This window comes from Megalops cyprinoides, chromosome 1 (genome assembly GCF_013368585.1).
Source record: "Megalops cyprinoides isolate fMegCyp1 chromosome 1, fMegCyp1.pri, whole genome shotgun sequence".
Taxonomy (NCBI): domain Eukaryota; kingdom Metazoa; phylum Chordata; class Actinopteri; order Elopiformes; family Megalopidae; genus Megalops; species Megalops cyprinoides.
Genome location: NC_050583.1, coordinates 69,694,046 through 69,755,364, shown reverse-complemented (window position 1 = coordinate 69,755,364; position 61,319 = coordinate 69,694,046). Strand labels below are relative to the sequence as shown.

Sequence of the window (61,319 nt, the reverse complement as noted above, 5' to 3'; positions counted from 1 at the left end):
TCTACCAAGAGTCACTGCTGTTCTCTTTGACTTACATGACCTAGCTGTCATCCCTGATCAATCTCTGCATCACTGTAGTTTAGGACCACCAAGATGCCAAGGCCTTGAGTTCAATGGGTGAGATCAATTTTGAGAATGTCAGTATTTAATTACCTCAAATTTCACTCCGACTTTTGGTTTTATCATGTCATGTAAATTCAGCACCCCCCCCCCATGTATCTCTTTCCATCCTATCAATTGTTATGTTTGTTATGTATTGTTATATTTAAAAAAAAACTCCACACTAGCTTAGCATTTTAACTTTGTATCTTACTGACCTCTTATAATACCTTACAATGTCTACTCTTAGTACAGTGATGCCATTATTTGTAAGTCACTCTGGGTAAGAGCGTCTGCTAAATGATGTAATGTAATGCAATATATACTTGGCCACATACATCATGAATGGCAGTGTAGCCATTATATACCAGTATACTGGTTAAGGAGCAGGACTTGTAACCAAAAGGTTTCTGGTTTGATTCCCCACTGGGACGCTGTTGCTGTTCCCTTGGACAAAGTACTTAACCCACAATTGCCTCAATAAATATTCACCTGTATAAATGGATAACATTGTAAAACGCTGTAACTGATACAAGTTGCTCTGGATAAGAGCATCTGTTAAATGCAATGTAATGACTATATATACTCCTATAAACTCATTTGCAGATTTGTTGTGGGGTATTAAATGTGTTTGCTGGGAAGAGAACAACATATCAAAATATGTGCTCTCTGTTTTTGAATAATCTCAAACAAAAATGCATGATTTCACCTGTTAAGAAAAATATCAAACATGAGAAACAGGCTAGTATACACCCCACTCTGACAGATTTTCCCATCTATGTTTTAGACTAAATTGGAGAATTTTAATTTTAGACTGATTGGAGAAATTTACCAATTCAAGAAGAAAGTCAAGTGAGACGGGTCTAGATAATGTAGCTTTTATATGAAATGCTTGAATTTTTAATTGGGCAACGCGACTGCCAATTCTAGAGAAAACCAGTAGAAACCCACACATAATATTCAGCACAGTGTCCAAGTCTGTACACAGGAGGGCGCTGTTGCACTATTTATGAAAGACTGAACCAAGCATGTTCGTTTTAATTCTGCGGTCTAATTGAAAGTTCTTTATTTTCTTACTTGTACTAACATCACTGCATTCGTGTGGAATATTTAGATTGTACTTAATGCTGAATAGTGAGGTGTCAGAATTTTATTTTGAGCCTTTTCTGTTGAAGTCATTGGATCGCAACTGATGTATCAATATAGGCTATTTTAATTGTATTTCCAATAGATCCTTGGACTCAACAACACATATTACAATATATTTAATTTCTGTATGGGTCTACTTTCCTTTTTATCATCACACCATCTTGCAGGACCTCAGCAAGAACAAGAATTTTTGACACTCCATTCACTCCTTCTTCCTTCACCAACAGGAAAGGAGAGATAACTGGGTTAGGCTACCATAGAATCTTCTACAATAAGTCTTTGACAGCATTCTAAAAATGCAAATGTAGTTTTAAAGACAAAGGACCATCTGCAACATGTTCAACTAATGATTCATTGTGTGCTATTGTAACAGGCAATAAACTCTTGACTGCTAGTATCTTCAGCTGAGAGAAAGGTGGAGAGACACTTAAACACAAGGACGAAAGCAGTGCTATCCCTGCATTATCCTTGTCAGCTAGAATTATGATTATATGATTGATTATATGAGGATTTCTGATATCAAAAAAGAAAGGTGAGTAGAGGACAGGCTGAAGCTGTCAAGAGGCAATGTCCTTTTTTCAGCACAATCCATCTGCTTGGACAAGAACATACCAAGTGTAAGTGACTGCATTTACATACACATGGTATTCTGGGAAATGGTCCTTACCCTAGTTACAGTCATATTCCAGATAACCTGTTTACATGAACTATGAAACACATTCATCAATTACTTTCCTGTATATGTGATAATCAGAGTGTCCTGAGTAAGTTGTGTGAATTTTCCCACCAATTATCTCATTCAGAGATGGCCTGGAAGATGCCTGATTTTGCAGTGTTGTGTGTTGTTTTCTTAGCTGTTTTGTGAAAAATATTTTATTTTGAACAATTGTTTCATTGTTGCACTAAATCTGTGAGCTAGTAATGACAGCTAGATAGTGAAGTATGACTCATGATTCCTTGCAAAACACTGACCTTGTGCAGACCATGAGTTTGAAGAGAGAATATTCTGAATAAGATGTTTATATAACTCAATATTCCTTTTAATAGAGGATTATCCTCACAAGTCTTATTCTGGTTTCTTATAATGGGCATACAGGCTTATTTGGTTTATGTTTATTGGAATAAAGTATTTACCTGAATATTTAGGTTAACTTCAGAATATTAATTTGCATGTAATCACAATCTGTGTGGTGTCAAAGATTGGGGTGGAGTACACTGCAGACCTGAAAGCACCCTCTCAGAACCACTACAGATCCTTCCATCTACAAGCTGATAAACCATGTGATGAAAAACCTGATCTCTCTGTCCATGGTGTTATAAGATAGCAGGGTTTAAGGTAAGACATTACCACTGCATTACACTTTTCCACATAAAAAGTTGCAAAAATAGTAATGCCAGTTAAAGGCAATGTCTAGTGTACAGAAACGCTGCTTTTATACTGCAAGTCTCCTTTTGATTTTCCACAATGACTTACAGGTAGTCCCATATCTTTCAGGAAGCATTTCAAACATTTTGGATTATGTACTATCCCTTTTTGTCCATGACCAATCAATGATCAGGTGTTGTTACATTGATATCATCATTGATTTGAATTAACAAAATTAATTATGTATAATTGAAATAAGATAAAAAAAAAAACACTGGTATTCATGAAAGTCTTAACATTACTAAAATGTAAGTAAATTTACAGGGGTAGCTATTTTTTTAAGGTAGGTATTGGAACCCTTTCTTTCTGAGAATGAGATAGTGAAGAGAATCTGGAGCAGGAGATTCTGTTTTATGCCTGGGATGGGATGGTCAAGCAGTGGAAGCAGTAACGAGAACCACACAAGAGTTGAAGTGCACGCTTCTGGTGAAGGATTTATTTATTTATTTATTTTTCAAAAGTGAAAGAGAAAAATAGGACCAGCAGGACTATTTACAAACAAACAAAAATGCTTTGGAGCAAATAAACAAAATGACTAATAAAGCAGAATAACCAATTTGCAGCTTTTCAATAGCAGCTGAGAACAACTCACTCTCCCCAGGTCATACACCCCAAATGAAAGCTTGTGACTGGTTTGTTCCCCTTCTAAGCTCCTCCCCCAGAACGTTTCAACTAAGGGAAATCAATTACTATTATTATCAATTATATTATTTACCATACTTGCATGAATTACAGCACTAACAACAATATTGCACTTGTTGTCTCGTTCTGAAAATAAAAAAAAATAGCCAATAAATACATTGTAACACTTTACAGGTAGACGTAATTTCATCACAATCCTCTTTTTGCAGGTCTGGCTCCCAGTGGTAGAACTGCACTGCAAGCAAGTTACCTGCAAGCATTTCGATAACAGTTCATCAGTTCAATCACAGTGATGTCATAACTAAAAACTTTTCTCCAATTTCTCATGTTTTTAAAACAGAAAATGAAGTATGCGTTGTTACCATTTATCGTTATTAAAGAATGGAGGGCTCACTCCGTTACACTGCCCAAGACAAAGACCAAGGTAGGGGATACTCCCTGAGGCTCTCTGCAAAGTGAGCTAGATAATCAGTGTCCTCATTCACTAAATAAGAAGGTAATCAGGGTATATAGCAATGGATCCATTACATTATTATATGGCATGGCATACATCATAAGACATGGCAATTAAGCTGAATAGATACATTTTGCAAAGAATGGGAGAGCAAAGACAATTGACTGCATTGTAGGAATTACTATGGTGGTCTGATGGTAATGACAGCTCAACAGAGAAATTATCTTAAATCCTTCATTGGGGTCTGAAGCTGGGCTTTATAAACAACATATCTCCAAAACGTAAAGCAAATACCTCAAAAATATGCAAAACATCAGAGGACAAAGCACATCTGACACACAGCAAAAATGATAATGGAAATAAAGTTAGTGCTTTAAAAAAGTAAGCATCCGTTTAAGCTGTCATGTCTAGATCAATTTTGTTCTTTTTTCATTTAAATCAATTTGAACATTCTTTGTATGATTCTATATGTTTCATTTCTTCATCCTGGGTGATTCGTCCTTAAAATTAAGTCCATTTTGAAAATGTGTAATTTTATCAGGTGACCAAGTATTTACAATTAATGTTTGTGTGCAATATTAATCAGAATAGCAAAATAAAAGTATTGAAAATATTTGGTTAGGTAATGTGTAAAGGTATTACGAATGTATGAATTAACACTCCTTAATAACTAACACATTAAGACACACTCTTGTCATAGCATTTTGGTATTCCCATCTTCCTACTCTGTACTAAGAGGTTTCTTCACATTGCTCTTCTGAGAGAGCCCTTGTCCCACTGCCCCACTGAGAGAATGGGTTCTCCACCTGCTACACTGATGCAGTCCTCCCATTAAAACCTTGGGGAGTACTTCTAAAAAGAGCATAAAGTGTTTGTTTCCATCTCTCAAGCCCTGTTCAACCATCTCACACCTTTCCACAGCAAGATTACATTCCACTTGCTAAACAAATTTCATATTACATTTCATAGGAGGCATTTTTTATTGTTTGGTCAGCTCAATACTGGACAGCGCACACTCATGGACACACATTACTGAACAGACATTATGAACACTTATGAACACTACGATATAAAGTATACTGTAGCAGAATTTAATCATTTCATCACATCATTCAACCATCAGTCCATGTTTCATAATTTGGTAAATGAAAGGATGACTCACTTGGTTTAAACCCTTTGGCTCCATGAAGAGCATAGGTCATCCACAGAGGTTGTCCACATTTCAGTTCTTCCACCTCCATTATTATACATCTTCATCAGGTGTTTCATCTACTTACTCTTAGCATAGTGATGCACTTATTTGGAATTTCCTCTGGGTAAAAGCGTCTGCTAAATGAAGTAATGCAATGTAATGTGCTTCTGGGTCTCCCCTCATGCCTTTTTCATTTTGGGTTCCATGTGGGGACTGTCTGGTGACATTTGATGTTGATTTCTTTAGCATGTGGCTGATCCAACCCTATTTAAATGATAGCATGAATTCCCTGTCAGGTAAATTACAATTTGAAAATATTTGCATTAATGCTAAAAATATAACATTCATTAGTTCTCCAACACTGTTAACTAATCTTACATGTGGGCCAGTTTTTATAAACATTATACACTGGGTTTTGTACATTTTATGTATTTGGATTTAAATAAAAAATAAACTATTTTTCACCTGTCAAACAATTTAGTATTGAAAATTACTATGGATGTATACAAACAACATGAAATGGTATATTACTGCCAACTGTAGTGTTCCACTTCAACTTAAAATGCATGCATACCTGGTTTGAGTCAGCACTGATCCAATGTCCAAGCATTCAGCATTTCAGATCTAAAACGCTGGCTCAAATTAAGTGTCAACCACCTTTAATAGTCCACACTATGATTGTGGCCAACTTGGTTCAAAATTCAATTCTAAATTCAGTTCATGTTTATTGACTATAGCTCTTCTCATTCAGAAAAAAAATCCTTCTCTACTAGACTGAACGAACCTTTGAAGGCCACAGTTAAATGTTTTAAAGATAACATAAAAGGACTAGGCTATTAAGACTTTTGTGTTAACGTTCCATTTTTTTCAAAGTGTAAAATCAGTTTAACTGACACTGCATTTAGAGATATAATTTCAATATGATATTGTATAGATTGAGATGACCAAATATGAATTCAGAAAGGAGCTGAAATTTAGCCTTATCTCCCAACAGTGGCCTGCAGTTGAAGCCTGGATTGGTTTACAAGAGCAATGCAATTAGAGGACTCATATCAATTAGAGTGACTCTTTCTAACTCTATAGTCTGGAGGGATGGAGGAAGGGAACTTGGTCAGCAGCTAGAGCCCATCTGGATTAATGATGGCATTGATGAGACAGTATCATCTGGGATATACTGTAGGAGTCCAGTGTGGAGATTTCACCCTTCACAGACTGCTGGATGGAGAAGGAGAAAAAGGCATCTATGATGTGTGCCTCCTTATTTTGTTTCAAGCAGCATCACCCTCTGGTTGGAGGCATATATACACTGGGTGTTCCCCAATCCGCTAATCGCTACAATAAAAAGGCATAGCACTGCCACATGTCCTTTCCCTTCTGTCGTAATCCTTAGCCACAATTTCTCTGTACACAGGGGATTTTCCATTAATCTGGCAACACTCGCCTGTTTTCTGTACGGCCAAAACTTCAGACCACAATAGTGCATTGCCTATCCAATCCACATACGACACAACCGTTGTCAGGCTGAATAAACAATCACCGATTTCAAGCGCAGAGAAAGAAGAGCCGCTGATAAACGATGGATCTAGTTTGTGAAAGCGAGTGAATTTGATGATTACGGAGTAGCCTTTTCTGCTCGGAAGAAATGTATTGTTGAATCTAAACTCATTTATTTGAAGTGGTTACAGTCTTATAGCTAGGTATACAGCTTATGATTTCGTTTACTTAAATGGCAAGGGCAAAGGAAAAAACTTTATAATCCGAAAACATTGACCTGTTTCGCTTGTTTGTTATCAGTAATAAACTAGATAGATTGCTGGCCATCAGTCCTGATATCTAGGTGCTGGCTAATTGAGTACTGTTGCCTTAAAATTTCGACGGGGTTTGAGTTTTTTGGCGGATTGTGGGCAGATGAATCAATCTAGAGAAGCACGCGACGTCGACGGAGAGGAGAAGCTTGGAGAAAAAATAAGTTTCGAATCAAGGAGAGGATAGTTGGTGAAATACTGTTTATCATTAAGTGGGATCCACTGTGTTTCCAGTCGGGAGATAACGGAGAAATATTCAGACGGATGACATCGTCGCTTGTTAAGTCTGGCGACATATGATGGGAAACGAGCCGATCATATTGAACGTTTATGATATGGTAAGTTGATTCTTTAAAGTTTTAGCTACATATTTGCGGTTGATAATTGGTCAAGGTCATGTTGTGTGAGTAAATACAGAGTAAATATATAGGAATATGATATGAGTGATTTGTGAAAGCCACCAAACCGTGTATTAAAACTGCTTCCCAAGCACCTGTGTTTGCGTACGGAAAATGCATGTCTGCAGTTTAAAGAATAGTTCAAATTTTTTGATTATCTAGCACCAGTAATGATAGCCTAATACATGAATGCTTTGCAACACCAGATGAGTGATATAGTTTTCAGTTTTATAGTGATAAAACTGTTACGGTATAGATAATTGAGCGAAAGAAGAGATCAGGTACAGGTTACTCTGTGCTTCTGAGGTGTCCGCAGTTTCCAGCAGGGTGCAACACATGTACGGGGGGTATTAGCCTACTCTTGAAGATTGTAGTGTTGCGCGGTTCGCTAACGAATCTTTGCACTGTAGTGTACTGGTTTACTATTCTACAATATTGATGTATTTGACTTACAAGTCAGGCAACTCCCCTGCATATTTTGAGCGACAACCACATCAGCCTGTAGAAGTCTAAAAAATGACCATGAGTGGAGGAAAAAAGTTACATTGGCGGCGCTATGCTCTTCAGGCGGCTTTATCAGAACAAACAGAGTCATTGAATAGAAAAGGCCCTAATCACCGAACGAATGATTCATCCAGTTCTTTCAGTTCATTCACCTCCGACCACAGGGTAACTCCATCCGTCGTCATTCCTGTTAGTTTAATACACAGTTTACGAAATTGCTCTGTTATGGAAAAATCTATTTGAGAGTGCAGCATACAATAAAAACAAGTCTCCACTGTCATTTTAAGATAATTACTAATAAAGCTGGTTACCAAATTTAGCGTATTATAGAATGAATTTTTGTGGGATAGTGGGTAATTATGCTCTAACTATATCTAGAAATTTTACTGAGGAATATATATTAGCCTATTTTAAACGGAAACGCTCTAAAATGAGATTACAGCACTACTTTGCTGCGATGAAGCTATGTATTTGATAGGCGATTTATCTTGCTTTAGTAAGTACTCAGTAGGTGAGTTATACAAAGAACTGTCATTGCATAGTCATAAACTGCTAGATAGAGCGCATTATCTTTACTGAGCAGGCCTTTGAACGATTTGAAGGAAATTAACGAATCAGTGATCTTCAAAGTCATTTTCTGAGAACTTGGGCAGTGTTATTCAAACCTGCATGAGTTATGGTATTTAATGTATAATATGTTCAAATTTACAAAATTACAAATGAATTTTAGTACATTTAATAACGTGAAAGATATTAAACAGCAGACAGTTATATTGTCTATATATATATATATATATATATATAGATAGATATATAGATAATATAACATATATATATATATATATATATTTTTTTTTTTCTCTTTGATCACATTGGTTACTGAACAAAGCAGTGACTCGGTGAATGAATCTTTGTGCTGAACTGAATGAAACGATCAAAAAGCCCATCACTGCTATGTTACAGTAGTCTAAATTCACCTGTTTTGTACATTTGGAACATTTCCTTTCTGGTCTGTTCTTCCTCCATTCAGCATTATGAACATCATAGTGCTCGTAATGTCTGTTCAATAATGTCTGTCCATGGTGTATAGTTCCATAGAGTTTGTATCTTCTGTTATATTCAGCTGGGCATAGTTTGTCATATTTAGATTAGAAATGCCTGTATCTCCAGAGACATTTTTCAAAAAAGAAATGAGCAGTCTGTTTGAAAGGCTTATCAGTTTTTTTTTTTTCCCCCCGAATGAAAATGCATTGTTCTGTGAATTTTTTTTAGGTCTGTCTGCATTGTACATTACATTTTTTGTAGACAAAATAATTAAATTTTAGGCTAGAATTTTGTGCACTGTGTCACTGTTGTGGGGTAGTTGTTTTCCAACATGTATATTTAAGTTACTGTGAAAGTCAGCTGAAACTACAAAGTAAGAGCAAAACTGTTCAAATCTCATATGTCAGTTAAAAGTCAATGCCACCTAAACTTCCAGTTCCAGTCTATGATCGAATCTGTCTCTCACAGGGCAATTTAATGGCATGAATTTATAAATGAGCATATGACCATGGTGGCTATTAGAAGTAGAAGAGTAGAGAATGACTTGGAAGAGGAGGTAGGGGAGCCTCATTTGTTTCCAGTGATGCAACAGTTGGGTCGATGTCATCACTTTATGTCAGCCAGCGATTTTGCTCCTTTGCCGTCACACACAGTCATGTCTTCCTGTCTTGCCAAATGAGGCTCAGCCTCAGAACATTATGTTGGAGGCACAACGCGGGGGAGTTCCTGTCGAATTATTGTCAGAGCATGACGTTTGTGGTTGAAATCGCTTTCATGCGTGAATTTTTGTTACCTCTGAGCCCAGCGGGTCAACTGTGGAGCATTGCGTCGCAGCTCTGTTTTGAGAACTGGTGAAACGGAGACCTGTTTCATGGATGTGATGGAAACTTGACTGACGTTGAATTTTCAGCCTCCTTTTAAGATTCCCTGTGAAGGTTTGAGACTTCATTTCTCATTGTTTTCAAAGAACATCAAAGCTGCCATATGGGAGCTACACTGAGGATTTAATGATGATGCAGGCTCTGTTTTTCATTTTATGTTTTGAATCCAAGTGGTGTAAAATAGTGAGCTGAAAAGAGACATATTTTTGTGTCTTGGAATCCCCTCATTTAGTAATGCAGTGAACTGATTCCCAAGATTCCTCTCAAACCAATACACTGAACTAGTCTACCCTGCAGCTGCCTGGGCATACTCTTTTTTTACAAAGAAGTGTATACACTTGAACAATCAGTTTGGTTTTGAGCAACTTCCACAGTTGTATAGTGTGCTAGTTTGCAGACAGTGTTCCTTAGTGATGCAATAGGTATGCCTACTGCTATGATGACATTAAACAAAGGGACTTATTGTGTCAGCTTCCTGCTTGGGGTAACCTGCAAAGTTTAGAGTTAGCTCGGAAATTTGGCAATAAGCTGTTCTTAAACAATGCATTTCCAGAATGTTGGCATAGTACACCGTGCTTTCAGCAGGCAGCTAGGAGTTAGTGGGGACATATTTAGGGGGTAACAAGTCTAATTCCTGTCCAGATGATTTCTTCACTTTTGAGAAGCTAAATCATTTACTATATGGCTGCAGTGTTCATAATTGATGGTGGCTTGATCTTTCCTGTTATATTATGCCAGTGGATTTTAAGTTTTCCACCCACGATTTAAATGGTAAAACTTCTTTCAAAATTATATAATACATTAATTTCCCACATTAATATTATCATTATTATTATTATTTTTTAAATTGTGGCAAACTTTAAACAGCCTATGCACATTCTGTCCAAGTGTCTCCTCTTTGATTTTTTTCCCAAAGGATGAGTTCACTTTATTTGGCACCTGAAACATTCTGATCACGAACTTTCACTGCATTGAGATCTCATCCAGGAGCTGCTAGTATTTGCATTTTCAATCAAGTGTTTTGTTTTTTTTATACTGAGTGTTTGTTGAGTCATAATTGTGTTTTCTGGAGATGGCAATTGGCCTAATAGTATTTTAATTGGGCAGCATCATTTATTTCACTGAATACTGCAGCCTAGTTTTCTGAGTGAGGGAGCATTACATGGCCTAGTTAACAGTAATATCGTTCAGAACACCACACGTTTTAACATTTAGCATGTATTTTTAGTGTCCCCAGCTCTTTGTCAGTATTATCTGTATCAGCTTTATCATACAGCTGTAATCTTGATTGTTGGCCTTTGTCTTTACCCTAAACTGATCCATCATGTACTTGCTTGTTGCATTCAGGAACTGGCTAAAATTTTGTTACTGTATGCCTGTTTCAACAGCTAACATTATCCACCTTGGCTTGGTGCATGGCACGGCAGTCAGAACAACTAAGCATACTGTTGCGTTAGCATATGCTGTAAATGGGCAAGTGATACTGCATTGTAGCCATTTGAGGATAAAAAAGAACACAAAACGAATGTCCTGAAACAGTGCTGTTTAAACTGCATCAGCGGCTTACCCCTTGTGGTGTGGTAATGGGCTACAGCCAGATCATTGGGAAGCCTCAGCATGGACCTCTTGTCGCTGATAGCCTGTATGCAGGCAGGACTATATTCAAAGTATCACTCTGTGTCTCTACTGGGGCTGGGTGATATGGCCTATAAATAATATCGCAATATTTTTAGGCTATATCGCGATACACAATATATGTATCTTGATATTTTGAAATCTCCTCTAAAGCACTTCAAAAATGCTCAATTTAACACTTTGATGCATACAATCACACCAGTATGGTGATGCTGATAGCCCCTGCAACATATGTCTGCATTAAACCATTCTTGTTTATATTCATTAGTGGTTTCTGTTGGAACAATTTTAAACTTCAGTGCAAAAAGGGGGAAATCACAACCAAGTTAAATTTAACAAAACAGTATTTTGCTGCATATTTTGCAGATAACTGTTGTTTGTTCAACATATTCCTTGCAATACCAGGGCTCCACTAACTTTTCCTCTGGTAGCACTGGTGGTACCAACTTTTTGAGTTGGTCGCACCAGTACATGATTTGTTCGCACCTTTTTTTTTCTTTTTTTTTGGTACAGCATGGTATTAATCAATGAATAGTTGTCTTAATTTGCATACCCTAGTTTTGCATTGATCTAAAGATTGATAGTGACTCAAGACTTGAAATTTGCAAAATATTTTAATCTGAACATTAAGTTTCCCTCGTACCGCAACCACGGGTACTGCGTTGGCCATTGTGGTTGAAAGTAGTACTTCTTGTTCTTCACTGGCTCAGTCAGTCTCTCCCTGTCTGCACCTGCACTCTCATCATCAGTTGTGTCTGAGTCGGACCTTTCGCTGGCTCTCCCTCTCCACCAGCCTCCTCTCCTCCTCTACTCATTTTGTTTTTTTTAACCCTTTCGTGCGTACAGTCACACCGGTGCGATTAGCCGTCTAGCGCGTATGCTAAAGTCAATGCGATGAGATTGAAAAAAAAATCTAGCTAATTCTATCTTTGAGGAAACAGCGATTTAACATTAAAAAGTATAGCAAATGCGGCGGTGAAAACTATGAGAAACTTAACAACGCTAATGAAAACACAACGAACCATGTAATGTAACGTGCACTACATAGCATAAAATGTGCGAAAGGGTTAAAATAATCAACTATAGACCGCTTAATCTTTGGAACACGGTAACGGCTAAATGGATTGTTTTGCGCATTTCACCATCAGTGCGCGTGTGCAGGCAGGGAGAGACCGACTGAACCGGTGAAGAAGAAAAAGTACTACTTTCAACCACAATGGCTAATGCAGTACCCGTGCTGGAGGGGCACCAAAACAGCCTAATCATCATGCACTCATACGAATGCAACCACGTGAAATTTTAACTCGCACACACTCAAAAAATGGTTGCAGTCTGGAGCCCTGGATACCCAAACCACTGCCAGACAATGGATGCAGTGCTGTTTCTTTTCGGAACCAATTCGTCCGCCTCCATCTTCTGTTACCGTTTCCGAACTCAGCACGTATAAACTCGCTTTGGCACTTCACTTCTTTCGCTCTCGCCAGGCTCTTTCCCTGTTCCCCCCAGATACAAAAACACACGTCTCACCTATATACATCACACACACTCGCCCAGGAGAGTAGTCTGGATGGGCGGGCGAGTGTGTGTGACGTATGTATGTGAGTTTTTTTCTTTTTGTGTCTGTGAGAGGGAGACAGCCATAGGAAAGAGCGAGAGAAGCGGAACGCCAGAGCGAGTCTCATGCCAGCGGCTTAAAATATGTGACAATTTGTACTCGATGTTCGCGATATAGTCATTTACTACATCCCATGTAGAACAAGCTGCAATACATCGAATATATTCGATACATCACCCACCCCTAGTCTCTACCTTCTGGACACTATCAGAACAGTAAACTTATGATGGCCCTTTTTTCCTTCAGAAGGTTTTACTTGCTATACAAGACACAGGAAACTGCAGAGTACTGTGGAAGTGAATGTAATCACATGGGAGTATGTAAGCTGGGGTACACCTTTCTCCTCTGGTTCCCGTATAGATTTGACCAATTGATCCAAGCTGGACATGTCACAAGTTTGCCACAACCTGAGTCAAACACTTGAAATAGTAGCAACAGCCTGAAACCAAAGTATTAAACTGTTGGTGATATGCCCTGCACATTTTTATGGTTTGAATTGTTGATAGACTAACTACTTTGATGGTAGTTGTGTTGCATTTTCCTCCCTCTTTGCATTCTTAATAAAATAAATCATTTTCCTTCCCTGAATATGCTAAAGCTTCCCCTCACTGGCAGAGGGGTCCAACATCTGTGTCAAAGGGACACAGACGGACCTCAGAGGGTTTGCCCGGCAGCAGACCAAACCAAATGTTGCAGCCCCCTGTGTCCCTTCGGGGTGCAGTAGGTACTTGCTTACCTTGAACACCAATAAGTAATTTTTGGTATATCCTGAGGAGGACAGGAAGCTGTCTTCCCCTCACAGCTGTGGTGGATTGGAATGATGGTGCGCTCCAGAGCTTATGTTTTGTGATCCACACAGGCCTTCCAGCTCTCTGTAACCTTTCTTTCGCCCTCAGAGAGCATTTGGGAGCCCACATGGCCTGTCTGTCAAGTCACTCAGGGCTAGATGTGGGCTGGAAGGCTAAATTGCTACCTTTGAACGGTTGCCATGGCTCTCGGCTTGTTGCCGGAGCTCCAAAGCACATTTGATTTGCTAATGTGTGTTAATGAGAGGCTATGTTGATTTATGCTGGCCTGCAAGGATGAGGCTTAACAAGACTCCCAAAATGTCAACAAGAAAAGAGGGGTGCACACCACTTTGCTGTTGGCTGCAGTCATGTGAGCAGCCCCTCTAAAAGATGGGTTTCCTGGCAGAATGATTCATATCCTGTTGCAGGCTGAATATCCCCTTTGAGATATTTAAGAGATTATATCAGAGACTGTGATAAATGTAAATTCTTGAAAAGAATGGCTGGGGGGGGGGGGGGGTGTAAGTTGGGTAATTTATGAACAGTGATCAAAAGATAACAGTGCAGTGTATGCCTCTGCCTGGAGGCTTTGTTTCCGAGATGGTGTGCAAGCAAGTGGGCACTAATGCTGTGTGTGAAACAGCCCCATTGCAGTCAGGAGTTTCAGTTGATAGGATTTGTGTAGCTCACATGGGTGGACACTAACACCCAGAGATACACTATGCTCCAAGTGAAATGAATAGTTAGCCTAATTGACAGGCCCAGAATTGAATTGTCAGTTCCAGTTTTTCCAAAGTTGTATCTGAACCTGAATGTGAAGGTGAGGGGAGGGAATGGAGTGAGAATTGAGAGGCAGACAAAAGGGAGTTTAATAGGGAAAAAAGTAGCATGTTTGAAGTCCTGCTGTGTTGGAATAAAGAACATGCAATTCAGTTGCTGTCAGGTTAGCCACACTGTGATTTGAGCCCAAATTCCTTGATTGCCTCCCTCACATCGGATAGGCTGTATGTCTTTCCCAGGATTTGAACCCTAAGAGTTTTTACCGTGTTTATCGTCGCTCCTTTGAATGAGGGCTTTTCTGAGTTAAAAAATGCTCTGGTGTCCTTGATTTCACCATTCACCATGTGGTGTGTACTGTGTAAATGTTTATCTTAAATAATTTTTAAAAAATGCGAAATGGTTTAAACAACTGATTTCAGTCAGTGTGTAAGGAAGAGCAGTAGACTTTGACGAGATATGGAGTCCATCATCAAATCCAGTACATAATAGCACAGGTGTAATTCACTATTAGATCATGGAGAAATAGAGTATGGAAACATAAGTCTGGTATGCTCTAACTCTAATTTATTTCACTTTGTCCATGGATGATTCAGTATCCCTACACCACCTGTTCTAATTGATATAACACGTAAATATCATGGATTATGGAATACTTATCGAAAGTTTCCCTTCTGTCTTTCATAATGCCTTAACACTTGAGTTGGCTGAAGTGATTTGGCTTACAAACACCCAACTGTTTTTCATTCTACAACAGAAAGTTGATAGTAAGTATTACAAACAGGCATGCATGAGTGCTTAGACAAACTCATGGGCATGTACGAGCCAGCCATGTAATTCACGTACCTGCTACCTGTGGGTTTTCAGAAAATGAAACCAGAAAAGTCAACACCTCCACAGATTTCAAAGGCTTGCCATTTTTGTGTCTTGTCTGCCACCTGATTGGTCCTGAAGTCTGAAAATGCCTTTAGAATGTATACTGAGGCTTTTAGCACACTTATCCTGCTTTCTCACTGTAATAGCTGGAATCTGGCTGTAACCTTAGTTAAGGTACTATGTGGTTTTCCATTTTGTTTGTTTGTTGTCTCAACCAGAATTAACTCAGCTTGTTATTGTTACTGATGTTGGGCTATTTATTGAGCTGTAGGCAGAGTCTGTAAGCTGTGTCTCTACGCTGCTTCTATTGGTGCTAAATACTGATGAGATGAAACACACTACCATTAATTATCACAGCAAACAACCAGAGGCAGATAGAAGAAATAACAGATCCAGTTAATTTACTATTCACCAAGCTGGTTCCTTTTGGGAAAACAAAGATGGACAAAGATGAAACCAAAATAGTTGACTAGTTGTCTGGGAAGAGTCTAGCATTCAGTGCACCATGCCTCGGCCATGGGTGTGGGTATTGCATTCAATAAGTAATATGTACTCTGCTTTAAGCATTTTAAGTGAATGCACAGCTTTCACATGTCGTTGTGTGGTCAAGGCTGTGTGCTTTTGCAAGTAGCAGGAAGGCCATCGTTGTGTGACTCACAGAGGAGAAAAAGAAGCAACTTGCACCTGTCACACAGAGCAGGAGTAGACCAGGTGGCTGGTCAGAGCCTCTTTCTGCACCTGGAGCTTTCACACAGCAAACAGTGAAAGTTTTTAAAATAACTACCATCTATATCAATCCTAACAATCAAATACGAACCTATCTACTGAGAAAATATGAAAACGGATTGTTTCTCTAGATGAACTGTTTAGCCTAGTGTGTCAGTAGCAGTGTGTTAACTGTGACTCTCAAATGTTCCGTCCAAGGTCCCTCCCAGTCCAAGGCAGCAGAGGGAGAATTCGCCTACTCTGGGGATCTTCTCTAGGGCCAGCTCTGTCTTCTGGGCTGCACAGCCACCAGCAATAGTTTGTTCATTTTAGTTGTGTTTAGTTTTATTAAGAATGATGGCACACAGGTGAGAATCCAACACACGGCTTCATTGACCCAGCAGGGAGCAGGTAGTCTTGCGAGTCTCAGTGACATCAAACAGCATAAAAAATGACATAGTGCTCTGCGCTACCCTCAGACATCTGTTTGATTTGGTTTGTGTCGATGATTAACTCGTGCAGAGCCCTCGGCTGGTTCAGGAGAGCAAAGCTTTATTCTCGTACTCCGGCCGGAGGATAGCCAACACATGCTCAAGCATAGTATCTGCTGACTCTGTCCTGCGGAGAGGACAGACACAATGTATAGAGCACTTGAAACTATTGAAACCATTGAAACTGGTGAGCCGCGCTCAGCTTCCTCTTAGCAGTTTCTGCACAAAAGGCCAGAGACATGACCTAATCAAGTCTGGCTTGCATACTTGTATGCCAGTTAAGCAGATGTCATCCCGTGCAGGGGAGGCAACTTGCAGCTTCAGCTTTTCGTAGCTATTCAAAATATCAGTTTATTCTTAGGTCACTGTCTGCTAGTCATAATACCAGTTCATTCTTGGGTCACCCTCTTACAGTGTCCTTTCATATAATTTTACTTCCACAGTTTGGATGTGCGGATATGTGTTGACATCATCATTTACTTGCTTAAAAACAGTGTAATCACCTGAGTTAGATGGCAAGCAGCATTCGCTCACCAAATGAGTGTGTTTAAGGTCTCTTGTGATCTGATTCACCCTGTAGAAAGGGAGAAACTTAATGAAGGTTATTTTGCTCAAGGTGAATTGTACCTATCATGACCATTCCCTTAAAGTGAATTAGTTGTTTCACATTGAGAATGTACTGGAATTTGTACCGTAGACCTTTCTAACCTTCACACGACACAGAGAACACAATGAAAAATGGAGGTGTAGGCCTTGCTGGTTCATTTTGCCCCTTCCCCAATCCCTCTTGGTGCTGAGAGAAGAGTGAAAGTGATGAAGCTCACTGTAGCCTACCAATCCAAGTCTCCCAAAGGGTTTCCATATTTAACCTCCTCGGTCAAGGAGAGCTCCACTCTAGCTGGTGCGGGTAGCATGAATGAGTAATGAATTTTAGTCACATTGAAAAGGACAAATGATGAATGTCTCTCACTGGTGAAAATTTAGAGCAGAGTGAAAAGTGTTTGTAATGAGGTCTGAGGGGGAACAGAAGTGATAGCAGAATTTAGAGGGGACACCTCTGGGTAGGTTGCAGGCCATGTAAATGTGAACATGATCGCAGATATAACAGAAATCCATTCATTAGCTTTTTGTGATAGTCTGATTTTGTTAGTTCTGGTCAGGGGTGTGAGGTTATCACTAAAGGTAAATCCAGTAACACATTTGAAATGAAACACAGATACAGATTCCTTGTGTATTAGATTGGATCTGTATAATGAACAAGATGTTTAAGTGTAAGTAATAAGTAGCTTTTGCACTACTTTTTGGTTCATGTTATTCAGCTAGAAAGAGGGGGGCATATATTTGAAGAGATATTAGTCCAATGTAATACAGGCTGTCCCACATTTACAATAGGACGCCTTCCTGGAATTCCCATCCTAAACTGGATAATTATGAACATTTTTCAATGATCATAAATACAAGCAGGCTACATGTGAAGATATTATTTGTACTATATGTATGTACTAGTATATTTAAAGGATTTAATTGTATTTAAAGGTACAAATATGTAGGCTACAGTATATATAAAAAGTCTACACACCCTTATGAAATTGCAGGTTTTTGAAATGTAAAGACAGAAATAACATCAATGTAAATGTCAGACTTTTTCCATCTGTAATATGGTCTTCCAACAAACAAATAGTTAATTAGGAACATTTTAACTAAAAAAACACGCTGATTGCATAAGTCTGCACACCCTTTCATAAAGGGGGCTCTAGCTGTGTTCATAGTTAACTAATCACATTCAAAATCATGCCTGTAGGTAAATAAGCATAGGCGTTTATTATAACTATCAAGACTTATGTATTATATGGTATACTATGTACTGTACCATTACACGCCTGGCAGCGCAATTGTTTTATTTCCATGAGACATGAGATACACGTGTTGTGTGCGGGAAGCGTTGCCTGCGCTACGTCCCATTCTACATTCGGGATTTTTAAACTTTATTATAACCTTATGGGACTACGGATGTATATGCGAACGGAGAATTTGTTTTCAGTGACTCTGCATTTGTAAATTGGTTTTCCCTTTAGAGCATTTTAAACATCTCTCCAAATATGGAAAGCTGCTATAGTATTTCATATCTCATTCCTATCGAATCGATATCGAATCGGAATCGAAACGAATTGGATTGGATCAAATTGTTACCTTGTGAATCAGAATTGAATTGGGGCATCTGTGCCAATACCCAGCCCTAAAAGATATGTTTGACGCAAAGCCAATAAAGCTCATTATCCAAGGAACACCATACCGACTTTGAAGCACGGTGGTGGTAGCATCATGCTTTGGGGCTGCTTCTCTTCAGCTGGATCAGGGGCTCTTGTCAAGATAGATGGGATAATGAATAGAACGGGTGTAGCCGAATCCGAATATGGTATTCGGCAAAGCACAAGCTGAAACACTACCTTTAAATCTATCATTACTTTCAACCTGTTCCCCTTTATCATCCTTGATTAACAATAAAACAAATAATTAACAGAATAATTGACACCAATAGCGTAAATATAGTAAATGATCATGCTCTCAAAACAGTGCAGATTGTCTGTAGTTTGTGTGCTTGCGAAAGCTACAATATGAGATTGTTTAACAAAGATGGCATTTATCGATGCAAATTACGTTAAATGCTCATGACACATCACAGCTTTTGTGAGGTCTGTGTTACTAAACGTTATTGTTCATTGCACTCAACCTACCCTAAAAGTTTATTCTCTGTAATTTAAATCGATCTAACTAAATTTAGCTCCGTTTTGTAATTTGAATTTTGTAACACAAGAAAGCTATAATGTGAAAGATTTAAGAGTAAACTTTGGGATTACCTGCCACTGAATTATTCAAATTGCCATCCTTGTTAATTAAACAATTTCACGTTGTAGCTTTCGCAAGCACACAAACTACAGACAATCTGCACTGTTTCACACACAACCTGCTGGCCTCTGTCAGAAAGCTGAAGATGAAGAGGAATTTCACATTCCAACATGACAGTGACCCAAAGCACACATCCAAGTCGACTAAGGCGTGGCTTCAGACAAGGAAAATCAATGTCTTGGAATGGCCCAATAAGACATATTTTCACCTTTAAATACACTTAAAGTCTGTAAATATACCATATATATATATATATATATATATATATATATATATATATATTACAGAACAAACAGTATCGTCACATGCACTGCATGATGATTCAGGAATGTACAAATCGTGCTGCTTGTTTGTAAGTGAAGTTGATGATTTAACAACGGTTAATGATGGCAGGAAAATGTGCATCATGATAAAATGGGGACTGGCGGCATCTCCAGTTCGTTTTCTTTACCAAGTTTGATTCACTTTTCCACTGGCAATTGCCTGTGGAAACCTCAGGTATGAATGTGCAAGAACTGTGTTCAACAATAACAATGAACGGTAATACTGAGAATAGTACTTCAGTGTTATTCTCATAACTCATTGTATACTTAATCTACTTTTGCAAACAATTTACTAACACAACAGTGAATCAACACCACAGGTAGTTGAAAAAAACACACCAAAAATAATTGGAACTATTTTTGAAGTAATGCAGCTAGATAAAAGCTAAAATATGGAGGAGACATATGCTTAACCAAAAAACACACTAAATGTCAGTATAATCCCTTATGAGATTAAAATAATGTGAAGTCAGACTATTGCTTCATCTTCTTGTAGTTTGATGGTCTTTTGTGAAAGATCTTTTTTTGCACAAAGATTGTAGCTATGCATTTTGCATTCAATTGGTCTGACAGAATTAAAAAAATAAATAAAAACTTTTATCTTCCTGATGCAATGTTCGGTATGTGAATAGGTTGATAATTCAACGGCAGCATGTCTGTGCTGCTGCACTGAAGAATGCCAGGATCAGTTTAAGTTTCAGTCAGTATTATAAAATCTGAACTGTCACTGTAATTTCTGGAGCTGTTGCTAAAATGCAGTTGATCAACTGCTCAATGGCCATACACTGATCCTATTGTGCAATAATGAAGTTATAGTTATCCTCCCATTATGTCTCCTCAGTGGCATTAAGCGTGTAAATTGCTTTAAGGCTTTATAGGTAACTTAGCATAACTGGAGAGTAGAGCGGAGCGCTTATCAAGAAGCAACACAAGCTGCCTGTCCCTTTACCTGTCACAGTTGAAAGTTGTGCATTCGTGGTCACAACATTCAAAGATGATCTGGGATCATATTTGGAGCCCAATTATGTCACTCAGCATCCCTGTGTTATGCTATCTCTAAAGCCACTATGGGCTTGAGCACTTGCAGCACTTGCTTGCAACATTCAAATGTGTTCATTTGAATCTAATAGTCAGTTACCCAAGAGAGTAAGACGTTTTACAGTATTTCAGTGTACGGCTATGACTGCCACTTGCAATTTCGTAAACGTGTAAAGTGCTGTAATGTGCAGTATTTATTTTATTACCTCTGTTGTTCATTCCCAATGGACTAGAAAAGCTTGAAGCATGCAGGTTTTCTTTGCTTTTTGGAAGACTTTGAAAAAATATTTGGGATATTTAGAGCTGAATTCTGGGTCTGAAGCTCGCTCATGGCCCTTTTCCACCAAGGCAGTTCGAGGGCCGGTTCGAAGCCAGTGCTTAAACTCGAACCAGTTCTTCGCATTTCGACAGCCAAAGAACCGGCTCTCAGCCAGGAAAACTGGTTCAAGAGCGGCACCAGCACTTTGCTGGTCAAAAACCAAGAACCGCTTACATCAGGGGCTGGGGGTGGGATTATCATGACCAACAAGACCAACTAAAACTTTGTGACTGCCATTTTTAAAAAAAAAAAAACAGAGCTAGTGTAGCGTCTAGTCTGGCTAAAAAAGAAGAAGAAGAAAAAAAAAAAAGTGTTTTATTTTTCAAATGTTTTGCCCTGCTGCCGGCCAACTATGTATTTCTTAGCTGTTTAGTGAGCTACTAATTTCTCACACGGACGACATGAGTGTTTATTGAATTTTGGAATTTCAGTTTTTCATGCTGTTTTAAGTACATTAGGTTTTTCCGTGGTGGTGCATTTTTGTATGTGACAAATGGCACAGTATCTCCACGGACCGAGTTACCCAGTTGTTGTGTGAGGAAATACACATAGTGACGAGAACAACATCGAAATAAATGAAGGAACTGAATGAATCAACAGTGAGTCGATAAACGGCATCAGATCCACACGGTCAAGAACCGAAAGAAATGAATGAACGAACCAACTGTAGGAGGCACTGAATGAATCAGTGTAGTGTGTACTGATTCGTTCAGTGTTTTGGGCGTTTACTTCCAGTGAAGTTCTGATATGCTGCCTGAACAGGAGCCCCTTTGTACTCCAGATGCTGTTTTTACTGCTGTGAAGCATATAATGCCACTATGGGGTCCAGACATGCCTGCTCATCACACAGCTTTGATGCCAAAGACTGGATAGGTAGAACATAAACAAAAACCTGACTTCTGGTTGAGATGCAATGCTTTGCAGGGAGAGATGTTTATCTTCACATCACATCATGTTACCAGCCATACCACCCTACAGCTCTTTCCAGCTTTATGGCAGAAGTTAGCCAAAATTGCTCTCGGTCAGTACCTACATGGGACCTTCTGGGAAAAACCAAGTGCAACTGGAAATGGTGTTGGCGGTTGACAGAGCTCCTAATTCATATACATGTAATCCATTGTTATTATTATTATTATTACATTTTTGTCATTTTCCAGATGCTGTTATCCAGAGCGACTCACACAAAGTGTGAGTATGAAGAGCATATAAGAGAGTAGCCTGAAACATTGTACAAACATGTGTAGGGGGAAGTTAGCCTTCCTCACACAGGGCACCAGTTATGTAGGGACAATTAAATTAAACACATGGAGGCGCCATACTGAATATGGCATCTTCCATAACGGTTAAAATGAAATGTCAATCTCAGTTTCGTTTTGTATATCAGTTTCATAAAATATTACTAAACTATTAATTTGGAACTTCAATTAATAATTAAATTAAAAATCATAATCGAAATGACCATATCAACAGTTAATTTTAATCAGATCACAATATTATCTATTTAGCTAACTAAAATAACACTGATGATTCAACTAAGAGGTGAAGGTATGTAAAATTCTGATCAGCAGAGGTTGGCGATATTCATTCCACATGTAACATTACAACAGACAACCTTAGAAAAATAATGCATTTATTCAAGTATAACATAAAGGTAGTAATGCACAAAGCAGTACATTTATGTACAATAAGTGAAGCCTGTATATGTATTTACACTGTATATGTATCGCGCTAGTGTGTGAGAGCGCGTCATAGGGTGTGTGTTCCTTTGTTCTGGGTCGTGCGTGTGCTGCGCGTGCTTGCTGAACACACGTGTTCAAAGAGAACAAAGGAACATGCGTGTGGCGGCGAGTTTGAGTTGCCTATGTGCATGTGAGAGAGTCTGTGGGGTACAGGATATGTTCGCTCGATTGATAACCGCGGGGCTATTCTGTGCGGATTAAAAGGAGGTACCGGGGTTAGTAAAATGATACGCATGCAAAGACCCTACGTCTCTGTGTGGTATCTGAACTAACGCTGCGTGGTGAATAGTGTGTGGCATAGTGAATAGTGTGTATATATTAGTTAACCAGCGTCCTACCTAGTGTAGAAGTAAACACCTTTTGTGTCCCGCGTATATGTTCACTATCTTCTCAGGTGATAGGTTTGCTGTTATGTCGTTCTCAATGTGACGGCTCAAAAATTAATTTATTATAAAACCAAACATAATAGAATTCAGATTTATTTCTTACAATCATTTTATTTCATTGCATTACTGTAGGGTTGTCAAAATAACGTGTTAATTTCGATTAATTTATTATAGAAAAAATAACGCGTCAAAAAAATGAACGAAAATTAATCGCACTCTATGATGCCCCTTGAACCCATACGTCAATGTGTATTTAAGCAATATCACACGAGAGGGAGTGCTGTTATAGGCCTACTGAATGTCAGCACAGCTGTGATTATCTTCGGCACTCATCTTGCAGCCTTGTACCTACGACCGAATCACAGCCGTGCTGATATTCAGTATAACAGCAGGAACTTGAGTGTGATATTGCTTTTATACAGGGGGGCAATGCCCCTCCTGCCTCCCCGCAAACTGCAAACTCCGCCTGTGGTCATCACGATGCAACTTTTTGTGTTGAAGAAAAGCGCTCTCGCAGAGTACAATGTAGTCATGACTGTACTTACTTTGTGGCATATTTGGAGTGACACACAGCCCTCTCACATGCCTTATAGATTTGTCGATTATGCAACGCAGCGATTTTCATTTAATCGTGCTGCACGTATAAGAAGATTTTTACAGAGGTAGCTGACGTTTCAGTCATTATGCTAAGGGACAGACCAATATTTTGTGTCAGATTACAGTAGCCAAATCACAATAATGTTAGCTAATGTTAAGTTAAGGTTACTACTTGTGTGTGCGCTACTGTCATCATTACAACAACAAGCATCTTCTATTACTGATTGGATAGTACACTTTTCAATTCATTCGAGAACATTTGGGTTAATAACGGGTCTGGTTCTCACTTTATTTATGAACTGCAATTGCAGTCTGCGAGTAAATCGGCTCCAAATTCCTCCCTCAACGTCAGCTTACCTGTGGTGCTGTGCGTTTCTCTTCCTCATGCTGTTTTCTCGTAAAATATTTTTGAATATATTGCCGCACATTTTGACATTTTTGGCACACATCTGTATAATTTGCGTGAAGCACCTTATGATGCGGCCTTTTCCAGGTGAATGGTGGCGATGAAATTTAGTGTGTGCGCAGCACACTGCTGATGTGGGGTCAAGAAAAAGTGAAGCTCTTGTTGCAATTGCAAATCTTCCTGAAGAATTGCACTGACTTCTGCAACACATCACCATCTGTGTGATCCTGATTCATGTCCTGTTCCATATCCATATTTCCAGGGAATTCTCTGAAGGCTTTCACAAAATTACTGCCATTGTCTGTCACTGTAGCACTGACCTTGCCCTGGATGTTAAATTCAGCATGTATCTCACTTATCTTTGCAGCAATTACATCATAAGTGTGGTGTCTTCGCATTCTTGTACATGCCAAAGCAGGTGATTTTGTTTCCAACGTCCCCTCTTCTATCCAGTGACAAGTCATCCCGAGGTAGCTTCTGTTACAAGCAATCCACATGTCTGCTGTGGTACACACCGTTTGAATGCCCTGAAGCTTTTCTGTCAGTGACCTCTTAATGTTTTGAAATGCTTTCTCAATCCACTGCATCAAGGTTTTTCTGCACATACGAGTTTTTCCTCCACTATTTCCCTAGATGAGCTTACAGAAGGAGGCATCCTCCACTAATGAAAAGGACAGCACATTTTCAATTATGAAGTCAAAAAACGATGCATTCACTTTCCTCTGGGTGGTGATGGCTGTTGCACTGAGCTTTGCTTGTTTTAAACGGGGTCCACATGGTGCAGTGGCGGTGGCACTGCATTCATCACCATCATCTGATGCTGACAGCCTTTTCATTGATGAACCCTGCATATAGCTGGCATGCATTCTTTGAAAGAGTACAATGTAAAAAGAAATGATTAGCAATTAATAAGGTACATGTATTGACAAAGAAATTAATTGTTAGAAATAGGAACCAACCTAATGGTCCTAACCAACCTAATGATCTCTAATGGTAGGCCAGCATGTTCTAAACCACACTGCATACACTAGAAGTCCACTTATTAGTCTCTTTCCTTCTGTCGCAGCAGCGAAAGTGTCTTCATTCAGTGTAAGATCATGGCTCATTCAAAGCTTATTTGAAAACCTTTAATTGTCAACACTCATTGTTTACACATGAGTGAAATAAAGAGTAGTCAAACATTTAGATGATATGTGTATATAGCTGAAAAGCTGTTCCGAGTTCGCACAGTCCAAACAATGGATAAAAAGTAGGAGTTTTCAGAGTTTTGCACTGTGTATGGGGAGCGGGGTAGCTAGTGTCTGTCAAACAAACGGTCATGACTTGCAAATGAGATATAAACCTTATAAATTATATGCAGCTAGGTATCATGTAGGGCTGGGCGGTATATCAACTTTTTAAGGTAAGTCGATATATTTTCAAACGAGATATAGGATGAGACAATACCGTTTATATCGATATACTGTAGCTTGATGTTGCGTTACATGTTGCGTTTTCTTCCGTAAAGCCATGCCAGTGTTTGCATCTCTCCTCTCTCATGCTAGGCTTCCACACATTGAATCACCTTGCGAATTTCGCCCTATGACTTTTCGCTCTGGGGGCGTGGTCGTGAAACCAGCAAGCAGTTTGGCTATCCTGTTAGTAGCAAGTGTAGTTGTGGTGCGGTGACATAGCCAACTGGCAAGCTAGCTAGCTTGCAAGTTATTGTAGCCAGCAAGCCAGCTAGCTAGCTATTGTAGCAAGCGATTCAGCTAGCTTGTGAAGTCAACCAGTCAACTGTGATGAAATGGCATAGACATTGCATTGTGTATGTTCTCCGCCAATTTAATTACCTCCTGTTTTTTTGCCGTTCATGTTCTGAATATAATTTTATTAAGCAATTAAATTATGTTGTGCACTTCAGTATGTTGTACAAAAACATTGTGAATAAAATTCACGTATGTGCTTTTGCTGTCACCCGCTATAGGCTAATTCCCGCTTTAAAACATAAATTTTCTTAAACCAATTAAATTATACTGTGCACATATCAATATGTTCTAGAACATTACACTTACTCCAGAGAACGTCATGTACTAAACACACGCTGAACTGATTGTTCTCATGTTGTTCTCATTTACATAAAGTTGGGGATTTGCCATCTCATAAAAGCTAGCTAACTAACATGAAATCCACATTGTGCTGGTTGCTTTCTGTCTGACTCTCCATTCTACTGAGTCAAGCAGGCTGTGCGCTTTTTTTTTCTTTTTTTTGTGAGGGGCATATGGGAGATACACTCCAGAGTTGCCTATCATTGGATAGATTTTCCAACTGAATAAACATTAAATGAAAAAAAATGAATGAAAAAAAAAAAAAATCCAATGTAATCCCTTCAGTAATCTAAATATTTTTAAAATGTAACTGTAATTAAATTACTGTCAATTTAAATGGTAACTGTAACGGAATACAGCAACTCATATTTTGTATTTTAAATACGTAACACTGTTACATGTATTCTGTTACTCCCCAACCCTGATTGTCAATACATAAGTGCAAAGCTATATTTCGCATTCATTCTCTGTTAAAAACCAAAAGCTTGTAAAGGTACAGAGGCAATAGGCTGATGTCCAAAATTAAGAGTATAAGTATTGTTTTAGAGAATTGTCCACACAGTCTGTATGATGAAGATGAGGTGCTTTGTTGAAGATCAGATGGCATCTGCCTTAACATTTTCAATAGGTTTTCACAGGTGGCATGGGTAGTATTCGTACACTCAACATTATCTTCACATTTGAACTATAGAGTAAGATTAAGGACCAGGTTGTAGGGTTGCTCAACAGGAGTTCCTGTTCCATGTCAGATGTCCCATCTAATGATATTTGTCTGAGAAATCACTGCCTTCACTGGCTAATTTTGTTATTATTCTAACATTATTCTAATAATTGCAAATGAGTTTTGATTACTGGATATCATCTTCAACATTTTGCTTTTCTTTAAAGCTGTGATTAGCATGATATTGTTTGCTGGCGGACACCTTTATCCAGGGTGACCTAGCTGAATAGTTTACATTTTACTGGATATTTACATGGCTGGCTGTTCAGATTAGAAACTTGTGTAATCATTTACAAAGCGCCATGCTACGATCATTGTCAAGAGCAGGTGTTTCTTTTTCCCTCAACCATTTAGGAGTTCATTTGACTGTACAGTACGTTACCCTCCATACTGCTGGGGTGGCTGATCGCAGGGGTTCAACAACTGGTCACAATACCTGTGTTCTTGTGTTTCAAGTGGCATTACCTGTATCCAGTTTCTTTTTGTGTATTGACTTTCCTTTCGGTGGGCTTGCGTCTGCTACAGCCCGGTCTGAGTTTCCATGCTCTCCAGATGGATTGGGCTGCAGGGCATAAGAGTTTGAAGTTTTATCATTGGGAATAAACTCTTTTTGTCTCAATAATCTGATTCATCCCACTCTGAAACAAAATTTAAGAAGATCCTAACAGTATCAATATCAAAATTCCATTTCTTCATGGAGAATATTTGTAGAAATTCCAGTGTTGTGCCAGTCACTTTTTTCCTGTTGTTCTCTGGCTCACATGTCTTAACGTATATAATTAATAGCCCTGAAATTTGTGACTAATGACAATTTCAGGCCTGCATTACAATTTGAAAGTTCAAGCCACTCAAGTTGAAGTTATACAAGTTATTGTATCAGACCATGTAGGGACAATGCAGAGAGACATACATCCTGATTGGATACGGTGACGCTAATGGCCTTGCCAGTCTTCCTCAGAGCAGTCCAATAAAGGATTCCCTGAGCACCACTTCCACACCCACACTTCACAACCACAGTGCTGAGGCCAGGCTTTCCCTCTCTGTTGAAGGATGACTTTAATGAGATTTGAAGTAATTGAAGGCAAAGAGATAAGGGTTTTGTAATAAAGCCATTGCAAGCCTCAGGAGGTAGAATCATTTTGATCCAGTAAATCCTGTTCTTCCATCTGCCCCTCTGGGTAGCATACAGGAGGAGTGTTCTTACATTGTTTGTTGTTTTGTGTCTGGCGTTACTCTGTATGAATTCTGCCTGGTTTTGACTTTCAAAATTTCACACACATTTTTTCTGTGGGGGTGGGATTTCACCAAAAAATGTATTCATTATCAATGTTATCAATTTCATACAGTTCAGTTCATTTCTTTGCAGGCTGGTGACAATGGGGAGAGTAATTACAGACAATGACTGTAGATGCCAAATGAATGCAAAATGAAGATGCCAATTAAACGTTTTTTCAGTTTACATTTTTGTATATTAGATTTTAGATTTCATGTAGTGGGAGTATTTTTATGCTTAGATTGTTGAATATAACCAAAAGGGGTGAGCATGTTTTCTTCCCTGTCTCTTATGAAAAAATAATCACAAAACAGTCATCTGTAAGTATGTACATATGTCTCATGTTTACCAGTACCCTTACAGGCATATGTTTCTGGGTAAGATTAGCTTCCCGCCTGTTGTACTCTGTTTTCTGTGAAAGGTTAATCAGGGATTCTGTGCTCTGCTTGTTTTCAGTACTGGATCAATGAGTTCACCACCTCTTTGGGCATCGGCGTGTTTCACTCAGGAATTGAGGTCTACGGCAGAGGTGAGACTTATCCTATTATTCGGACACGCTGGCACACATTGAGGTTCACCTCAATGGCACTAAGTCATTGTCTGTAATTACTCTCTCCATTGTCACCAGCCTGCAAAGAAATGAACTGAACTGTATGAAATGAAAGTTCATAGACTCAGAGAATACACTTGGACAACAGTTTTCATAATAATAACCATTTTAGAACATTTAAATAAGTTGGAGCAAGTTTGATTAAATTCTTCCCTTGAAGGCTCTTCCGTCAGCATTTGAAAACCAGCTCAAGGGAACGTGTTAGGCAATAGACACTATTGCAGTAATAAATTTTGCAAAATCAGAAAATTACAAAACGTTTTGTGGACCTGTGAACATATTGCAAAATCAATTTACAATGTGATTGAGACTGAAACTGGCTAGAATGCAGTATGCATTTTTTCCCCAAAAAATATCATGTGAGGGGAATTTTAATTTGCTGTGTCCTGGGTAGGGTTGGGTATCGTTTGGGGTTTTTTCGATACCGGTGCTAAAGCAATACTTTTAAAATGGTACCAGTGCCTAAATGGTGCCCGATACTTTAAAAAAAAAAAACAGCATAAAACGATGGTCGACAACATTAAAGAATGACTTTTTTTTTATTGGTAAGGCAATTTGAACTTGAAATTGAACGATATATTAACTATTAACAGCTTAAAGTATACTTAAATATATAAATATAAATAAATACATAACACTTAACAAATGTTTGCATTGTTAGCATATGTTTTCACTCTTTATCTTTTGTAGCCATGTGTTTCTATCTACCACATGGAAGCAGCATAGTGCTGTTGCTGTGATATCAACATCAAATAGGTACGGGTGGCGTTTTTTCCCCCAAAGCATTTCACATGGCTGGAAACTGGAGGTGTGCTCCCACATCAAGTATGACTAAAGGGAAAAAAATACGGGAAGAAACCTAGCGCCTTAACAACCCTTTCGCGCGTAACTTTTTTTTATGCTATGTAGCACGCGTGTTACCTTACATAGTTTGTTGTTTTCGTTAGCGTTATTAAGCTTCTCACAGTTTTCAGTTAGCATTTGCTATATTTTTTAGAGTTAAGTCTCTGTTTCCTCAAATCTAAAATCAGCTAGAATTTCTCCAATCTAGCGTTCTAATCGCACTGGTTTTAGCATACGTGCTAAGCGGCTAATCACACCGGTGTGACCATATGCGCAAAAGGGTTAAGTGGCACCGAAACGAGGGACCGAAATCTGCGTTGCGATTCAGTCCAGTATATACCAGTCGTATGGCACCGGGTTTCGGTACCCAACCTTAGTCCTGGGGTTATTGTTAGTTCATTCACTGAGCAGCTAACAAAACCAGTGGCTCCATTTACAAAATAATACTATAGCAGCAGCTGTGTAACAAGCTGGACACTTCTTTCATTCACAGTTCATGTATTCAGTGCAACTTGTTTTTTTTTTTTTGGTCTTTTCTTACTTTATGTAGCTAAGTAGCCATCCTTATGTTTGACCAGCTATGGATGCATTCTACGGACGCAATAAGCACTGCAGTGGTACCCAATGTGGCATGTACCCCAATTGTACCAAGCTATGGTACATCGTGAATATTGGCAGGGCTAGTGGTTTGATATAAAATATGAATAAAAGTAAAAAAGAACTTGTTCAGTTTGGCTGTACTTTGCTTTTCCTGCCAGGATTATTTCTTGAGAATGTAGTTTTGCGATAGGTTTGTTTCGCGAACTCCTTTTCGTATCATATCATGAGATGAATGTTTTGTCTAATGCCTATGTAGTGGTGACAGCAGCTGGACACACCAAGCACATGTCAGTTAAATGACCCTTTATAGGTTACTTTAAAAATACTTGGAATGTAGTTCCAGATACTATCCCTTGGTTGTTTTCCCTTGTGAATAAACCCCCAAAACAATTTAGACAGCTTAATACATGCAGCATCTGGTATGCTGTCAGCTGGTCCCACATTTCATCATGAAATCCCATTATGCTGATAGAATTGCCATCTTTCAGAGAGAGTATGTTTAGACTTATTGTGTAATAAGAAGGGAAGAAAGCCTTCAGCAAGCCTGTCTTGTGACAAAGCAGGATGGTAGAAAGTGAAGGTGGCAACTCTGAGCTTCATGAGAAAGACCTTCTCTCACTGCGTGTTGAGCACAGCTGATGGCCTCTCTGAGTGACTCGGCTTCCTACTTTACATGCTCACTCAGTCGCGTCCCTCTCTCTCTCACTTCTCTCTTCCACAGGCTGTACCTCCACACCACAGAATTCCTCCATTATCCTCTCCATAACCAATTGCCCTTCATTGTAAAAAATTCTGAATCATGCCTCTCTGCGAACAGTTCCACCACCCTCGTTACTCTTGCTGTGAACAAGCCAGTTCTGAAGGAGAGAATAGAGAATCCCAGCAACAGAGGATTATTCAGACAATTGTAACACTTCAATTTATTAATGATCTGGGCAGCTGCTGGCACATTCATGTTGCGTGTGAGGTTTCCCCTCCCTTGAGTTAATAAGTACGTGTGCGTCTTTGGTCCCTGGCATCTGTGTGGTACCATGTCTGAATATGTGCACGTGATGGGCTGTGAGCCTTCCTCCGTTCAATTGTTTGGGGACCGTTATTGCAGCAGGCAGCCCCATCACTGAACACAGTTTTCTCTGCACGGTTTGTTAAAATCTGAGTGGTAGAGACAGGGGTGTGGAGATCAGTCAGCTCTGCTATACAAAACGTAATTTTCCTCTTTTCTTTTTTTTTTTCTTTTCTCAAAATTATACATCTTATAACTAAGTTCCTAAAGTATTTTCTTATTGTCTAGTGTATAGGACAGTGGGGGGCTTTTTAAAGAGCTCATGGGTTTGTTTATATCAGTTCAATAAAAATACCAGATGTGATTTAAATGTGTAACAGATGATAAACTATTTATTTATTTATTTATTTATTTATTGATATGAAAGAGACTAACTCACATTCCTTACTAATATTTTCCCATCCAACAGAAAATGTAAGTGTTTGGAAGTTATATTATGTATAATATACAGATATTTTGCAGTCTATTTCAACTATGTGGTATCATTCTTCTCTTCCCCCAATTAGGATTGCAATTGTTGTATGTTTATTACTTCAACACTGGTTGATGTGAAACTCAGATGCTCTCAAATTTGTTGATGGTCATATGGCTATGAAAGTGTATAGGAGGCTTTGCCCTTAGAATCTGTATGATTAAACATATGTCAAAATACTTGTGAAATTCCATCTTTGTTGGTGACTGAAAAATATTTAACATAATATATACCATATATTGGACATGTATAAAAAATATTTTTCTTATATTTTGTGTTGTGTAAATTTTGTCACATAATGGGCCATATGTATCAATGTTTGTGTACAACTTGCCGTAGGAACATGCATATGCAGAATCTCACGATTTGTGTACGGAGGTTTTTCGTCAGAGTTATCAAACACCACGTATGCCTGATTGTCTTCATAAATCTGACCGTAAATCAAATTAGCGTGAGATTATGTGCACATGAACGCGCTTAACATCCACTCCCATAGTTGTTCTTATATGGACCGAGACACGCATTTAATTAGTCGAATTAGCATATAAAGATTCCAGGTAAATCTGAGTGAAATGCAGAGATTGATGTTGAGGATCAATGGTAGGAGGTAAGAAAAGAAAATATTTGGACACGGAGATAGAGGTGATGGTTGATGAGGTGGAGAGGAGAAAAAATGTCCTTTTTGGAGGCCAGACTACTGGCATTTCACATCGACGGAAAAATGCGGAGTGGCTCAAAGTGGTGACTGCTATGAATGCAGTTTCACCAGAGGTGCGTACGGTGGAGGAGGTGAAGAAGTGTTTTCGATTTACAAAAACAACTTCATCCTCTTTTGGTGCCCGTACTGCAATGTGAGTGCAGTCGATTGCGCCGATTACAATAGGAAAACCAGACATCGCTACAAATTGCATTTTGATATTGGTCTGTTCCTCCACAGTGTAAAGAAACTTTATATACCTTGGAGTCATCTGGGTGATCCCTTCCCATACTATGGGCGTGATACGGCTCAGGGAGGATTGTGATATTGCCGACCTGTTTGCAAGCTCTCTTTGAAATGTCCCAGTGGCTAGAAAACCCAAGGTGGTTAGAACTTGGAGATGAACCGGCTCCAGTTCCTCACAGAGGCTGAGGAGAACGGCCCTTGGAAATCTAAAGCGACATATTAGCTATACATCATCACTGGTGAAGGAGTCTGCTTGGTCCCTGAACACAAGTCCATGCCTGAATAGGTTATTCTCAATATCCTCTAAAAGCGCTAGCACAGCCATACTGATTCTGAATGCTTTAAGCTTATACTTGCTTTAAGCTTGTAAATGAGCTTGTTACGAGTACTCATTAAAAATGTTTGATTACACATGGTGATCTGTGACCTGTGTTTTCATTTTTTTTTACTACAATGCCCAATCACAATGTTAATATAATAATGCCAACTTCACAGTCAGTTTTGCCATAATGTCCGACATTGTTCATAGTTTACAGTCAAACCAGTATTTCACATGGATGCATGCGCGATAACACTCATCAATGATTGACCCGTTTGCTTGCATCACTGTTAGTTCCTCTTGGTGTCGGCAATCTGCAAATTACAATGTTATGCGTACGCCACCTCGAGACCATGCGCAGAGGTACGCATATTTTCCCAGCAAGTATCTTTTCATAAATATCATTTTATGTGTAGAAAAGTGCTCAGCACGATTTTAGTGCGTACGCACCGTTGATACATGTGGCCCAATAACAGTACTGTTCCACAAGGGTGTAATTTGACTGAAATTTGATTGTTATATTTTGTCATGGCAGAGTTTGCCTACGGAGGACACCCATACCCATTTTCAGGGATATTTGAGATAATGCCTGGTGAGGCCACCGAACTCGGTGAAACTTTCAAATTCAAGTGAGTATGAAACAGTACCATTTTCATGTTAACAGATTGAATGAATTTTTTTATGCAAAGTTATGCATTGCATGTTGCCCTTAGCTCAGAGCAACTTATGTGTTTCTGAAATAATAAGGACTTTATGACATTGAGTAGTAATTAATGTGATGAAAATGAATTGTTGTTGTTGATGTCATTACTCCTGTCTCAGGGGATATAAAAATTTATATTGTACCTGCTGTCATCCAGATCCATCATAATGCCCCATGGCAATGCAGATCAGTGCAGTAGTACTACATGCCATTCCTCTTGCTGCAGTCTCTGAAAGGCTCCTGTCCCTTGCAGCACTGGATAGTGGATGAAATTGGAAACGCATTGTTGTTTTCATCCGCTCACTAGTCAGTGTGTGGGGGCTGGCGAGCTCTCGCAGATGGCGGTCAAGTAATTTCATCATACTACGTGAGTGGACTTTCACCATTCCAGTGAAGAGCGTGTGTGCATGTGTGCAAGTGCCTTCCCAAGAGCTCTTGTTTTTCTGCCTCGTACGCCTGGAATAAGTCCAAACAAGCACACACTGCTGACTATAATGTCCAGTGAATAAAAATAAACTAGATATAAAGCGTTACAACTGTTAAAAATTAGCCCAGTCCCGCGAGATGAATGTGTAGTGAAGTCACTGCAGAATTGTGGTGGTGCAGCCCATTTATATAAGTGGGGCTTCTGCATGGATCCACCAGGATTGCTCATGCACAGCAGTGCATAATACCTGATTCACTCTGTCCTTTCAGCAGTCCTGTCCAATGAAGAGCTGGCTGCTTTAAAGTCAAAGGACGGGTTTTATGGAGACTGATGCAGTCATTGATATGACCTCTGATCCATGACCTATGACCTGAGAGGATAGGGGAAGCATAACCAGCAACCAATGTACTCCCGATGGCAAAAAGATCCATATTAAATGCTCATCCTTATCTTAAGCGTTTCATATTTCACTCAGCAAGGGCCAAATTTGACAAAATCCAAAGATGAAAAAGGGTGATCTCAATAAGGGTGACAATGATATTGTTATTGTGGGATTTTTTTGTGAACGGACCCTCTAAAATAATGCTCTCTCTCCGCTTCGCTGTCAGCTGGCAGGGTTCAGAGGCAGCACATTCAATGAGGCTCAATTTCCATGAGGCTGAGTCTCTCTGTCTGTGGTAAGCTCACAGCATTCTCACCATCCTCTTTCCCTCACCCTCAGGGAGGCCATTGTCCTTGGAAGCACAGACTTCACAGAGGAGGATGTGGAGCGCATTGTGGAGGAGATGGGCAAGGAGTACAGGGGGAACGCATATCACCTAATGCACAAAAACTGCAACCACTTCTCCTCGGCCCTCTCGGAGGTAAAGCACCCTCAGGCAGAACGCTGCAGGAGCACCACAGCAGTGCTCATCTGCTAACCACTGCTGGATGTATGCGATCCACCCCTTGTTCCCACCCTTTGAACAAGACTTAGCTGTGATAGCCAGAACCAGAGAGTGCTGTGTGAATGTGAATGCCTTAAATTGTGCCTGTCATCAGGAATTTGATTCCAAACACCATTTGCTTCAGTGACAAATGTCTACTGAGTGGATACGTGTTAGGAGCCTATTATTGCTGTTACCACCAGTGGGGTTGCAGGGTTTGCAATCACTGAAAGTGACAGCACTCTTTAGAGCTGAAATTCAGTCCATAATTGAAACACAGTTCAGAGTTTCCATTCCCATTCTATTCAACATGGTTGTATCAGTGTAGCTTTGATTATGAGAACCACAGAAGTGTCCTACACATTAAAATATGCTTTCAATGAGGGAAGGCTTTGCTGTTGATATAATGACAAATAGAAAAGCGTACCCACTCATATCTTTACACTGTGGCAAGATGCAGAGAGGACTGGTGTTTGTTGTCAGTGTGTTTACTCATGTCCAACCTTTATTATTGATGAAGATTGCCCCTACACATTTTTTTCATTTCGCTTTCCTCTTCCAATGAAATGGAAATAATCAAATGGATCAATCAAAAATGGATCCAGTAATTAAAAAAAAAACATTAGCACGGCTCTGGGGTTCAGCAGAACCACGTGCTAGATTGCCACATTCAACTTCAGCTGGTTGCTGGAAGCTTGGCGCAGCTCAGCTAGCATCTCATTGCGTGGACTGAGCTGACTCAGCCTGGTGTGTTCTGATGCCAGCCTGTCAACTTCAATTGATCGACAGAGCATTTTACCAGGGCAGAAATCCAGAGTTCCCCAAGAGCCAAAAACATGCATGGAGCCTGTAATTCCTTGGCAGTGGTGGGAGTACTGCAAAAGCAGACTGACATCCGGGAAGTGGCAAGGTGTAATTACACCCAGAGGCACAGAGGGGTTTAGTTATCCTTACACCAGCCCACATGCTTCCAGTTTCCGAGAACCGTGGTCATCACTTCCTGTTCTTGTAAACACATTTGGAAGCCCTTCCATTATGTTTTGTTCCCTAATTTGTTGAGAACTGTACATCCAAACCAGACAAATATAAGCAGCACGCAAAAGAAAACAGTAATGGAATGTGTCTAGATGAATTCTGGGGTGAATCAGAAAAATTATTACCCAGTCCAACATACAGGGTTAAACATTACTTAAGTAGTAGGGTCTTAACAGTAACAGTTAATAGTACTTTTAACATGTGAGTAGAGGTTAAAATGTTACTGCACTAATTTTTTGAAGTTAGTGTTTTTTCACCCCTTTCCATCATATCCTTGGTGAACATTTTAATTCATTGCCGCGTGGTCTGCTTTGGGAAATAGGAATGATTCCGACATGGGATAGTGTAAATGGGCATGAACATTGCAGTCGATCTTCATTCCTATGTGTTTAATTTGTGGTAATTAAAACATTTATGATTGGTTGTTACAGGTTTTATTAATCTGCTGCTAGTTTTTGACAGCCTATGAAGTATTTGATCTAACCCAGGCTAAACATACTGACCATGCAATGCTAAGACCCTGACTTTGGGTAGGATGAACAGACATTCTACTGCAACCAGTGACCAGTGACTAGTGGGTTGTCACCAAGCGGCTCCACTCAGTTTTAGTTTGGCTGTAATGAAACATGTCATGCAGCCTGTCATGATCCCAGTGGCTCCGCCCCCTCCCTGTCTCTGTCCTGTGTCCAGTGTGTTTAATACCCCCTGCTCTAAATAACAAGGCTGGGGATCTCTCAAAGCAGATTAACCATGTAATGACTCGGGTAGGTTTTCCCACACACGTTCACTGTAAAGTGACAATGAGGGACGAGTCAGTGTAGTTTCATCTGCACTGAAGGGAACTTTTTTCAGTTGTCTTCGAACTCAGTGGCATATGTGTGCATACAGGCTGTGACTTTGATTGCACTTTGTACACAGAAATCATTCCAATGTAGAAAAGTAAAAAAATAACATGTAGGCGCCATGTAACTCTGAATTCAAAAATAACATCAAATGCTACCTTAAATTGTATATTTGAACATGCCTTTCAAAACCATGTCTCATAGCTGCTGTTAATGGATATTGACAGTACCAAATCACTAGTAGTAAACAGTCCAGTTTAACAAACTAGCAAAGCTTCTTCACCTTGCTCTTCTTGAATTCCCATTTTTGAAGTCACGAAATGATTCCCTAGACATTGGGATTGACCATTGTTTTGGATTGGCCTATTACGGATAAGGTGCTGTTACTGCACTTGCTCTAAACATATGTAAAAGATGTTAAAGATGTTAAATCATGATGACCCTCCCACATTTCCCCACCACCACAGCTGCTGTCTCTTCAAACCCTCCTTTCTCAGTTGCTGCCTTTTGACCTAGATTCTTAGCTGCCCCCTTGGCATATATATGTGCTGCCTCTTCCTTGGCTGTGCTGTCAGACTTGATTGTGCACTCGCAGCAGTGTTTGTTGTCAGAGCCAAAGGGACTCTCCCACAGACTCACAGGCTTCTCCCAAAGTGAGTTAATCCCATTAGGCATCATGCAGACAGAAACAATCCAGACACTTTGCCTCCAGGAAGAAAGACAAAGTATGTGTAAAAAGGCAGCCAATTTATTTCAACATATTTGTTTGTCAGTTATGCATAGTCTTCCGAAAGGAGGAAGAAAAGACTTTGGTTTATTGCAGTGCTTTATGTGTGTGGTTGGAATTCATTAATCAGAATGGTGTGTGTAGTGTTTCTGCCATAACAAGAGAGGAGCCCAGGTTGCAGTTGTGATGAGAGATTACAGAGGAAGGGCTGCCTGGCAGAGAAGTAGGACCCTGGTACAAAGCAGTGGAAGTGGGAAGGGGGTTGTCCAGGGAGGCTGGTTCTCTGTTACCCTCCTCCAAATATGAATGTGCAGTATTATAAAACCTAACTTCTAAGGCTGGGCGATGTGGAACAAAAATCATATCCCTCTATTTTTAGGCTGAATGGCAATACACAATATATATCTCGGTATTTTCTACGAAGTGAGCTAAATGTTCAGTTGTAAATCAAACACATGTGAGATGTCACAAGCAGGGTTTCCGCTAGGATTTTTTCTTGTCGGTCTGGTGTCCGGAAACAATTTATTTTACCTGAAAAATTTGAAACTGTTATTGAAACATGTTTCAATAACAGTCTACAAATGCAAATATAATGTACACCTAGGATGATGAAAGAATGACAGTGACCTCATATCAGTTTTACTATCTAATGAACAGTAATGATTAAGCAAAACAAACAGTAACAATTGAGCAAAACCTCAACATTAGCCGTTAAAATGTAGGCTATTACAAAACATCTGTAACCTGTAACATCTGTAGCCTGTTTAAAAAAATATGCTAGGCCTATATGGCATCAAATGTAGCCTATAGGCTACCAGGTAACATTTTATTTTCTCCTTTTTTCATTGGGACAAAGTCCTCTGCTGCTGACTTGAAATTAAATGTGTCCAATGTGTCTTTGCAGCTTGCAATGCGCATAAGCCGCGTCACTTTCTCCTCCTCCGCTGAACTCAAATAAGCACGATTCGCTGTCAAAACACAAATGTCCTGTTTAGGGATGGCCTTCTTTATAGCTATGTTTTGTATGAGCATTATTACTGGACATTTTGACCGGCAAGTTTTTAATTTATTGGTTTTTTATAAATTTTACCAGGCAAAAACTGGTAATTACCACCTAACGGAAACCCTGGTCACAAGCACTTTTATTAAAACACTGTGATCAAAATAAAATGCAAAGACAGGGTTTCCTTCCTTGTTTGAAGATATACAGCTGCAATCCATGTTGCAGGAGAATTTTTGAGCGAGTGGGGCCGGATTTGCTTGCAGACGCAGAGTGAGAGTGGGGGCGGGGTTGCATGGAGAGTGTGAGAGAGGAGAGATGCAAACACTGGTACGGCTTTACGGAAGAAACAGGTTATGCAACGCAACATCAAACTATATCGATATCAGTGGTATTGTCTTATCCTGTATCTTGTTTGAAAATCTATCGATATACCTTAAAAAGTCAACATTCCGCCCAGCCCTACAGTAACTTCCCCCCACATCGATTATAGTCTTGTTTAGTTTTATTGTCTCATTAATATTATATAATGTATATATAATGTCATTAAAGAGTATATTATGAAGAATACACATTCTTAAGTATATTCTACCCTGCAGGCAGAGAATCTGTTTGAAAGTAGCAGTATTTGCCACATAAAGTTGTGCAGTACAAGTTTCAAGAATTAGGAAAGAGTGAAGAATCCTGTTTTTATGCAATTACCTTTGCCATGTCTCATTTTGAATGGTGTAGAACCTTGCCTCGGCTCCTGGAGTCTAAGGTGATTCTGTGTCAACAGATCTTGTGTGGCAGGGAGATCCCACGGTGGGTGAACCGGCTGGCCAACGTCAGCTCCTGCATCCCGTTCCTGCAGAGCTGCCTGCCGAAGGAGTGGCTGACCCCCGCTGCTCTCCAGTCCACTGTCACCCAGGAGCTACAGGGTGACCTGGATGAGGAAGAGGATGCCGCCACCACAGTCTCCCCTCCCTCCTGCTCCATGTTGCCACTTCCCAGACGCAGCCACTACCAGCCACAGCAATAGGTCCGGCCCCTCCTGACTGACTACCCCACAGGATTGGCCCTTGCTGCTCCACACCAACTGGGGCCACGAACATCAGCAGTGTCGCAGCTCATGCTTCCTTGGTGACTTACTGATAACTGCCAGCTTTGATAGGCCCCCTCTGTCCACTGCTTGTAGGCCCCATCCAAATCTCAGTCAAGTAGTAGTGACAGCAGTGACCTATGCTCTTCTACATTCACTAAATCTGATGTATACCAGAAGAATGAGTTTTGGAGCCAGTGGCTTGGGGAACAACCAGTGAACATTTCTTTTTTACCGCAAAAAACCGGAACTGATATTTGTACCTTTTATTTCTTTTATAATCACAGGATGCTATTGGTGACCTGGTTATATTCAGCGTTGCGTTCTCTTAAAGATGTGTTTTTGTTTGTTTATATGTTATCTGTGTGTCAATTGTTTTTAATACAGTGGCCACTCTGTAGCCTCTCAGAACTCTTTTTAAATCTTTTTAGAAGTTGAGCTATTTTTTTATAACGTGTGTGTATGCGTCTCTGTGTGGTAAAGAAAAAGCAACATATGTTAAAATCTAAAATACAGAGCTTATAGAATATATTATTGACATATATCAAAATATTGTGTATTTTACAAAATGAAGTAATTACTGTCACTTGTAATTTTATACACATATTTTTAAATATATTCATGAATGCATATACAAAGTGGAATTTTTTTAAAGATCATATGACATATATGTGGAAATTTAACGCACACTTTCAACTTTTTTTTTTTTTTGAAATTTTTTTTCTGAAAGGATGACAGAATGTTTAAGTGTTGTTCCGCTTGTTAAGCTCTGCCCTGTTTCTCTACTGTTTACCTGTCCATCTGTTCAAAGCAGCTGATTCCTTCACGTTCTTAAGAGCTTATCCAGCACTAGGTTTTTCTCCACTCTAATACAAAACTAAATTTGTATATTTTTAAACTATTAAATGTACCACATGAGGTGCAACCTCAGAGAGTCATGACAATTGTGTCTGTTTGCTGAAACCTGCCCTTTAACCAAACCTGCACTTAGCCTGAATGAATCCCTTGAGTAAGTTTGCCAACTGTATCTGTAGAAGGAAAATGTTTTTGCCTCATGATATTGTCACAGTTATACAGTTATAAATATTGGTGCAACGTTCATCTTAATTAACTGTACAACAGTCTCATCTCAGTCTGAAAGTTAAACAAATGGGGTATTTGAGGTTCTTCACTGAATAAGTATCTTAATTATGGGGTATGTATTACAAGTGTCATATTGTTGCTGAAGTAAGTGCGACAGGCATTGCTTTATGATGTCCTTGCTACTGGAGTGATCTGGGAAGCAGACAGAATCAGAGATAACTTGTGATGGCAACAGGGGCTAACCAATGGCATTATGAGGGAAAAAATTGGGAAGAGTACACCACCTGTAGATTTCCTTCTCAGTTCTGCTTAGACAGTTTAGAAGATATAGATGCCAAGAACATATAATAAGTGCAAGTGTAAATCTATGAAGGAAAGCACATCTGTGTCCCTCAGCAATTGCTTTGTTTCCTCTGCCACAACAGTCCCCATTGTTGCTACCCAACACAGCTTAATGGTGATATATTCATCTTAATCATTGGTTCGAAGAACACTGAGCTGAGCTCCTTACGGGCAGATAGGACATCTCCAGTAGGTTCCTTGTAATTACCAGTTAATTTCAATGTATTGTATGTAACTTTTATATCAGTATGTTTCTATAATGTGCTGTTAGATTTATTTTTTTTTTAGAATCACTCATATGAGTAAGTTCACTTTAATATAGTACAGTTCAGATCCTTTGTACAGTACCAAGCTGTACTACTCCAGGCTCCACTCACTTCGTTACATCATTGTCATTTAGCAGACACTCTTATCCAGAGCAACTTACATAGGTTACAGCTGTATAAATGGATAACATTGTAAAAAAAACTAACTGATGTAAGTTGCTCTGGATAAGAGTATCTGCTGAATTCTGATAATGTAATGTAATAGTTTTTATATGTTACCCATTTATACAGCTGGATATTTACTGGGGCAAATCTTGATTAAGGACCTTGTCCAAGGGTACAGCAGCAGTGCCTCAGCGGGGAATTGAACCAGCAACCTTTCAGTTACAAGCCCTGCATCTTACCACTGCATTACACTGACACGCTGATTCATGTACATTTATTACATGCATCATTTTTTGAGTAATGTGTATTGGCAAGGATATGTAGAACATTGGTACATGTGGATAGGAGTGCACAGTAAATAGTGTTTTTAAACTACTGCTTCTAATGATAGCTGTGTTATTGTAATTCTTCCATTTTTTTCTTGGTGGAAAACATTTAGAAGGGTGGAGTGAGGTAATCCCCTCTATAACAGCCTGCAATCGTCACTCACTGCATTGATACCATTCTCAAGGTCAGCGGTCATGTGATGGAGCTGATAAGCATCTTATGTCATCAGGTCTCATCCCTCTCATCACTTCTGAGCCTCTGACAATTCACCTGCTTTCTCTCACCCTCTACAGGCCGGTGCATGCCATTGCAGTCCAAGATGAAAAGCAACTAAGGCAATAGGGCTCTAGAATGGCTCAAGAAGAGGATAGTAGTGTTCCATAGAAAACAATTTTTTTTTTACAATCTTCACGTACCACCCTTTCACAATGAACAGGACTTTTGGGAAGTGGAATTTTGAAGTATTGCCAACAATAAAATTTAGCATCAGAGCATCTTATATGAGTGATGCCAACAGCAAACCTTGGATGGGAATAGGGTTTTGGGTTTTCATGTGCTTATTCTCACACAGCTGACTTCTGCAGTGTAGTAGTATGCAGCTACTGATGGTGGCTCAGATTCCATGGCTCCAGTTACCATGATCAGAGTTCCTAGTTTTTCTCTCCCAAAATATATCTTCAAATACCACCGTTGATTTCATTAAAAATTTAAAATTTCCCTGACCCCATTGAATGCTATACATTTTTTCCTAAATCTACAGTTGTGGGAGTTCTTCCATGTTCTGGCAACCCTGACAGTGATCTTATAGGAGTCTATTTGTTGGGTACTGCCATCTAGTGGCATCTTGTTCTTGCATCATAATTGACTAATTTGAAAAGAATTGCAATATTAATGTTAGAACATGCCATACTTTTTACAAGGCTGAATTACTGGAGAAGAAAGGTTATGTATATACACACACACACATCACACATTGTTGGGGATTGATGATCAGTTCATACCATAGTGCATTGATGTGACAACACATCACAATTGCATTTGGAATTAATGTGACTCTTTGTAGTCAACAGCAACAGAAGAATAGGAATTCTAGAAATAACTTCAGAATCCAACATGCAACAAATTGTATGGAGCATTTAACATTACACATCACATTTAATCACAACAATTAACTGCAATACATCTGAATAGTTTGGGGTTGTACTGAATTCAATTAAAGGCACAAAATATGCATCAAGTATCAATGATTTTATAATTAACATGTCAACATGTATCCAATTTGTGAATAAAAAATCCCTCAACAAGACTCAACTTTGTGTTCTAACATTTCCATATGAAAGGTTAATCGTTTGGAGCCTGCATTTCAATGTTTAAAAAAAGCTGCTGTAGTACTTAAAGTGACATGTACTGTGCCCTCCAAAAGTATGTTAACGGTATACTGGAATTTGATACTTTGCTCATTTAGACATTTGCATTTGAGATCAAAAAATGACTATGAGACCAAAGTAGAGACTAACTTTTATCTTTTGTTTCATACTGTTAGGATATTTTGCCCGTCTCCGTGGAGCTCAATGCAGGACGATGAAGAACACGTTGACGACTTCTCTTAAGAGAATTGATGTTTAATTCAATGCGCAAGGGAGAGACAAACTCAGGACATACGGGCTGTCTGTACCGAGAGAATCTCTAAAGAATCAGGTTGTGTGGTGTGTTGATATACAGTCCATGGTCATACATATCAAAGGATTGAGTTAAGTGGCAGGCCGGAGACAAATGGTCTGGTGCCCTGGGGAACCTTGGCAGAGCCATTCAGCAAGGATGTGTGACATCCTTGCTGCAGACACTACAGAGGTGTTATACAGACAAATCACAGACATAGTAATGGGTGAAAGGGAGACACAATACACTACATGTAAGATATACACATGGTGCTACATAAAACTGGGACCCTATCAATACTATTTACGGTACGTATGCTTTTATCATTTTACAGAAAGAGACATTTTAATGTTGAGTCCCCTTTTTCAGATGTGCAAAAGTAAGTTAACAGATGAATTTAAAAACAAATCAAAGTGATAAGGTCTAATATTGGTTGCATAGCCCTTTGATCCAATGACTGCATCAAGATTACAACCCATTGACATTTCCAAATGTGTGGTATCTTCTTTGAAAATGCTTTTCTAGGCCTTCACTGCAGCTGCTTTCAGTTGATGTTTGTTACAGGGGCTCTGTCTTCAACCTCCTATTCAGCAAGTAAAATGCATGCTCAATTTAATTTAGAACTGGTGACTGACTTTGCCAGTGTAAAACTTTCCATTTTATGTCATTGATAAAAGCTTTGGTTGCACTGGCAGTGTGTTTGGGGTCATTGTCTTGTTGCAGGATGAAGCACTGGCCAATGAGATGGAGGAATTGCTTTGTACATAGCCAGACAAAATTCATCTGTACACATCTGAATACATCCTGCTGCTGCCATCATCTGTTACATCAATAAAGACAAGTGAGCCAGTTCCAGAAGCAGCCACACATGCCCACACCATGACATTACCTCCTCCATCTTTCACAGATGAGGTGGAATGGTTTGGATTACCACATTTTTGGCTTTCCATCATTTTGGTGAAGGTTAATTTTGGTCTCATCTGTCCATAAAATTTTGCTCCAGAACTCTTCTGGCTCATCTCGTATTTTTTGGTGAATTCTAATCTAGCCTTTTGTCAGGAAACAGGTTTGTGGAGCGGCATGGCGTTTGATCCAGAGACACGCGATGTGTATTCGAATACAAAGCGATGCCGCTACATCCAACCGGAGCCAAACGGCGCCTCTTGTGAACCCTGCGGAGCCAATTAGATTACAGGGCTCAGGAAATACCCAATTAGAGAGGGAGCTGTTTAGCTATGCACAGCTCCACAAAACCAGAAACAGCACCCCTGCTGGTCATCATAACTCATATGTAAATGTGTCCGCTATTGACTGTATAAAAAAAGAACGAAATGTTATACTAGTCAAACTTCTGCTCAATGCTGATGTTCCCACGGCCGGCTGTGCAAATAAACCTACCTGTCTTTTGCTGCGAACATCGAATCTGCTTCTTTGTCGTAACGAAACACGTTTTGGTGTTCCAGACTTTTACTAACACATTCGATTCTTGCTGCTGATAAGAGGTTTTCATCTTGCAGTATACAATCTGCAATTCTGCTGTTGAAGTCTTCTGAAAACAGTGGATTGTGATACTTTCACACTGTCATGGCGTGAGTTACCCTGCCACCAACTGATGCCTACCCAAAACAAAGACAGGGAATACCTAGCTAGCATGAACTATGAAAAAGGTCTAGGGGATCCAATCTGCAACTACCTAGGGCTGTCCGTAACTTGCCCTGCAGTGTGCAAAGAACGTGAACTATGTCAGTGTGACCTGGATGTTGGATGTACCTACCGAAGGCCGCGAGAGAACAAGCTTACCTGAGGGCTTCACGGCATCTGCCTCCTGAAGCTGCGTGCTCCAGCCTTGTATCTCTGTTAACATTTATTTTAGGTGTCCCATAGTGATAATGACAAAAACAAATCATAAACAAACGTCTCACAACTTCTCATGAGCGCGCAGCCTTTCACAGGATTGAGCGGGACAAGTCATCTGCCACCACTGGAACTCTTCCTTTTTTTTCGTCCAGGTAACTTCTTGTCAATTTAAAAGACACCAGCTACACCTCTCAATCAGCTGGCCCCCTGCAGCCTTCAACGTCAGTATGTAATAGGCTGTCCCTAACCAGCTCCCTAACATTCCTTTCTCTCTCAAGAGAAAAAAAAAATTTAAAAAGACGGACACCTCTTTTTTTATTTTTTTAATTTCCTTTTTAACCTTCTATCACCACCATTTCTCATTTCACCATTTCCCAACTGCAGTCCCTTTAGCTCGTATATACACACAAATTCTCTTCTGACATCTGCTATACTCCTAGCAAGGCACACAAAGAGAACAGAGGAAAACAATAAATAACTACTCGACCTACTCTATGGTCTACACCCGTGATAGAGTAAGCCTCGGTTCCATCATCCCGCTCTTCCAAGACTTCCTTCACAGGAACACAAGCCACTGACACCCCGATTGTCACTGTCATAATAGGGTTTCAATTGAATGACATGACACAACCTGGACTTTGTCCTCCGATCAGGAGTAGTGAGGATATAATTGCTGTCTCCCACCTTCTTCTCAATCGTATAAGGACCACAGAAGCGTGTATTCAAGCTATAGCATGGCATACCAGCATAGGCATGAGCACCAGAACCCTGTCTCCAGCCTCATAGGATAGCTCAACCGTCCTTTTATCATAATGTTTCTTCATCCAAACCTGAGCTACCTCCAGATTTTCTTTGGTTAGCTGACAAGCTGTGGCAAGACGATCTCTGAACATGGCGATGAACTGCAGTGTGGTTCCTTCACCTGCCTGCTTTACTAGTCTTTCTTTCATCATTTTCAATGGCCCTCTCACCTCATGCCCAAAAACCAATTCAAAGGGAAAAAACTCTGTAGACTCATTCACAGAGTCTCTCAGTACAAAAACAGGAAGGGGCAGGAGTGAGTCCCAGCCCCCTGGGTTCTGAACTGAATAGGTCTTCATCGTGGTTTTCAGGGTCTGATGATACTGTTCGATCACTCCCTGAGACTGTGGATGATAGGCTGACAAATACCAAGCTCACACATGACTTCATGAAAGACACCAGAAACGCAATTGGAGCCACGGTCAAACTGCACCTGTTTGGGCAAGCCAAACCGAGAAAAGGAATTAAGCAGGGCTTCCAAGATATTTCTTGGCCTAATGTTTCTCAAGGGTACAGCTTCAGGAAATTGTGTTGTAACATCCACGATGGTTAACAGGAACTTGTTGCCTTTTCTGTTCTGGGCAGAGGTCCAACAGTCAATAATCACACACAAAAAAGGGTCCTAGACCACAGGACGAGGAATTAAAGTGGCTACAGGGATGTTCTTATTTGGTTTCCCTGCTACTTGACATGCATGGCAGGACTGACAAAAAACCACTAAATCTTTAGGTAGCTAAATACCGGTGCTAAAGCGATACTTTTAAAACAGTATCAGTGCCTAAATGGTGCCAGAACCGATACTTAAAAAAAGCACAAAACGGTCCACGACATTACAGAACAGCTTTTTTAATTGTTAATATCACTTCTATCTATATGCTGGATAACTTACCTATTAGCTTTGAAAAACACATGGCATATGTTTTCACTCTTTGTTTGTAGCCATGTGTTTCTATCTACCACATGGAAGCAGCATACTGCTGTTGCTGTGATATCAACATTGAATAGATACGAGTTGTGTTTGTTCCCCGAAAACATCTCACATGGCCTCGGAAAACTGGAGGAGTGCTCCCGCATCAGGTATGACTAAAGGGGAAAAAATAAGGGAAGAAACCTAACACCACATGTCGGGGATAGCTGTTATTGTGCTAAAAATAGCTATTTGATGTATTGTGACGGCCATACCAGCCAGCCCTAGCCACTCAGGCATTTAAGTGGCACCGAAATGAGGGACCGAAATCTGCATTGTGATTCAGTCCGGTAGATGGAGGATTTTTGCCTGCGTCTTCTTAATATCCAGGTGTCCTGCCATTGGAATTTCATTAGTTAGCTGTAGCACTTCATCACGAAAGCTCCTAGGCAGCACCACCTGCTCTACTACACTCCACAACTGAATAGCTGCCCGGTCAACAGGCTTCCATTTCTGCATCAACACATCACCCTGGACACAAAATCCCTCCTTCTGTCCAGCAATAAGAGCTTCGCGGCTGTATTTCTGTACATTAGGTGTTGCGTATAGATGTGCAAGAAATGTGTCTGCCGATTCTACTTTCTGCTCTTCTCTGTCAGCAGAGATCTTTTCCCTGAGAAACTGGGAGCATGGAACCACACAGGCTGGAAAAATTTCTGGAGTGATGGTGTCTGGGACCTCACAAGGAAACAAGCTTACCACAGGAGTTACAGATACCTAGCTACCGGCAAGGTCATTTCCCAAAAAAAATCTGTTCCCTTCTATAGGCAAAGAAGGCACCACTCCTACGGTTACGTAACCGGTAACTAGATTAGATCTCAGCAAAACCCTGCGCAGAGGGACAGCACCATACTCACCTCCTAGTCTTTTCAACAAGACAGAGACTTTTAGGAAAGTTTCATCTGACAAATCAACAAGCCCAGCTAATAGCAAAGACTGAGCTGTTTAAGTGTCCCCCAAAACTGTCACTGGCACCTTGGCACCCCCCTCTGAGGATGCAACTAAGCCTTGAGAGACAAAGCTTTTATACACATCTGAGTTTGCTCCCATAGGTGCCTCACTTTGGCCCAGCTCCTTCCCAGACTGTAGGAGCTGCCGACTTTCTGCCAACACCAGTGCTACAGGCTGTTGTGAGTTGTCAGAACGAGTCTTCTTTGCTAGCAGCCAACACCGTGATTTCATATGTTCAGGCTTCTTACAATAATGGCATATAACCTCACCCGGCTGATTGGAGGAGCGAACATGTTTCCCAATGTGTTGGGGTTTGTCAGCAGAGCCAGCATTAGCATGCTCCACATGCACAACCTCCTTCTTGCCCTCACTAGCCAGTTTCCTCCCCATTGCAGAGGACTTACCCTTCCAGGGTTCCTGATGAACTAAAACATAATTATCTGCCATTTCTGCAGCTTTACATTGCTCTTTCACTTGTTGCTCATTTAAATGGATCTCAAGGTGGCGTGGCACACTAACTTCAAATTGTTCAAGCAGCATCAACTGCCATAACTCCTTATAATTGTGCACCTCACAGTCATTTATCTAACACCAGTACCTGCTATCTTGCAAGATCCACGTACGTCTGACCAGATTTCAACCTTCCAGTTCGAAACTGCTGTCAATAAGCCTCTGGGACCAGCTCATAAGCCCTAAGAACTGCCTTCTTAACCATTTCATAGTCACTACTATCTGTAATGCCAAGTCCAAGGGCTTCCTGTGCCTTTCCCTATGCCTTTCTTTTGGCCAAAACGACTTTCATGCTCACGCTGACGCTGGTTCTCATAGTTTTCTCACCTTGTTTGTTCCGATTTTGCATTGGCTACTTGTAGCCCCAACTGCACTTCATGCTCCTTCTACACTCGCTGTTCTGCCTTGAATTTCCTTTCTTTCTTTTTTCAAATCTCAGTTGTTCTTTCATCTATCAACCCAAGCTCTAAGGCTAAACAATCAACTTTATTTTCTTCATCTCAACAGTATAATCAAACTCGATGAAATCAGCAGTATTTGCAGCTTAGAGAGCTTCATGAGCTGAGTCCGAGTTACCTTTATAATATTAATTTATAATATTTTACATAGTAATTTGATTAATTTATATAAAACTTCACTAATGTAATTAGTGAAGTTTCCTTTTTGCAAAACAAGCAAAAAGGGACTTAGTTGTCCAAAAAATTAATGATCTCTGAGTGAGCAATCCTCAGGCCCAAAAAATCGCAGTCTTGATACAGATCCCCTGTCTCATATAACAGGTAAGTCCAAAACAAAAATCTTTACAATTTTAATCACGAGTCTAAGAGGTAATATTAGGTCAGGTGTTTGGGTGGTCACAGTAGAACTATGAAAGAAAAGAGTCTTGATTGAGACTTCCTACTATTCAGTGATGGTAATGCCAGACGCCATTGATTTGTAGATTCTTGTGGGCAGACAGAAGCATATATCTGGATTAGGCAGTGCATGTAGGTAGGTGCAGTTCCAATAGTTCCTTTTAAGGCCAATATCGATGACTTGTTGCGGCCAGCTACAGGGAGCCAGTAGAATGAGATAAATTCTGGGTGCTCTGTGAGTTGCTCACATTGTGAGTTTGCTCAGTTTGAATTAATTTGTATTTCACTGTCAGCAAGTTTGTCAATCGCACTGCCTAGCACACCTGTGATTTCTATAGTGAAAACTGGTAAATGCAGACATCAAAAGTTGTATTTGAAAGCTTTGGCACTAGTATGAAAAACTATAAAAGATCATACTTCTCTATTTTAATTTTTTACAACAGCAATTATAAAACAGGTTCAATCAGGTTCAAGAATGTCCAAGAAATGTTTACACTGACCCACGTAACATCTAGTTAAAAATATACAACACAGTCTACACCCATTACAGACACAAGGGGAATCACGTTTGACATAGACACATGTTCTGCAGCAGAAATTTCCTGTGTTGCCTCTTCGAAGGGTCTCAGGACCTCAATGGTTAGGTGGATCACAGACAGCTCTTCAGTACTTAAGCACAGGGTGTTCTTTCCAAGTATACAGAGTGCTGTGGTAACTGCGTCCCTCTGCTCCTGGGGTCTGTCCAACATATAGAATACAGAATTCCACCTTGTTTCTACTGACTGAATCAATTTATGCTTTTGCATGTCTTTGAGTGCTGTGGTAGAAAAATGATACAATGCTACTGCATTTTTCCAGGAGCTGAACAACTTCAGGGACCACTTTAATACCATCTTTTACCATCAAGTTTAAGGTGTGGACAAAACAGGGGTAGTGCCTCCCCCCAGCCTTGTACACTGCAGAGACCATATTTGCACCATTGTCTGTGACAACTGCTACCTCTGAGTTATGCCCCATTCATCTGTGATTCTTTTTTAGCTGTAAGCTAATGTTAACAGCTGTATGTTGTCCATAGAAACAACAGGTTTCTAAAACAAACTCCCGCATTTACCAGTTGTCAACAAAATGACAGGACACAGCCAAATATGCTTCTGCGGACCTTGAAGTCCATGTCTGTTGTCAGAACCACACTGTGTGCACGTTATAAAGTTGCCCTTACTTTATCTTGACAGTCTTTATACGTATCTGTGATTGTATCCTCCATCAAGCGTTTGCGGCTTGGGATTTTATAGCGTGGATCAAGGGTCTTGACAAATGCATTGAAACCTCTGTCCTCAACAACTGAGATTGGCTGGAGGTCCCTATCAATCATCTCTCCCAGGTGTCTTGTAACCTCTGAAGCTCTTTGGGAATCATCTATGAAAAAGAAAAATTCTTATGTTCTACAAGCTACACTACATGTAGTTTAATCTTTGTATGAGCTCTACACCACAAATAGTTTGACTAAGTAGCCACAGGCAATTATTTAACATTTAAAGTGCGTAATTTAATTAAAAATGTGTCATTAATCCAATCATCCCAAAAATGTGTCCACCATTAGATAAAGTGACATATTTGTGATCAAATGATGGCTGACATAAGAGTTATATTCACTGTAGATAATTCCTTAAGGTATTAGATATAATACATAATTTTTGAAAATGTGTACAATCTAGTTGACTACTGACTGTGTGTACATGCACAGATTATGGCAATAATTCGACTGGGTGTTTATATACACAGCAATACCACGATTACGATAAAAAAAAAAAAATGTTTATACGGGATCAATGAAAAAGTTGGATTTCTTTACATAAAGGGCCTGGCACCGGTTACATAGCCAGACATGCACAAATAAAAAAAACTATAGAAATTGAATCAAGCTCATTCAAGACATCAGATAAATGTGTTAGCGTGACTTTTTACATAGTCAGAGTATTGACCTTAGTCAGCTACACTTATAGCCTGAGCATACAGGGCAATATTCTGCACCTCAAGAAATAACCAGTATTTCCTGCTTACTTTTCAAATGGTTAAAATAACCTAGTATTATCACTGGATACCTGGATAATGTCTGCCTCTCTGAAAAGCTTCTGTCAGAGAACTCTGCTTCACTCTGCCAGATGTGGGGGTATTTGCCTGCGTTCTTTCCGTCTCTCCTTGCTTCCGTTATAACTTGTCAGGCTCTTTTGTGTGGCAGTTTTTCATGTGTTTCATCAGGTTTGTGGTATTAATTTTTATCGATTAATTGGATTGGTTGATTAATCTATTGATTATTTTCTGATTAGTCGAGTAATCCTTTGGTTCATTTACCAATAAATAATAACCATAACTTCTACCATTAATCTTTCAACCTTTTATTCAAGCATTTTCTCATAAAAATACTAATTTTACAAATAAAAATTTCCCATCTTGAAAAAAGTCATTTTGCTACCTACATAGCTAGCTACATAATAAAACAGCTGCATTGATGCTGAAAACTTGTTGAGGCCTACTTTTTTCCCCCACACAGAAAATTGATCAGGGATCAATAAGGGAATCGATAAAGAATCGAACCGATAAGCAGAATCGATAATGCATTGGTATCAATAAAATCTTATCAATTCCCATCCCTACTAACAATCAGACAAAACTCACTGTAATAAATACTTGTGCTGCTGTCTCGTGGTTTTGAGGTGGGAGAGCCCCAGGATGTTTTCTTTTGAGACGCTCGTGCATAGCAGTTGTGCTGCTGTGGTAGGCCATTTCAGTTTTACAAAGCGTGCAGAGCACCATTTTATTAGGTCTGTTTAAAGAATTCCCACATTTTGGACGATCGGGTTCGGGCTTTTTGGAATAAAATCTCACTTTCAGCATGCCTGGGAGAAGGAAGCGCCATAATTGGGGATGAACGTAAACAGTGCAACACATCGATGCATTCCACGCAAATCGACATATTTACATAATCGATTACATCGACATGTCGTTGCAGCCCTAGTGGTATTGCCACAATACCTTGCCGACTTTTGACATATGCCACATTTTGCTTCATCGTTGTTTACAAGAGCGAAATAGCTCCAAACAATGCTTTGTTTCCTTTATGACATTGTGTAACTGGCAGAATCTGTTTCTCTGCAAAGGTGAAGAAGGTGGAAGGAAAAGTAGTTCCTATCCTAAACAACAATTTAAAAAAATAATTAAAAAAATAAAATGAAGTTAAAAAATTATAATATATATATAAAAATAGAGACAGTACCTGTTACCAATTTTTTAATATGAGGATCTATTCTCAAAACTGAACCATCGGGGTTGGAATTATCGATACTTTGGTGTTGATCTGCCCATCCTTAAGTTGGGGTAGCGCCAGAAGAAGAATAATGGTAATACATGGGGTAAGTGAATGTTAGTCTGAATCAGAGAATTTCTAATATCCATAAAATGGCTCTGACTCTGAATAAACTGCTGTGCAAATCAGAACTCTATATAACAATTACCATCAAAGTATATATTTGCAAAAGATGTTAGTTTTGTTAAGTAACTTTACATATTTTCCAGCAACATGTAGCTAGCTGTCAAAAACTGTTAACGCTAATGTAACGTTACATCTCCGATAAGTAAGTTAGCTAGCTCCGTAACTGGCTGGTGTAAGCCAGGTTGGTTGCTTGTTCTAGTTTTAATATATTTTTCCATAGGCACAATATTGAGATGCAAACTGTGATATGTCTCCATGACAGTGTGTTTCAGAAACAAGTTATCAAACACATATCAGTCTGGTTCTGTAGCTAGCCTATCAACTCGATCCAAACTGCTTCAAAGCGGAGAGGCTAGGTAACCAGCTACTGTTAGACAACTAGGCTAACTTAATCCTAACATTTTGTCACATATCAAATTGCCATTCTTATTAACGCTGGCTTAATGCATTGGATGGCAGGCTAACATCGAATGCAGTAAAATAGTGTAACAATATGCCAACTTTATTTTACTTGTTGGGTAGCCACATGTTCACATTGTTCCTCTTGTATTTTTGTGTGCCCCCACCCCATCATCCTGCGGGTAGATCTTGATGTCAGAGAAAAATGGCAGACCCAAAAGAGGTGAACTGTTTTTATTACATTAAAGTTGTTAATTTGTGGCACTGTTTGTATCAATTAGATTTCTTCATTTCTCCCTGTTTCTCTAGTCTAGGATGATATGCGCAATATGGCCATCAGTTGAATAATACATCGCCAATCAGTATGTATCATGAACTAGTTGCTATCTTTACCAGCTTGCCAGCACTAGATAACATGAGTGTGGTTTGATTACATTATTTTGTGTTTCCCCGTATACATAGATACATGTACGCTATTTTTGGAACAAAGTAGTGCATTCGTTATGGAAGTGTTGATGTCATTATCATACAGCTCACCTATTCATTTAGCCTATAACACCATGGTAAATACATGAAGTTGGTGAATTAATTATGTTGAATCTACTGTAAATGAAGTTCAGGGACAGAGCACCGCACAGTCAAGCTCAGCTAGGAGCACCAGGCAGGACACACCACAGGAACCACCAGGGCAGAATTCAGTCTGTGTACCTGCACATGCACCTTCAGGGACTGCTGTTCAACAAAACATGGCCAGGTTTGGATGTTGTTGTTCAAAGGATGGATTTGGATGATATTTTTTAGCCTAGGCCTTTTGAATTTTGCGTGAAATGAAATGAATGAGTCTCTCTGGAAGTTTCTTTTTTCATCTTTTTTGTCTCATCTGTAAAGGATAAAAGCAGGAGAAAAGACCAACACAGATGTTTCAGCCCTCTTCCGTTCCTCATACCGTGGTCTGACAGGTGAGGTCTTGAATTAATTTGAATTTCCTCTACACTTTTTCTCTCAGGTGTTTCCCTGGATAATTTAAAGACAGGCAGAATTGATGATGATGCTGCAAACATTTGCCGTTTCTTGTGGAGCGATGTCGCTAGCTGAGTTAGCAATCTCCTGACTTGCTCGTGGACTTGACGGTAGATTTGAAGGCAGGCTAATGTTAGCGTCTGCTTTCGTGGTGCTGCTAGCACCTGCTGTTTCTCCTTGTGGGGAAATGCAGGTAGTTGGTTTGGCAGTAACGGTAGTTGTGCTAGCGGTCTCTTGGTTCGGTTGTGGACTTGAAGGTGTGTCATCCTTGCTAACACTCCCGGGGTCAATATATTTTAACAACAAATCCCTGTTTTTGGAGTGCTTGTTCCCTCAATAGTCTCCTCTTTTTATATTCGCAGCCAGATAATTTCAGTCGTTTAGACATGCTGCTTTCCTCATCCTCATGTCATTGCTTGTGAGGGCTGGGGGCGGGAGGTGGCTGCAGGTGCAGCGTGATTGACACATTCCTGAGCAATTCATATATTTTTTGAGTAGTTGGCTCCCCTTGCTGCCCTTGCCAAAATGCCGCCCTAGGCAATTGCATAATTTGCCTATATGGATGCGCCGGCATTGCCAATCATCAAACACCTTGACAAAGCAGTAACCACATACTCATGACTTAGGTAAAAGCTCCTGCATCCATCATTTTGATCAATCAGCAACTGAAGCTCAGCTAGCTGCTGTTCGTTCAATGGACTCTCAAATTCAGAGACCACTATCACACCATCCACACAGGGTTAGAAATTAACTTTTTTGTCCACCTGCCACTGTGGTTGGTGGATTCCAGAATCTACCAGCCACTCAATTTTTTTTACCAGCCACTTCTTGTTTTAACCAGCAATGTGTAACTGCATGTGTAATACCACAAGATCTACAATATTTAAGTGTGATTATTTAGGCTATTTTATTTCATAAGCAAGTGCGTTTGCATATGGGTGGTAGGGACATATCCCTACCAATATTTTGGGAGGACAGAATTGTCCCTACCAATATTTGAACGAACTCGTTCGCATTATCTTCGGAGTGAAGTCATATTAGATAATTCTGATGTGCCCTCGGTTGTTGTGTCCCTACCAATTGAGACCAAACCTACACCCTTGTTCATAAGGTAAATATTTAAACTCTTAAGGAAAATACTGTCAATCTCTCTCTCTCTCTCATACACACACATAGTACACTCACACAAATACGAACCGTGAACTGATGGAAGTTACATTTGATGAGTTGGGCAGATTAAACAAAAAACAAAAAAATTCCTCCCCCCATCCTCATCCCCAATCCCATTTGTCAGAATCAGATTCTGAAGTTTCAGCGGCGCTTTCCTGAGCATTCCTCTTCCCCTCCATGAATTCTGGCCTTCTAGGCTGGATGCTAGCCTGCTGCCAGAGCTGGACGGCAGGGGTGGGGTCATAATCTTCTATAGAGGGAGTGGAGAGCTGGATGGCTTCTTGATATAAGATGGGACCTCCACTTCACTAACTTCATTTGATTGAAGCCTCTTTCACAGTCTGCTGTAGAGGCTGGTAGGGTGAGAATGAGGTTGACCAGGCTGAGGATGTCAGGGCACACTGGTGTTACAAAAACCTGTTGATCTCTGGCCAGTTCTTCAAGTGCAGAGTCTCTCCCTTCTCATACAGTCTGGTCTTGAGGATGGTCCACTGGTCTGGAATGAGTTCAACCCCCAAGGATATCAGGATGATCTAGAAGTGTTAATTCCTCCACTTCTAATTCACCAAATTCGTAGCTTGGAGAATCCCCATGCTCGTGTCAGTGAATCGACTTTGCAGACCCTGGCAGAGTTGGTTAAGCAGCTTGAACTTGGCCTTCATAACACGGTTTAGGGTGCAGGGCTGTAGCCAGGGCCAAATTTTCACTGAGGTCCAGAAGCATAAGTAGAGCAGGTTTATTTTATAGCTGTACATTTTTACTTTTTTTAAACTTTTTTTTTCCCCAGGAAAATTTGAGTTTCAGACATGTAATTTCCTGCATTCTGGTGAATTTTTAATGTAATGTAACCTACTAACAGCAAATTGACTTTTAGGACAAATAGTTGAAAATATTCATCTTCACCGTTTTCTAAAATAAGTAAATAAAATAAGTAACTACAACATAATCTGACTGATTATTCATCTACATCATTATCATTACTTTCGTCACTGTGACGGAGAAAGAATTCTCCGCACAAATGTGCACATCCGCCTCACTATGAGGAAGCGGGGGAGTGAGGCAATGGGAAAATTTTGCATGTTAAAATAATACATGGACTCAGTTTAAAATGCATCTGTTTGTTTCTTTGGCTAGAGGTGCTGTGTTCAGTCCATTCATGGAAGTCTGTTCATTGTGTTCGGGAAAGAGGCTTGTTACAACAATGTATAGTATTGCTTGGATTGTTTGTGGTTGCTCAGGTTTAATAACGCTATAATGCAGCAAACACGAACGCTTGCTTTTGGGTGCACATGAAAACAAGCAATCGTGTTTGCCAATTTAACACCCAAGCCATTATGATCGTTACTTTAAGACAAAATATGATAATTGCAATTAGGTTTAAACAACTCACCTGTGGGTTAGAGCTGCCGCCGGGAACAGGCAAAAGGAGTGCCTACACTGGTCATAGGAATTATATAGCCTTATGGGTAGCGTAGTTTCCATCTGTTGGAACGTGGAAGGGGGATGTTGTACTACCAATGTAAATTTTATCCCATATCATGTTTATTTTGAAAGAAATATATGGGATTGATAATGGTATGTGTATATTTCATCATGGGATGAATTAGTGTCATAATTAGGTGCTTGTTATTGATTGTAATATTTTGACTCACCCTATTTAAGCACCCGAGTACCATCATTTGAAAAAAGAAAGGCTGCAGGAGAGTATAGACTCTGTGAGCCAGTAAAAGAAGGAGGCACCTGGGAACAATTGCCCAGTGTTATTTATTCATTATTGTAAATAGTTATTTCTTTGTTTTGTTCATTGTTCTTTGTATAGCACTATTAAACGTCCTGTCCTCGTTCACCCCAATCTCTGTTGTCGTCACCTGTTTGCTGTTCACCGTCCCGTCAGTCACATATAGGCCTATTTAAATCCTGTTAGTGTGAAATTTCGATTAATATGCTAGCTAGCAAGCTAGCTAACTGTACAAGTGTCATTTATTATTCACCACAGAAAGTAGCAAACAGTTTTTATAAAACTTTTAGGCAGACTCTTCCTGAATCGTTTTTTTTTGTCAATTTGTAAACATATAATGCAGTATTATATTTAACGTTTGATAATAGTGAGCGTTAGCTAGCAACCCTAGCTAACTAGCTAGCTAACATTAGACTACCTTAGCAAACACTAGCTAATTAGCTAGCTAGCTAGCTCAATAATGTTTAGCTGATACAAAATGTCATTCGGAAGCTCTGCTGTCCCACAGGTAGTGAACGGACCGGTTCAACAGATATGTGAACATGGTAAATATGTTACGTTAATATTTACCTAGGGTGACCATATTTTAGTTTTCAAAAAAGAGGACACTAGTTAGTAGAGACTAAAATGTTACTCACTACTGGTAGGCTCTCGTTGTTCTTATCAGACTATCAGATATGACAGAAACAAGGTCGTTTATCACTGAGGAATAAGTTTTAATTGGCTGAAATATGTCTTATTTGGTGGATCGATACAACCATAGGGCCTACAGAGAATTTGCTCAGATTTGTCGACTGTTCTGCCTAGGCTATGCTCTCGGCAAGGGGATTTAAAACGATGTAAAAACACTTTGTTCACAAAATAAAATCATGCTTATTCACACACACACATATATAATGCAAAACGTCAGCCTGAGAGAGAAAAAATTACCGAGGTCCAGGCCTCTGTGACCTCATAGCTGGCTTTGTCTCTCTCCTGTGTCGTCCGTGTGACCGTAGGGTTAGCCATGGTGAACACTGAGAGGTCGTATCACAGTTTAAAAAAATCAATCTAACAGGTTTTTCTCTATGCGTTCGCAGGTCGTTAAACGAGAGAGCAACATCTAATGAGGAGGGACTAGTAATTGCCTTTAATACGACAGTTAGGCTGTGTCAGAGTCCGTCTATTTAATTCTCTGGCTATGTTTAACCATTTTGGAAATTAACCTAGAAAACTGGAAAAAAAAAATGCATATTAGCCTAAAAGATCGATCCATAAATTTTTACAGATCGATATCGAATCGGACGAATTTTAAAAAACGATTAATTGAAAAAATGATATTTTTGCACACCCATAGTTGGGAGGGTTACTTAAAATATATATTCCACTACAGATTTGTCAGTACGGTGGCTTCTTAGCCGGTTTTGTTGTTTTCGTTGTCCATGTGCTCATGTTTACCGTTTTCCCCTGTGTTCCAGCCCTGTCCTGTTCTCCGCCCTGTCTCCTCCCACTTGTGCCTGATCACCTGCCTGCTCACACACCTGCATCTCATCCCCTCATCTGACTCGCCCTATATATTCCCTGTTTGTTGCATGATCTTTTGCTAGTTCGTCTCAGTCCTCCTGTTTCATTACCAGCCATTCTTTGTTCTGTTTTGCCTGTCCGTTTTTGCGACCCTGCTTGTTCCTCTCAACCTCAAATTTTTTGTATCTGTTTTCTGGTTGTTGTTTGCTGTGTTTTCCCTGGTTTTTGACTTTGCCTGTTCTGACCTCGTTTTCGGATACCGTTTTGGATTCACTAAACTGGCCTTTTTCGTCGTGCCTTCCTGTGTGCGCCTGAGTCCCTGCCTGAGCCCTCTGACAAGATTACAGAATATTGCCCTAAAATGTAATTTGTAACGTATTCTGTTAGATTACTCAAGGTCAATTTGGCGCCGTCTAAAACATACCATTTTAAACTATGCAGTAAACTGACACAGTGAACTAGAGTAAACACTGCTGTTGAATGGATCTAATACTACATGACTGTCTGCGACGAGGACTTGCGACTTTGGGATTTCACACTACACGTTAGGAGGAGGAGCTAGATAACTGTTTGGCTACCAAGCCATGCTAGATAGCCTACTTGTTCAGTTCATGTTTATTTATGTGTCCCCTATGGTTTAATAATTTCCAATGCACCGACTGTAACTACAGACATGCGAGTCGCAGATATATTTACCATTGCTTCATTTAGGCAGGATAAGTTACATGAAATATAATTACCTATATGTATAGTTATACCTATATACATACACACACACACATTTTATAAAGCTCCATGGGCCAACAGTGCTCATGTACAGTGGTTGCTCTCCTTCAAAGGACAAAAGGGGGGAGTGTAGAACCTAAACAAAAGTTTAATGTATATAAACCATATTGGGATATTTTGTTTCTTTGTTAAGCATATTTTTATATACTCATCTTGGCTTGTGAGGTCTAGACTGTATTCTCTCCTGACCCACGTGCGCTACATAGCATAAAAATAAGTTACACGCGAAAGGGTTAAATAACTAGCACGCATGGCTAACGTCACAAGTGTGAAAGATGGATCGCAGTAAACGGTCAAAAGTGTGGCCTCACTTTAGAAAAGAAAATGATGACAAGGCAAAGTGCAATGCATGTGGGAAGCTAATTAGCTGCAAGTCAGGTTGTACATCAAATCTGACCAAACATTTGAGGCAGCACGGCATCTATCTGAAAGACTGTACAATGTTTAGATAAGCAAGAATAAGCTGAGTCGGCATCGGAATCGATAAAATTCAAACGTACCCAACCCTAAGTATAATCCCTTTTACATTTGCTCGTTTTGACATGCTAGTCCAGTTTAATTAAATAATAAAGCTCAATCTAGACCAGTTAAGATTTTTTAATGCACATGTCTGTGGATCATACAATTTTATTCTCTATATATCTGTCTTGTATACTCTGTCTTGTTCAACTGTCAGGATATTCAAGAACCAGACATTGAGGGGTGGGATGTTGCAGCTGACTATGGAGAAGATGTGGAGCAGGGTTGAAAATTAGCACCTGCCACCCGCCAAATGCGGGTAATTTTGTGTAGTGGCGGGTGAATTTGCTCAACCTACCAGCCACGGTGTTGGGTAAATAAAAGTAGCACATACAAACAAATAATGCAATTGTAACAGAGCGATTTGTGACATTCCACAATGCAGATTGAATCGCGAGTCTGCTCGATACACTTGGTAACTCCCTGTGTCTCCTTGTTAAAGTGTACGAGGCAACTTGAGGATAGAACGCTAAGTAGCGACGAACAGTTAAAAAGAATCAACTCAGGTCAAGTACCCTAGGCTAACGTTGTAGCAAAAAAAAAAAAAAAAAAAGACTGCGTTACATCGCAGGGGTTAAGAGGTCTGCAGAGAAAACCTCCCAAACGAGAAGCGAAGAAAAGCCGACAATGTAGAGTCCCGTGATTGGTTATTTTGTTTCAAGCCAGACAGTGTTCTGTTCGGTGTGTTGTCAACACACTTCAGATGCCAAGTAGAGAACAGTTTCATTGTTGGGACTAAAAACCTAAAATTGTAAGCCATAAAAGACCACGAATCATCCAAATGCCCCATCCAGGTAAGTACAGGGAAAATCAGCCCCGGAGGATACAGCTGCCATGGTGGCACTTACCAGCCTGTAGACGGCCCAGTTGGAGAAGATGAGCATACTGTTTAGGAATGCCCATGCAATAGCAAGAAAAGGAAGGCCATTTTGAGATTATGAATGGCAATGCAAGTAAGTTGTCATTTTTTTGTCTATTTACTAACATTAGATCAAATGTTGAATTAAGGACAGAATATAGCTGTCATGTAATGTCATTAGCTAG

The 61,319-nt window shown here is 39.7% G+C and overlaps 1 protein-coding gene across 2 annotated transcripts; it reads left to right on the top strand.

Moving 5' to 3' along the window:
• The first annotated feature begins 6,515 nt into the window (after nt 1-6,515).
• LOC118787984 (deubiquitinase DESI2-like) lies at nt 6,516-40,323 on the top strand. Of its 2 annotated transcripts, XM_036543788.1 has the most exons (5): nt 6,516-7,105; nt 28,734-28,806; nt 33,663-33,756; nt 34,979-35,120; nt 39,566-40,323. In XM_036543788.1, the coding sequence occupies exons 1-5, from the start codon at nt 7,064-7,066 to the stop codon at nt 39,806-39,808; spliced, it is 594 nt and encodes a 197-aa protein (XP_036399681.1). In that variant the 5' UTR covers nt 6,516-7,063; the 3' UTR covers nt 39,809-40,323. The 2 variants fall into 2 exon arrangements, with proteins under 2 accessions (XP_036399681.1, XP_036399691.1); XM_036543798.1 differs by lacking the exons at nt 6,516-7,105; nt 28,734-28,806 and adding an exon at nt 33,467-33,490.
• The last annotated feature ends 20,996 nt before the right edge of the window (nt 40,324-61,319 follow it).

Coding starts and splice junctions, on each gene's coding strand:
- LOC118787984 (XM_036543788.1), top strand. CDS start 7,064: ATGATGGGAAACGAGCCGATCATATTGAACGTTTATGATATG. Junction 28,807..33,662: donor AATTGAGGTCTACGGCAGAG/GTGAGACTTATC, acceptor TTGTCATGGCAG/AGTTTGCCTACGGAGGACAC. Junction 33,757..34,978: donor GGTGAAACTTTCAAATTCAA/GTGAGTATGAAA, acceptor CCTCACCCTCAG/GGAGGCCATTGTCCTTGGAA.